Genomic DNA, 69630 nt, shown 5'->3' on the forward strand with positions numbered 1-69630 from the left:
TATAATAATGTATGAGCAAGAGAGAGACTTGGAATATTCGGCAATATATATACACATATTATTTTGAATTATATAATAAGACTATTCAACTATTTTTATGTTAATACCATTTTTCTTATACATAACATTTTGAGCTATTTTTATTTTTTACTTGTGCTAATGAAAACTTAATCTACTATAAAAAATAATTTTAATTTTTTTAGCATGGTTGAATACATAACATCTGACCAGACTTAAAATTATATAAAATCATTATGACCTCGCTGGAGCTCCCAACAAATCTGAGACAATTCCAATTTGTTTTATATTCTTCATAATTTATTGAATCTTTATTGTTCATAAAATAAAAAAACCCTTTAATAATCAGGGCTTTGTAAGGTTAAAACCACAACATACATACATATATATATATAGAAACAAAAGGAAAACGCAGGAATGATGCGGGACTTTTCGGCTTAAAATGGAAGCAAAGAAACACCTTGTTGTCTCCAATCCAGCACTTTATACCCCTTGGTGAAGATGGAGCTAAAGCCTAATGAGCATTCAATCTGAAATAAGGTTTTAACCAAAGTTCACAAATTTGCAAATCATAAATACACAAGGGGTAAGGGTAAAAGGGTTAGTGAAAGAGGTTCCATATACTGGAACAGTTCAAGGCAGCCACACTGTTGAATGAAGCAGATCTAAGCAAGAACTGTTCCCGCATGTGTACAAGAATCCAAGATGTCTTCTTCAAATCCATCTCTACAATCATTGCTTTAGTGATCATTTCACCTGAGAAGCAAACAAGCTTTGGTGTTTTAACACAACAAAGGAACTGGTTAGAGTACATGTTAACATTAAGTGGCTACAAAGGGTTCCTGAACCAGTATTATAGTTTTTATCTTGACGTATCTTATTGCTAATCCTGGACTTGTAAAGTTGCGTAATCTTATTGCTTCCACACCAAACTATTCAAATGCAAATTTCCTGCTATGCTTTTTAAGAATTAGGAAAAGAATTTTTGCGGGGTTTCCTAATAAATTGGATTAGAAGTTAAAAGCATCGAAGCTTCATTTGAAGGCAATAAAAACGTTCTTCCATGAAGATGAGGACCTATTGCACTGAAGGCACAGAAGGAGAATGTTGGGAATTAAATGCTGATCACTCCTGGTGATATCAATCTTATTCCTCTTCAAGAAACCTAGTTAGCAACCCTTTAGATCTAAACAATACTGCAATCCTAAAATTTCATCTTCTAAAATCCTTGAATAATATCAAACCCAACAAAAAGACATCTTGATTGATTAGGTATAGACAAAGCATGGGAAAACCAATATCCATAACAAGATTTGTGGTTTCTTCGAAAATAACGTACCTATTTCGGGAGAACCTCTTTGTGAGCTTTGAATGAGAGAATCACATTCCAGACTAAAGCGATAACATTAGCAGCAAGAACCTGAAATTGTTTTTTTTTTTTATATATGAATGAACATAGGTGAAAATACTGTAGCCTAAACCACTAGCAAAGGTTAAGCTGAATGTCAACATAAATAATATGGCAAAGTGTGACAACAAATCGACTCTCTATGAACAACCCTGGAGGTGAAAGTCACTGAAACTAAATATGGTCAGCACACAGCACCTACTGCACAGATAAAGGTGTGGTTCACTCTGCCACTAAACAATCAGACAGATCAATTTGGGCACAATTTTAGCTCATTTCTGGTGTTGAATTAGATGTTAGAAGCAAGTGGGGAATGTGAAACTGTTCCTTTTGTGCTACTTGAAAGGTTTTTTTTGAACCAACACTTCAAAGGTATCTAACCAAGAAAGATATGTAACATGCAAAAAAACACAAATGCAAAGACACATGATGCTCATTCCAACCTGAAATTGCTGTGGGACAAAACGGAAGTTTAGAAACTGAAATGGTATCCAAAGTTGCCAATTTGCAAGAACAGCAGAAAACCACTCCTGCAGAAAAGAATGTTAAGAGAGTTTAATGCTAAATAATCCTTCCAACTGGCTGTGTTCAATGGTTTACAGACATGTAAGCCACAGAAGGAACAGAAAGGGATGCCTCTAAGTCTAAACATTACCTGCTGAAGCTTAGGTAAGACTTCTGATGGCCTTCCCTCTAACGTCACCAATGTTGACAAGAAGACTCCAATGAATATAGGAGAAAATACAAACTGCAATTATTTTAGAATACACAGAACAAATTTAGTCCAGCAGCATGGATGTTTAGCAATTAAAATTATGAAGATCAACTACAAAAAAATAGGTGTCACCTGATCCACTAAAAGGCGCAAGAATGCACCGGATGCTCCAGGCAATGTTACCAATTTACTCAAATATAGGTACCTAAGAAAAATCAAGTTGAGAAATGAAAAATTAGCAGGATCCCATAAAAACAGAGGTGTTTTCATATTTTTTTTTTGAGAAAATTCTGCTTGACAAGATAAGCATATGCATTGGAGAACAGATGATGCCAAAACAATTTGGTAGTCAATGCAGCATTACTATTTAGTAACACAGATTGGATCATCCAAACTTCAGGCAAGCAAAAACATGGAGTCATTTTTCAATTGTAGAACTTTGACAGCAAAACTGAGGCACAAATCTTTTAGGCCAGTATTTTCATGAATGGCTCAATGTTAACTCTACTCTTCCACTGACCTTCTCTTTTTTCACAGGGAAATCACACATCATGTTATTAACAAAACAAAATATGAAAAGCCTGAAGGATTACCAGAAATGCAACGTGGGACCCACCAGTACCAGCCCCAAGAAAGTAAATACGAATGTTCTTTTCAGGTCTAGGGATGGAGCTTGATCAATCACAAGCTGAGATAAAAGCCAAGATTTAGAAAAGTTATGATTAAAATGGTCTTATAACAAAAACATGTAATAAAAACAACTTAATTACAACAATTGAAAGCTGCAAGGAGTTCTTAAGAAGATGCCATTGCGTAATCAGGACATATATATGGGATAACACATAAATGCAAAAGCGGGCCTAGCGGTGACAACAGTTGTGCCGTGGTGGTAAACTTGAGTTTGAATGCTCTACAGTTCAAAAAAAAAAAAGTTTGGATGTTCTCACAGTACTTTACGCCACCCTAAAGGTCCAATTTAGTATTTGATAGTACATTTGGGGGGGGGGGGGGGGGCGCTGGAAATTAGTTGCTTTCTCAAACACTGCTGACACCTTGTTTGGAGGCAAGAGGAAAAATAAAACCCAAAATAACTAAAAAGGTGAAAGAGAGACACATTTTGCTAACATCTATTTCCATAGCCTGTAAAAAATTACCTGGCAGATCAAATCCCCCATAAGAGTCAATATTGCAGAAGTAACAGCTTTAGTCAACACAGGGTACTTCGCTAGAAGATTCAAATACCTGCAATAACATAGAGCTAAATTTGAGTTAAAGTGATCATGTTTCTAATCTTGATTATTAACAAACAAGGATAATGACAGATTACAACACAAAAGGTGGGAAAAAAGGAGAGAGAAAAAAAAGATTCAGTGCAAACAAAGATAACAAATAGGGTAGAATATGTACATCCCATACGAAAAGATGCCATACTTTCAGAGAGTTCCACTTTAGGAGTTCAGAAATATCAAATCAAACAGTTTTATTGCGTTCTCAAGCACTTTAGAGAAACTTGAAACAAGGAATTCAAACTTCCTACTTGACAACAAGAATTTTACTTACTACCAAACACCAAGGAGGGAAAAAAAAGCTTGCTACGCAACATGAACCAAAAGAACTAAAATCACCAATAGCTTAAGAAATGAACAGATTAGCAAAACTCAAAATTCATTATTACCATGAAAGGAAGGACCAGTTTCTATTTCCACCTGAGCCAGAACCACCACTAGCAGCACCACCTTGACCTCCTCCTCCACCAGAAGAGCCTCCAAGCCGACCAGAACCACCAGAGCCACCACCAGAAACAGCCAAGACACGAAATTGATCAAAATCCAATTGCCTAAATCCAATTTTAGAACCACCCATGTCCTTAAACACAGCTCCATGACTAGAATTTGAAAACGGAGAAGAAGACGAACAGGCCCTGAATCCAGTTATCTGAGCAGGGTTTAAAGAAAGCTGAGTTCTTAGGCTAAAATGAGGAGTGGGTTTAGGTGAAAACCCTACGAAACGGTATAAGAGTGAAGCTTTGCGAGTGAAACATACTGGGTTTTGCACCATTTTTGCTTGGAATGAAAAAGATTGGGTTTTTTTGTGGTTTTTCTTTTGAGGGTTTAAAGGTGGGGGTTTTTGGTTAAAGATTGGCTTTTCAAAAGGTAGGGTTTTTGGCTACTGATGAAGTTTTAAACAGTGGAGAAGAATTTAGCTAAAAAGACTTTGGCTTTGGAGTGAGAGGGTGACACACTTGCCGCCTCAACTCTGTTTTGTCTCTGCTTTTGTTTGTTTGTTTTGTTAACGTAGTGGAATTGAAAGGGGGTTAAAGATGATTACTTTATATTTTTTTTGTACGGTAGGAATTTCATTAGAAAGGCCTTAAGGTTTATAGTTACACTAAACACGGGCTATTCAAATTTCAAGCCCATCATATAGAAGAGCAGGTTGCTTTGATAAAACGGTTAACAGAGGGAAGGCTTTCTTACTCTTTGGCTCCAAGAACTAACGCGTGATCTTCTCATCTTCCACCCAGCTTTTGACAAATTTATGCTGTCATATTTATATTATGTTGAGTAATGCAAAGCTGTTTGACTCAAGGCCTCTTCATATGATAAAGTGATTTCCCTGGGAATATTGCCTTTGAGTTTGCTGATACTTGTATGAAGGGACCGTTTGTTTATCTGGTATGCCACATTGTGTTGAAATGATGCTTTTAGTGAGTGTTTGAGAATCATTGAAATCATGTTTTTTAAAAATTTAAATTTTTTTAGTTTAATTTTTTAGTTTAATTTTAGATCGATATACTGATATTAAAATGTATTTAAAAAAAAAATATTATTTTAATATTTAAATAAAAAATACTCTAAAAAACAACACTAAGAAATCCTCTTCTTAAGTCTGAGTTTGAAATGCGACATTTTCCGCGTAGATAAACAGGTTCGAAAAGTTTGTAGAAAGCTGGAGAGGTTTTCTAAGGAATTTGGAAGCATTCCATTTAAAGGATCGTGTCCAATCCTTAACACTTCTAACTCCCTACAGTTTGTTAGAGAATTGACAAATCTAAGTTCTTGACTGGAAGGATCATTGGTAAAGGAATTGGATTCCAAACATAGTTCTTTCAAGGCTCTCAAATTTCCAAGTTCTTGCTGAGAATTTCCGTGCATGTTGTTATATAACAAGTCAAGAAAATTCTACTTCTTGCTTCTCTTAAGGTCTCACATGGTATCAGAGCTGTAAAGACTCCTACGAGTTTTTTTCTTGATCCAAAACCTCTCTTTGAAAATATCCTGCACCATGGCCAGAAACACAATTAGCAGAACCAATGTATCACTCATCTCTTCCACTTCTTGCTTTGATGGAATTATCTCCATTAACGCAACTTCCCAACTACCCATCAAATTGAGCAGCAACAACTTTCACTCTTGGAAAGCACAGTTTGACGCCCTATTATATGGTTTTGACCTCATGGGATTTCTTGATGGGAACACGACATGCTCATCCAAGGAAATTATTGCCAAAGATGGAACAACTGTTTCAAATCCAGACTTTGTTATTTGGACTAGGAAAGATAAATTGCTCCTTCACGCAATCCTTGCGTATCTTTCAGAAGGAGTTGTGACTTCTTCTCGTGATGCTTGGGTAAAGCTTCACAAGCTTTATGCTAACAAATCCAGATCACGAGTAATGAATCTCAAGGAGAAGCTTACCAACATCACTTGCAATACTCGATCTATTGCTTAGTATCTTCAAACCATCAAAGGAATTGCTGATGAGTTAGCACTCATTTAAGTGATGATGATCTGATTAATTTTGCTCTCAATGGCCTTGGCAGCGACTTTAAGGAGATTTCTGCTGTAATAAGAGCTAGAGACACTCCTGTTTCATTTGAAGAACTTCATGACAAGCTGGTAGAACATGAAGCTTTCTTGAAAAGAGAAGAGTCACGTGGTGGTTCAAGTGCCACTGTGAATAGTACTCGCACAAGTTTTGGCATGCTCCACGAAGCTTCTCTACCTTTAAAATATTGGTCCCATTCTTTCCTTGCTGCTGCATACTTAAATATCAATCGTTTACCCACTCCATTTCTTAAACATCAAATGCCTGTGAGACTATTTGTAGCTAATGTTACAAGTTGAACATTACTCAAATTTCCGAAACTTTCTGGGATCAATCCTGTGAAGTTGTTAGCCTGCACATCAATTGATTTTAATCGATGTAAATTACCTATCTCACTAGGTAAATATCCATGGAAGCTATCGTTACTGATATTAAGAAACTGAGGGAAGGACAGGTTTCCAAGTTGTGGTGGTATGGTCCCTATCAAACCCATATCAGGGAGATTCAATGCCGTGACTCGCTGCCCACGAACATTGCAGGATATACCGATCCAATCGCAGAAGGAGGTCTTGGATGACCAGTTGTGTGCTAAGATGTTTGGGGGATCAAAAGTGATGTGAGCCTTGAAGGCAAGAAGAGCAGATTGATCAGTGAAGTTACTTGTGGTCATGCTAATGCACTTGTCAGGGAAAAACATTAGCAGCAGCACTGATACAAGAACAATGATCCAAACTTTCCCCATGATTATAAGTTGAGAGAAAATTAAGATCCAAAGCTTTGAAAAGATGATTAATTAAGCTGACATCCCTTGAATGAAAACCAAGTTGCAAGATTTTTCTTTATTTATAAGCAAGTAAGAGCATGCTAATTACCTCATTGCTTATGCATGTCTGTGGGATAAATGTCCATAAGAAATAACACAAGGCAAGTCACTTGCACCAGAACCGGCTGAAGAATGTGGTTTATTAATTTCAGATTGAATATATATTATGCAGGATTTGCAGGCATCATATGTATATGAACTGTATCATAGGTTGCTTAAAGCTTAGGTTAATATCACTGGGAAGATTTATTATTCTTATATCAACAGGAGCATAGCATCTTTCTACAGGTTTTCTCATTACGAGTCTCGTCATCAGGATTTCCACCCTCAAAGAAAAGGATGCTTCTGCATCATGTAAGGAATCCAACCTAAGACTTGTTCCATCTCTGATACCAATTTTGCTCTCAAAAGGATTTCCACCCTCACTCAATGATATTTTTTTATGCACAGGCGGCCTTGTCATAAATTCTGAATGCTTTTATGCAATACATGGATTCCTTCGTCAGATCTTTTTTTTTTTAATTGAAAGGGCAAAAATATCTTTTGATTGTATTTAAATGAAAAGATTTAAATATCCTCAAATGATAGTTTTAAAATATTTGAAAAAATCTGAGTAATTTCAAAACTTCCTATTTAATTAACCAAGGTTGCATCAAAATCTGAATTCCACTAACTTCAAAGTTTTCTATTAAAAAAAAATATATATAAATGTGATTATGAAATTATGAGAAATCTAGTAAGAGTTTTATTTGTAATTTCATGCTCATTTTATATATTCATCTTATTAAATTTTACTTATCATATTAACTTAAAATCCAACTCCTAATCAGATTTTAAATAAAAATAATTTAAAATTAACCCAGATTAACTCTATTGATTAAGTTAAAACTTAATTTGATTTCTTTTAATAATTATTTTTTTAAATTAAAACTACATTATTTTGATTAATTTAAGTCTACAACTATGATAATCACATATGACAGAGTGAGTATTGATAACGATGAAAAATTATCATTCCTAATTTGCAGGGACAGGAAGTGTGGATAAGTTCTGGAATGAAAACAAAACTGAACAATTACATAGACCAATGATAGGTTAAGAGTTAAACGTGTAATTATCAAATATTATTAACCAGAGAACAAACGGACTAACCAAGGCATTTTCTTAACATTACTGCTTAAATCCAGACAAGTAATCGTCGTACATGTGTCACGCATGGTTCATTAATTAGGAACCGGCCAATAGCTTTCCTTCTCGTCTCGCTGTCTGCTTTTCGTCAACGTCAATTTTCTTTTCCTCTGAAGCCCAGGTTTTCTTCCCTTCATCAATCTATCCATCCATCAATACAAAGCTCATTAAAGCTTACAATTTAAGGTAAAAGTTCTCTTTTCCTCTCTTTTTTGTGATTTAGCAATTTGGGGTAACTCTTGTTTGTTGATGGGAATTATGGGATTGTTTCAAGATTCAAACTTGGATTATAATTTTGTGACAATTGTTTTTTTTTTTATACCCTTTATGGAGAATAGGTTTTGTACGATTTCCTAGGATTATAGGGAGAAAAGAAGAAGAAAAATTGAAACTTTTTTTGTTGTTGTTACTACAGGGGCAATGGCAACGCCATCGGGGTCATGGATGCAAGAATTCAATGAAGCATCAAAACTTGGTGATGAAATTAATGGTATGATTAACGGGAAGAATTCTTTGCCTCCATCAGGACCAGAAACACAAAGGCATCTTTCTGCAACTAGGAGAAAGATCGCTATTTTGAGAACTAAACTTGATATTTTGCAATCCCTTTTGACAGCACTTCCTAGCAAGCAGCCAATGTAAGTGCTTTTCTGTTCTTGTGAATTGTTGTTCAGCTAGTTGTTTCAATAAATTCATTCTTCCCATTAATCATACCATCTGTGTTAGTAATAAACTTCCTAATGGTTCTTTAATTTGGTTATGGAATCCTATTTCATGTTTGTGGTTATCCTTTTTGGCGAATGTTATGGCGGGGACAGTTTTGCGAAGTTAATATCAATTTCTGGGAGCTGGAACAGTGTTGAATGAATGGAGTACTTGTCTTCGTGTTTACTGCCTTGTAACGGCAATTCTTCGATTTTTTTTCCACTTCTGTTTTATAGAGACTTGAGTTTTGATTATGTGGTTTGAGTGCTCCTCTATAGTTGCCAAGAAATCCCTTTCCATACTATTGTATCGAATAGTAATCTATCATGAGGAATAGAAAGTGTCAACATGTTGATCTTTCAATAGGTATTGCCAAAATCAAATGAATGACAGATTTATACCGAGACAAGCAATTCTGTTTCTTTTTCTTTTTGTGTTTTAGAAGTTCATTTGCTATGTGGTTGTGGTGTTCCTCCAGAGTTACACTAAAAACCCTTTTCATGGGAGGATCAAATTCTGAAGAAAAGATGCTTAGTAATGCATGGTATTCTGCACATAAACAGGGGAATTCTTTCATATGTTGAGCTTTCAACAGATTTTTACCAAAATCAAATGAACAAGAATTCATTGGTAGATAGAAGGGATAGGTAGATACGTATGATATGCCAAACTATGTGTTAGCTGTAGTTTCCCATCCTGACCTTGTTGAAAACCATACTTTAGCGAAACCATACTTAATCTATTGTGATATGCTAAACCATACCTTAGCCATAGTTTTCACCCTGACCTTTGTTGACAACCTTTGATCGATACTGTCATGAACAGAACAGGGAAAGAGATGAATCGGCTTCAAGACATGCTGAAAAATTTGAGCACTAAAGTTAACCAGATGGCTACTACTCTCAATATGTCCAGTGCTGCTAACAGAGAGAACTTGCTTGGGCCTGATAAGAAGACAGATGATGATGTAGTGAATAGAGCATCTGGCTTGGACAACCATGGTCTTGTTGGCTTTCAACGGCAAATTATGAAAGGCATGTTAATATAACTCAGATGCTTTTGCTTTCACTGATTTCATAGTGATGTAATGCAGATTTTTAACTTGATTTGCATAAAAACACAGAACAAGATGAGGGCCTTGAAAAATTGGAGGAGACAGTGACAAGCACTAAACACATCGCACTGGCTGTCAACGAGGAACTTACCCTACACACTAAGCTTCTGGTGGGTGTTGTTGATTTATTCCCCATCTTCCTTTTTTACAATCTCCTTGCATTTTGACCATCCTTTAACATTCTGGAGTTGTTTGCGACCTTTAACAAAATATTGCCTTCTCTTTTAATGCAGGATGACTTAGACGAGCATGTGGATGTAACAAATTCCCGTCTACAGGTTTGTTTTCCGGTTTTTACCTTAGCTGTTCTTAATGATTGGTATTAATACGGAACTCACAAGGGGTGAAACTATGGATTTATTAGGGCTTTTAAATTGTGTGAAAGAGTTTTGTCTTTCTGATCTCCTCATAATTTACTCAGATTTGTGTGTTTTAACCTCTAAGGTACCTGAATTATACTTAATGCTTATGCTGTTATTTGTGCAACAGACTGTTCAAAGGAAACTGGCTCTTCTGAACAAACGCACTAAAGGCGGTTGCTCTTGCTTGATCTTACTGGTCATCGCCATTGTCATTCTAATTGTGGTAATCCGGGGGCTGTTTAAATATTTGTAACTTAGAGGATATCACCTTCTAAATTATGATGTATTTTTTTTCACCTGCCTGTGGCCCTTCATGGAATTGCCTGGCTACTCTTTCACGGTAGGGAGACAATGTTTGTTGGTCTTATGGTTTTGTGTATAATTGTAATGAACTCATCGTAGAAATGCATCGATGATCATTATCAGCATGATTAACATGCATTTCAAAGTATGTGTGCACCCTTTATGCATCAAATACAACCACTATCTTGATTTCCATCTTTGCTGTGTACTCTCCTTTGCTAAGCATGGTTTGTCAGTACTTGCTTGGTTTGACTCGGTTAAGGGTCCAGGCAACCAGGTCATCGGGGCAATCCTAAAATGACATGGTTTCAGTTTTTATTTTTTCAATAAAACGATGTCATTTTATATAAAAATTAAAAAAAAACTGAAATGATGTTATTTTAGATAAAAAAATCAAAAGAAATTCTTGGAGTTCATCGTATTTGGTTGAATAAATTAGATTGCGAGTTGATCCGAAAGATCATCTAAGATCTAAACTGATTTGAAAGGAAACTCACAGTCATGGAGCTGATTTGAGATCAACCGAGACGATAAGGTCCTCAAGCACTGTTTGGCTCCATGTTTGAAAGTGTCCAGATACTAAAAGTTAGGGTTTAGGACCAAACCGGTCCCGCACTGAAACCCCAGAACCTTCCCATGTTAGACTTTCTTTTTAACGTTTGTACAAGCCCTTTCCCTACCTGCATTATCTTAATAGTAATGTACTATATTAATTAATTCTTAAAAAAATATGTCTGACATGCTAAAATAATTCCTTATTTTTAATCCTATTTTCCCAACATTTCCAGAACCTGCAGATAATTGTATCTCAATTGATCCAAAAGCTCATTCCTCACTCAAAATAATCGGCTACTTAAAAAATATTTATTAACATGAAATTTATTTTCATTGTCTTTATTTTTTTAAATTCAATTATTAAGATTAATATATAATTTCTTCTTATTATTATTATGAATACACTAAAATATATGCTCTTAAGATCGTTTAAAAATATAATATAATCTTAATTAATATGCAAATTGCTCTAATATATTATTTATAATAAAAAATATAATATTATGTTGTTATTTAATGTTATTATAAAAGTGTAAATGATACGTTTTAAATTTCATTAAGTGAACAGTAAAAATTACATAATTAATTAAATATCTTTCTACCAAATTCGATTTGAATTGATTTAAAAAGGGATTTGATCTCTTAATTATTAATTAACCCATGTTAATTGTTTTTATTAAAACAATAATGTTTTGTTATTTTTTTTCCTTTAACCAGTGATTTGATCTGGTTGAGACCGGGTTAAATTTAGTTAATCAAACCACTAAAAACCCAAATTAATGAACAAGTTTAGCTGGGTCAATGCCTTACTAAGTTAAACTAAAAATTTAACTCGGGTCAATCTGTAGACCAGACCGACCGACCGACCAAATTTAATATCAAAGAGATATACAATCCCACCATAGCAATAAAGCATGTACCAGCTCAATCAATTCTAATTATTTACATAATTGCCACTCTTCTTAGATTAGAAACCCCTTTGATCGATTTGTAGGTGTACAGGCGAGCCAGCAGAAGAATTCTTCTCTTGATTTTCTCTACGCAAACAGAGCTTATGCACTAGATACATTTCTCAATTCTCAACAAATCATCAGTCCCTTCTCGTTTTCTTGCTAAGGTAAGTCGTAATCAAATAGCCATTCAATGTTTTTTTGGTAGATTTTTTTAATTGCTTTATTGATTTAAAAATTAGCTACCAATTGAATTGAATTCTGATTGAAAGAAGAATTGGGAATCTTATTTAATGACTAACGGGCACTATGAAAGTTTAGATCTTTCGTGAAAATTGTGTCAGTTTTGATCAAATTGGAAGTTGTAATTGTAGGGGAAATGGCGTCACCATCAGAATCATGGATGCAAGAATTCAATGAAGCATCTAAACTTGGTGATGAAATCAGTGCTATGATTTCTGGGAAGAACTCTTTGCCTCAATCAGGACCAGAAACACAACGGCAATTCTCTGCGGCTCGGAGAAAGGCCACTATTTTGAGGACCAAACTTGATATCTTGCAGTCCCTTTTGTCAGCACTTCCTAGCAAACAGCCATTGTAAGTGTTTCTGGTATATGTAAAGGGTTCTTTGGTATGGTAATGGAATCTTGTTTTTTATTCGTGGGTGGCTGATTTTTTGGTGAGTGTTGAGGTGTGTGCTGTTTTTGGAAATTAATGTTCATCTTAAGGAGCCAGGAAAGTTCTAAATGAGCGAAGCACTTGTGTTAGCTTGGATGAAAATTTAACAGCAATTGTTTTTTCTTTTCTTCTAAAGTTTGGTGAGTGTTAGGGTGTGGGCTGTTTTTCAAATTTACAGTTTAAGGGGCTAGGACAGTGCTAAATAAGTGGAGTACTTGTGTTACTTCAGATGATAATTTGACAAAAAGTGTATGTTCGTTTTTTCCATTTTGTTTTATAGAAAGCTTTGGTTGTTATGTATGTGGTTGTGGTGTTCAATGCTCATCCACATTTGTGTAGAAAACCCTTTTCATAGGAGGATAAAAAATCGAAGTAGATACTAAGTAATGTGTAGCATTCTACAGTTGAGAGTGATTTTTTTTTTGTTTTTTATCTTTCAACGGATATTTTACGAAAACAAGATGAATGAGTCATTTGTAGACAGGTATATTGGGTGAGGAGGGAGGGGTAGAGTAACTTTGTCTGTAAGATATGCTAAGCAATAAATTTGCTGGTGCTTCCTTGCTGACCTTGATGGAAATCTCTGATTACTATTTCATGACCAGATCAGGGAAAGAGATGAATCGGCGTCAAGAAATGCTGAAAAATTTGAGTACAAAAGTTAACCAGATGGCTAGTGCTCTCAATATGTTCAGTGCTGCTAACAGAGAGAACTTGCTTGGGCCTGATAGCAAGACAGATGATGTTATTAATAGAGCATCTGGCTTCGACAACCAGGGTCTTGTTGGTTTTCAAAGGCAAATCATGAGAGGCATGTTGTCAAAACTTGTGTTTTTTTTTTTTTTTGCTTCCTGTGTTTTTCTAATTATGCAATGCAGATTCATAACTTGTTTTGCATAAAAAAACAGAACAAGATGAAGGCCTAGAAAAATTAGAGGAGACGGTGATAAGTACAAAACACATTGCGTTGGCAGTCAATGAGGAACTTACCTTGCACACTAGGCTTCTGGTGGGTGGTGTTGATTTATTCCCATTTATCTTATTTATAATCTCCTGGCATTTTCACCATCCTATAACATGTTGGAATTGATTGCAACTCTAAGTCAATATTCCCATCTCTTCTTTATGCAGGACGACTTAGACGAACATGTGGATGTAACAAATTCCCGTTTACAGGTTTGTTTTCTAGTTTCGATTCACGGTTTGCAATTGATTGGTATGGATTCTTATTTCAATAGAAATAAAACTATGGATTGATTTAGGGCTTTTACTATTTGAAGGAGATGAACTTTCACCGTCTTTTGATAATTTTATGCTTAAATTTATGGTTGCATGAATGGTAACTATCACATTCACCTGATGCTTATGTTTGTTATATTTGGAACAGAGGGTTCAAAAGAATCTGGCTATCCTGAACAAACGCACCAAAGGTGGCTGTGCTTGCTGGGTCTTTCTGGTCATTGCAATTGTGATTCTAATTGTTGTCGTGTGGCTTTTGATTAAATATTTGTAATGTTAAGGATAGTAAGCTCAACGTTCTGATTTTGTTTTGGCCTTGTGTGCAATTGCTTGGCAGAAACAGACAATGTTTGTTATTGGTCTTGTGGTTATGATTTAAGTGTGTGCTTAACTCATGTATGGAGAGGTATCGGTGACTGTCAACTGGGATGATAAATGGATCGTAATGGATGTGTTTTTTTGAGCAATTTTAACAGATTTGACGGTTGGATTAACGGTTTCTCAGGTTATTTTGGTTTTCGACTAATATGATAGCCAAGTCGTGGGCCATTTTTCAAGGCATCTTGTCGGCTCAAAGGTTGGGCTGTCTTCGTTCGGAGTTGGAATCAGATTCCATGGAAGCAATTAGGCACTTTTGGAAACTCCTAGCTCTTATCACCCTCATTTGTCAATCATTCTCGACATTCAAGCTCTTCAGTAAATGGATGGTCAATATAAGCCCATGCATGTTCTCCGGGAAGGTAATCATCTTGCGGACTATGTATATGCTCATCTGGGTTATGGTTTTGATACTGCAATGCAGGAATAGGAATCGCCCCCTCCCCTCCTGGGCGCGCATGGTTTTTGCTAGCTGATAAGATGGGAAGTGGTCTTCTCTGTAGGCGGTCTTTCTTTTTCACTCTATTGTACCCAAGACAAAAAAATAAAAATAAATAAATGCATCAGAGGTTATTCCATCAAACCGAATCAAGTTCTTGAGGTGTTGTACTTATGAATTGCCAATCAAAAGCTGTAATACTAATGTTCATGGATGGAGGAAGGCTCTCCTCATTATGCAGTCTGTCGAAGTCCACCATGAAAAAATAAAATAAATGCAAGCTACTGTAAAATGCTTCAGATCTTGGCAAGAAATGAAATAGTAAAACAAAGAAAATGCTTTTGTTAACCAGAAGGAATTCATTTTTTATTATTTAATATTGAATAAAAATAATCTCATAGGTATCATTTGATCACCTTCATTAAGGCTAACATTTACCATGCCAAGTTTTTGAAGCATTTCAGGTACAATTTCATCTACAATCTTCAACATCTCTTCCTTGAAAGTCATTTCTCTCACGTTAAACAGCTTCTTCGACATATTATCATAACTGTCTGGCTGGACCTAGCCCAAGCTTGAGTTACATATTTGCCAGCCAGGTAAATTTTTCAAAAAGTTTTAATTTTTTTTAAAATAAAATTATGTTGTTTTTAATAAAATAAAATAAAATAAAAAATATCCTTAAAATTAAAATTGACTTGATCAAGTTTTATTCATATTTTACTGTATCAACTAGATTCGATCGGATTAACCTTCAAACCAATTTAAAATAAAACCCCCAGGCTTAGAGTTAGTAAACTACCAAGTTGACATGTAAAACTAAAATAAGAGGCTCTTTGACGTAACAGTTGTACCACCGTTTTGTCAATTCTTGAAAAAAATTAATTTTTTTTTAATGTTTTTAAATTGTTTAATATGCTAATATCAAAAACAAATTTTAAAAAATAAAATAAAATATTATTTTAATGTATTTATAGATTAAAAATACTTTAAAAAATAACCTCTACTACTATTCCAAACATCATATAAACCGAGTTTAATAACTATATTGTTTTTTTAGAAATCTTATGAGAAAACACATGTCTATTTATTATAAAGAAATTTAAATAAAAAATAATTATAATTATTTTTTTTTTTCATGATGTGCTGTTGAATGCCTTTGGATTTTAGCTAAAACAATGATTTGATTAATTAAAAAGAAAAGTATGAACGATGTGAACTTTTAGATCTTTCTAAAGCAACCTTAAACGTTGAATATGAAAAATTACTTTATTTGAAACATTACTTTTTGGTATAGAAAGTAAAATTATATAATCAATTGGATCCTTAAAAAAATTCATATTTGTCCTTAATGGTCAAATTTTTCAATGTAATATTAAGCTGTAAACTTCTTAAACGCCATGGCTTTTGGATTAAAGAATTACTCCATCTTTTTCAACATGATGGCTTGACGACGAACAACAAGCCGGCTTATTCCTTGCTATTAAACAATTGACAGCTGAGGCAAATTTAGTTCCAGATTTTATTTATTTATTTATGAATAAATAGATCGATACTCCTGCTGGAGTTGCTTCCAGAATTTTCTTAAAATGTTCATGAATAAAATAAAACCCCCCCCCCAATAGCTTGGATGAAGAAAATTAACAATTGGGTTGAAAAATTCTACACTCCATTGAATATTTAGGGGTTTTTGGAAAAATAAATATATTTTTTAGTTATTTTATTTTATTTTTTTTAGTTTAGAATTTATTTTTTTCATTTATTATTATTAGTTTTTTCAAGTTTTTTTAAGGGAAGAAAATAGTTTTTCTTTTTTATATTTTTTTATTCAATATTATTAAGTATTTGAATGTGTCTTTCAATGGTCTCCAAGGAGAAATTCCAAGCGGAGGTCCATTTCCCAACTTCACTGCTCAGTCTTTTATGGGGAATAAGGCTCTTTGTGGCCCTGCCTGGCTGCAAGCCCCACCATGCCACAGTAAATATGTCAACCTTCAAACACTAAATCTAAGGTTCATCTTACCTGCTGTCGCATCTGCACTGCTTGTTGTGGCTTTCGTTTCTCTTCTTGTACGATGTCCACGAAGGCGCCGAAAAACTCCTATTCCAGAAGCCCTTCCATTGACAGCAATCCAGAGAAGAGTTTCTTTCCAAGAACTTCTACGAGCAACAAATGAGTTTCATGAGAGTAATCTGCTGGGTGTTGGGAGTTTTTGGCCCTGTATATCATGGGGTGCTTCCTGACGGGCTAAATATAGCTGTGAAGATTTTTAATCTGCAAGTGCAAGGACGGCTAAGAAGTTTTGACACAGAATGCGAAATCATGCGCAACATGAGACACCGCAACCTTGTGAAGATTATTTGCAGTTGCTGTAATCTTGATGTCAAGGGCCTGGTCCTGGAGTACATGCCTAAAGGAAGCTTGGAGAAATGGTTATACTCTTACAACTACTTCTTAGATATCATTCAAAGAGTGAACATTATGATAGATGTCGCATCTGCCATGGAGTATCTCCATCACGGTTATTCAACTCCTGTGGTGCATTGTGATTTGAAGCCGAGCAATGTGTTGCTAGATGAAGACATGGTTGCGCATGTATGCGACTTTGGCATTGGAAAACTCTCGGGTGAAAGTGAGTCCGTTTCACAAACCAAGACCCTTGCCACAATAGGGTACATGGCACCAGGTAATCTCTAGTGTCGAATGCGTGGCTTGCTTTCTATTAAATATTTGTCAAATCACAACCTATAACATTTTAACTGTCATTTGCAGAGTATGGACTGGACGGACTTGTGTCCAACGGGATTGATGTCTACGGCTTTGGAATCATGTTGATGGAAATCTTCACGCGGAAAAGGCCTACCGATGAAATGTTCGAGGGAGAGATGAGCTATTGGTCAGAGAATCGTTGCCTGATTCAGTAATTGACCTAGTGGATAGAACAGGGGAGATGGCCACTCCTTAAACAAGGAGCATTGTGTCACATCTATAATGGAGTTGGCTCTGCAATGTACTAACGAATCACCTGAAGAGAGGATCAACATGGTCGAAATCCTGGCAAGGCTGAAAAACATAAAAGGGGAATTCTTGACAGAACGTGAGAGGCGTAGGTCTTAAGATAAATCAACTTTTAGTACTTCACAGCTTAATTTTCCAGTTTTTCTGTGTGCAGGTTAGATTTTCTGGTTACTAATCTTTGATTTCTCAAGCTGAAGAATCCATAACCCCCCCCCCCCCCATGATCAATCCATAAATTTACCGTTCCTTTTTGGTAACTGCCTTGTATCTTGCAAGAATAATAAGATTTTTTTTAAAAATAATTTTGTTAATTTTTTATTGTTTCAAAATAATTTTTTAATATTTTCAGATCGTTTTGATGTTAAAAATATTTTTTTAAAAAACAAATATTATTTTGATGTTTTTTCGAGTAAATAATATTTTAAAAAGTAATTATTACTACACTTTTAAATACCTCTTTAAAAATTAAAGAATAATACCTCTACTATGTAGCCGAGACATATTGCTTCTTTTGACTGAAAATAAATAAAGAAACTTTATAAACTATATTATTTGTCAATTATTAATGATATCTCTCTCTCTTCCTTAGCCTTTTGTTTCTTTTTTACTTTTTCCACCTCATCTCTATTTAAGGAAAAATAAATGAACATCGTCTAAGAAATTCTTAAAAAACTATTATGATCTAGAAAATAGGTTAATCCCCTTTTTCTATATATAATTTTCCCATCATTTATTAATCATATGAAACACTAAATGGCATAAATTAATTTTTTAAACCACTCCTAACCTTTGTAGTATATTATTAAAGTTTCATTTTGCCTCTGGAAACTATAAAAAAGCTTGAAAACAAGCCCAGAAAACCAATAATATTATGAGCTAAATCATGCAGGAGAGAGCAAACATGAGAGTTTTGCTCACAAACCTCAAAATGGAGGTGTTAAAAGAAGGTTATACGCTAATGCAGTTGATCTTGAGGCAATTGGTTGTAAGGTATGATGGCATTAGAGAGATGACGAAGACAAACTCAACAAAACAAATATACAGCCACCATTAAGCAGAGGCCTTAATTGAAAACGTTGATGAAGAGAGAAAGGTCATCCTTGAGGTTTTAAGAATTAAAGCTGTTGTTCTAAGAAAAAGGAAAAAAAATGTGGTTGTTCATGGCAATTCAAAAAATATCATATTTGATCTTTGTTTTTTACTATTAATATTCGATTTTTAAGTTGTATTTAAAATAATGAATTACAATTTCCCATTAAAACCAATTGTGCAATAAGTTTTAGGCTGTAAAATAGGATAAATAGTGTCAATTTAGATAATTTTTAATTATTATTTTAGGATAAAAGGATAAAAATAAAGACATTAAAAATTCTGTTTAAAAGTATATAAATTCACAAATTTATTTTATGTTTTTAAATGTATTTTTAATAAAACACGTTTCTGTTTTTATTATCTCTATTTTTTTTCACCCCAAAATAATAACTAAACACTACCTTGAATCTCTTCTCATCCTTTACAGGATTTTTATCAAAACATTAAGTAAAAATATACAAATTTCCAGGTCAAATTTTCTATTAATATACAAATTAAAACCTAATTCCACCCGGATTTTGATTTGAAGTACTCACACAATCCTGAATAGGGTTGGATTCCTTAACCAACACAGCTCAAAGAAATTGCCGACTTACCTCTCTTTATAAAAACACATGCACTTCTCTTTTCTCAATCAATCAACCAAGGGAAAAAAAAAACCAAAGCTTTTCTCTTACTGTATTTCAAAACCAGAATGCGAAAGGGAACTCTCGCACCCCCTTCTACTGGTCTTAGAGATAAGAGATCGAAAAAAAGGAAGAGGGTGGAACCTAAAGTTGCTCGATGCGTCACGTCTGAACCTATGATGGTGCTTGCTCGAGAACCGAAGACGGGGTTTGAAGTTTGCACTGCTAAAGGTACTTCTGACAACGATGATGCGGTAGACGTTATTGAAAAGGAGGGTGAGAAGGTTCGCAATGCTGGAGATGTTTGCAACAATGAGGCAGCAGCAACAACCTTTACCGATTTGGATGCCAATTTGCGTCCCCTTGCTGCAGTAGGGGATGGTAAGGCCAAGGTTGACGGTGGTTCTTGCAATGTAGTATTAGCACTGTGTGCGGTACCGGTTATGGGGACTGACTTGAATGAAGGCTTGGCTTCTGATCCATTGCATTCTGATAGTGAAGGTGACAACGACTATCCCACTGACTATTGGTCGGATACTTTTCCTAAGATGTTGTTGCAAGGAATCCCAGAGAATTCCCTTCAAGAAGAAGAGATTGAGATGATTCCTAATCGCTTCTACTTCGATTATTTACTCTGAAGATACCAAGCATCAGTGATTGATGATGAACTTGTTTTTCTTTTCAGTTTAGGAGCATGATTAACTGTTCTAGCTTGTTTTTTCTTAGGATAATTAGCACGTCAGGAAGTTGTAAAATACAAATTGGAATAATACTAATTTATATTGCTAAAATATGATCTGTTTTATGATTTATGACCTAGTAAGCCTTTACAATCTTGATGATTGCCAAGATTCTTCTTCTTTTGATAATTGGCATTATTCTTCTTCACAACAAACTCTCCTCAAAGAAACCTCCATTGTTGGTTTTGTTATGGCCAACACCATAGTGAGTCAATACTTGTACGTACTTTAACCAAGAAAGGCTGATGAACAGAATTCTGCTATAAAGGTTTTGAACGCTTATTATCTTGAACTGGGCTATCTTGATAGGTCAGTTGCTACTGTTTTATCTCCTTTTGATTGATAATAAAATTATTAATGTTGAAGGTATAGTGCCTGGATCAAGAACTAGTAGCAATATAAGTTCGTTCCTTGTCAAGTTAGTATATCTGCAAACAAGGGCAAAAGCGGTTCAGCAACTATGAGCCTCTCTGTTTGCACGCTCAAGAACCGGATATTATTGGAAACCAGAATGGAGTTTGCCTTACTGAACATACTTTTGAGCTTGAACCAGCAAACATCAATGTCAAACCTGCCTTGGAAGGGGAGCCTGGGTAATTAAAGCTCATCCCCATTGTCACAGTAGGGCATGATAAGGTCAGTGTTGAAGGTGCTTGTACTAGCAGGTCATGGCCTGCCCTTCATGGAGCACGGGTTGGATAAGCAGTGGAGACGCATCAAAGGTGCTGTGTGTTGATAAAACTGATTTTATTGAAGGTAATGTTGTTAGAGAATTCTTAATATTTTTCAGAGTTCTAACCATTCCATATGTAGATAACAATAAATTTGTAAAAGTTAACGATTAATTAGGTTATTTGCAATTAAAATATTTTTCTCACTATCTTGGAAGGAATTTGGTGTAGTTGGTGTAGCACTACTTTATAATTTCTTTTAAGTTGAATTTTAAAATGTGGAAAATTAAGAGGAAAAGAAAAAGAAAATTCTATCCAAAGCCGGATTTTGGAATTAAAAATATATTTAAATAAAATTGAAAATCATTTTTGGTGACAGAGAGGAAGTGTCACGACAGTCCAATTGTTATGGTGGCCATGAGCCAATCGCGACACCAATTTTGCGTCGCTAAATCAACTCACAATACAGTATATTACTTTCCCATACAAAATTGTGTCGTTAAAAATACTCCAACGTATTTTCTGCTTTACAACACTTAAGTGAACTAGAAACAGGAATAAAAAGGTTGGTGCTAATGGCGGTACATGGCATGGTGACTGTAGCGACAACCGAATCATGGTGGTTGGATAATGCTGCAGTATGGTTCATAATGCATTTCTGAATACACCGTGATCTCTCAACTCAAGGAAAAGGAATCGGAAAAAAGGAAGCCGATGGATCATTCAGAAATTGCTGAAGATGATGGTATAATCCAGATTAGTCAAAGATTTAAAAAGCATCCATGCCAGTAATCAACTCAGAACCTATAAGGTCACAAGCTCAAGAACCCCAGCAGATTATTCAGAATCAGGAGACGTGGCTTAAGGCAGCAACGGTTTCAATGGAGGATATCGGAGGTCGATCAACTGAAGGTACTTTCAATAGTATTCAGAACATGGAGCTTAAGTCATCGTCAACCCGGGAACTAAATCAGCACAAGCTCAAGAACTGCAGCGAGATGTGGCGAGAGGCGGCTATTGACTCATAGTGTCGATACACGACGTCATAAGACTCTTCTATATTTTTTATTTTATTGTTAGTTTATTTTTTAAGAAGTTATTTTGGGGAAAGTAAGATTTTATAAGTCGTTAACTAGTAATTGAAGAAAATTAAAATTTTTAAATTAAATATTAGTTTTAGAGATTCATTATTATATTAGTTATAAATATAAAAAATAAACATCATCCTTAAAACATTTTTTTAAGTAAAAGGTTACTTTTATTTTGGGCTTCCTATTACCTATTTGCTTGTATTTTTGAGCTTACTCACGATTCATTAAAAATGATGTTGGTTTCTTTAAAAAAAAAAAAAAGAATCGTGGATTGTGGATGAGAACTTTTGACGTTAATTTCTAGAGTAGGAGATTTTGTCAACTTGGAGAAAAATTTGATATTAATCTCTAAAATAAATGATTTCATCAATTTAGAAAAATTCTCACGTCAACCTCTTAATAAAAGAAGGCTTGTCTATTATTTAGACATGCTAATAAGAAATTTTGTTAATTTAGAAATTAAAGTCGATATCGGTCTCTTTTTTTAACTTGTCAGTTATAAAAATGTTGAAATTAATTCTTAATATAGGCGATATAAACCCTCAACTTAAAAATCAATGTTAAATAGGGTAATTTTTAATTGAAAAATGACAAGTCAGAAGAAATGTAAACCGCGAGGAATAATAATAATAATATAATAATAATAATAATAATAATAATATATGTGAAAAATATTTACAATCAGTTTTGATGGAAAGAAACGTATATGACATCTAATGTTAAAATACATATTATTGTGAAAAATATTTATAATTAGTCGAGGTGCGCGTAAGCTGGCCCGGACATTTACGTTAAACTAAAAAAAAATAATACATATTTATATAGACATGATGTTTGCTGAGAGATTAGTGTGGCTAAGTGGTTTGTGACACTAACTTAAGGTTTGTGACACTAACTTAAGGTTTGGCTGGCAAAGATAAAATTAAAACATGTTGTTTTTGGCTGGAATCAAACCGCAGACAAGACATTAAGTTCAATGACAACTTACCACTTAACTAGAACAAATATTTAGTACTTGGTGTAGTATTGTATATTATAATTAATGAACGACTTAAAGAACAAAACCATGGGTTATATAAAATGAGAGGGGCAATTTTGCAACTTGCTGAAAATTCTCTTTCTTTCTTCCTATTTGAAGCCGACGGTACAACTGGAGAGAGAGGGAGGGAGGGAGGGAGATTTGATTGGTAAGACATTTTCTATATATAATCTTTTTCTTTGTTTTAGTTGTTTTAGGTGTACGAAGGAAGAAAATCCCAAAAAATCAATTATAAGGTTTTTATAAATTTTCAGGGAAATGATTGTTTTGATGAATTGTTAGTTGATTGATATGAGAATGATAGAAACTTGATTAAAAATCATGGTAGGTGTTTTAGAATAAATTGGGTTGGTTTTATTGTTTTAATATTAATGTTTTGAAATTCTTAAGTTTGTGCATGAATGCTGAAATGTGGAATTAAAAACAGTGAGTAAGAGGAAAATATAGAAAAAAAGTGTAAGATTGAGTAATGTGAGTGATTTAATGATGTTGCTATGTTTAAATTCTAAACAAAGAATTGGGTATGGATATTGTGAAATTGTATGTTAATTTGATATGAATGTGTAAGAAATATGAGGTGGAATAAGTGTTTGCTTCTGGTAGCTATAAAATTCTAATTCTAGTTGAAAGGAATCACTCAGATTCAGGAGTTTATATCAACTAAACTAGAAAAAAAAAAGTTTTTGAGAAAATATAGTTTTTGTTAAACCAAAAAGAGATTTGTGAGTCAATGTTGCTTCTTTTTTTTTTTTATCAAGGCAAGAAAAATAAGAAAAATCCTATTATTAGAAGATTTTTAAAAAAAGAAGATGAACCCTGCCACTAGAAATCTCAATTTTCAACTCGTAATCATAATGTTTTGGATTCAGTCATAATAGCAAAGACACCTTGGGAATGTTCTAGTTGAAGAAAATTGCTTAGATTCAAGATTTTAGGTCAATTAGCTGAAAACATGAGTCGCTGAGATGACAAGACTTTACCAAAAAAAGTTGCACTAGAAAATATCTATGAAAATATGATTCTCCTAATAGCTGCAAAATTTTGGTTTTGGTTAAAGAAGATCGTTAGATTGAGATCTTAGGTCAACTAAGCTAAAGATAGATTTTTTATTCTGGTTAAAGGAGATTACTAGATTGAGATCTCAGGTTGACTGAGCTGAAGATAGATTTTGATTCCGGTTAAAGAAGATTGCAAGATTGAGATCTTAGGTTGATCGAGTTATAAACAAAGATTTTGATTCTGATTAAAGGGGATCGTCAGATTGAGATTTCAGGTTGACTGAGCTAAAGAAAGAAATTTTAGTTCTAGTTAAAGGGAATCTCTAAATTGAAATCTTAGGTAAAACGAGCTGAAGACAAAGATTTTAGTTCTTTTGACCCAATTAAGGAAAGCTTTTTGAATTGCTTCCAGAAGTACAAGTCAATGGAGAATAGAGAGGATGTCATTGCCGCTGGGTGAGTGAAAAGAAAGAGAGGGTTGAAGGTGAAAATTGTATGTGATGCAGTGATGGTTAACTATGGAACAAGTCTGGAACGACGCTGGCCAGGGTAAGTGATTGATTTTATTTTTTTAATTAATGTTTTTTTATTTAAAAATATATTAAAATAATATTTTTTTATTTTTTAAAATTTATTTTTAATTAACATATTAAAACAATTTAAAAATATTTAAAAATTAAATTTTAATAAAAAATGTTCAATCTTATTTTCAAACAGGATTCGCAATCACAATTTTAAAATTATGATTCTATATGATTTCATCTTAATTTGATTATTTTTCAAGTTTTTAGGTTAATCTAATACATTAACCATATGTTAATTCATAAAATCATATTATTTTATAAATTAACTTGTGATTTTAACAACATCAGTTACAATCAACAAGGAGCTCACTACCGTTGAATTGAAGTTTGCTAGTTAAATATTTATTTTAATTTATACACTTAATAAAATCTTAAATATAAATTTTAGTTCACTAAATCAACCTAGTTTTTAAATAAATTAACTATGTATTTTTTTTTTAATTTAGACTAGTAATAGAATTCTGGATTGATCTAGCCGTCCGTCCGAGTTTTAAAACAATAATTTAAATATGAATCCCTATGCTACTTTTAGCCTTTTAGTCTCTAAGCCCATCCATATTTGGGGTGGTTTGCATTCAACGTGGACTCTTTCCAAATCTTCACTCTTGGGCTTAGCCCTTTAAACCCAATCCTTAGGAGCGAAGGAAGTGACCAACTAACTTTCAAAAAAACCACTACAAATCACCTCCCTGTCGGCGAAAATTTATTCTTGGACAAACAGGCACAGAGAATCGAATAAATCTCTTTTGTTTGACGAAGACGACGACGACGACGAAGACGACGAAGACGAAGACGAAGACGAATAAATCTCCTTACTAATCTTGAGTGTGTTGGTTTTGCTTTGTGGGTGTTATACTGAACTTGGTCTTTGTAGACAAGACAACTTCTTGAAGATGAAGCTTGGTGGTGTTCATGATTGTAAGGGTTCTCAAAACAGCGGAGAGATTGATAGCCTCGCTCGTTTTGCTGTCCAAGAACATAACACGAAAGAGGTCTTTTCTTCTATTGATCTTTTTTTTTTTTTTCATTTTTTATTGCGGAAATTCTTGATTTTCTTGTTTTGTTTTGTTTTTATATGATAATGATTCGAGAGGGATCATAGAAAAATTTGCTTAGATTGGATATGGTTTTTGATTAAATTTACTATTGATTTTTTTTCCTTTTCTTTTGGGGTGATTTATGTGTTAATTTAGTCTTTATCTTATTGTTTGATTTATTTTTCTACTTTGTTTTTTTTTTTAATATATAAATGATTTTTTGTTCATAATTCAGGGTTTTTTTTTCTATGAAATATTTGATAACAGAACAGGATGATTGATATTTGACTCATGATTTTAGAAATAAAGATAGCATAGATGAATTTTTTTAGTAATTTCAACAAAATGTATAATTTTTAATCTACATATATTTGCTTGAATGGCTATTCTCTCAAGTGTTCACAAATCTTCTGTGAAACCCTCGTGCATAAGCTATGTTCTTGAGTCCTTTCTTCTGTGTGCGAAACGGGTTCAATTTTGAAAATTAAAAGAATTCTCAGAAAATAACAGCGATAATTTACTCATCTTCCTGTTTATTGTATTTGATGTGTCTTTTTCGGCAAGGTCCTAGCATTTTTAGTATTTACCTTGGATATTGTCTACAGAATGCTCTTCTTGAGTTTGTGAGGGTGGTGAAGGCCAAAGAGCAGGTGGTTGCTGGTAAGCTATACCACCTTACTCTAGAGGCGAATGATGCTGGTAATAAGAAGATATATGAAGTTAAAGTCTGGGTGAAGCCATGGATGAACTTCAAGCAGTTGCAGGAATTCAAGCATGTTGAAGGGGGTACATCCTCAGACCTTGGCGTTAAACAAGGTAACGGGTCCTTTTATGTATAAGCAATTGGTTGTGCTTGAATTTTTTCTGTTGATGGTTGTAATGAGACTGAAATTGGCATGTGAGGTTTTCTTGTTATGTTTTCATTCTTCAGTATGATGTTGTTAGGTCTCTAAAACTAGGAGACCAACGTAGACCTAACAGATGCTATCCTTTCATTTTAGATTGGCCAATTCTTCTTTACATGGGATTGGCTCTGTCCAATCTCAGTGAAATGCAGAGTCCCTTTTTTTATTTTTGCTCAAAAGTGTGTTACTAAGTGGTAGTTAGTTTAGTTGCAAAAAATAGTGATTAATCAGGCGCATTACACAAATCAGATGATCATGGATCAGGATGGAAAATGGTGTCAACAAATGATGTCGAGGTCCAAAATGTAGCAAGTCATGCTGTTAAGTCCATTCAGGAGAGATCTAATTCATTGTATCCATATGAACTCTTAGAGATCCTTCTGGCGAAAGCCAAGGTTGGAACTTTACAATGTTGCGACTCGCAACTTTAGCCTTCATTTTCCCTACTTGGATTGATCTTTCCCATCTTTGCACACTTTGGTATGCAAATGTGGAAGCTGTCCAGCTGATTTTTCCTTGGTTTGGTGATGGTGCAGGTCACTGAAGATTCTGCCAAATTCAATCTGCTTCTGAAATTGAGGAGGGGAATCAAAGAAGAGAATATCAAGGTTGAAGTAATTAAAAACATAGAAGGGAAGTTTTATGTAAATTTGATGCCATAATATGCAAAAGCCTTGTGTGCCTTGGTGCTGCTACCTACAGTATAGTATAGAGCAATAAACACACCACTCTGGCAATTATGCTTTTATGTTTGAATCTGTATATATTTATGCTTTATGACATAGATATGGATTTTATGAGTAACCTCCTCAATCATATATATATATATATAGAGAGAGAAATGCTTGAGTTGTCAACACATTATACAATATTGCAGGTCTTTATTCCTTATTTTAGACTTGGTGATAAAGAAAGTTTTGCATTGAATCTCTACGCCATCTAAACTCTCACCCTTCCCCAGCTCAGAAACTGATATAATCCAAGGAAAACATAGCAGCAAAGTGCAAATCACAAGTCTGAAGCCATACGTTTGTGCAAGTGTGAGAGCTGTCGAGGAATAGCCACTGCTTGTGACGGAGTCATCATATTTGGGATTAAGTTGCATAGTTGTATGTATCAAAATTAAATTTACCTCCTTGATTGAAAATAGATTGTTAATACTGATCGAGATTAAGGAATCTGTGAGAAATATTTCTCATAAATGATCTTGGAGTCTACCCCAATTAACAAAGTGAAGGTTGGAGCAAGCCTTCAAGGTTGATGATGATGATGACTGAAGGAGATTCAAAAACCTTGCAAGAACATTGAAATTGATAGAAGAAGTGTTACAATTGTTCATATCCAACACAAGGACATAACATTGTGTACCTTCATATAACATAGTGCTTTATTTGGTCCTCAGTCCTCACTTTTGACAGAGATTCGTTGACATTTTCCAACTCTTTTGTAGTTCACAATCCAAAGCCTAATCAGAAAATTGACATCAAATTACCAAATTAAATATCAACAGCAACACGTTTGTACAAATGTGAAGGCAACCGAGGAGTGGCCACTGCTTGTAATGGAGTCCTCATGTAAGTGACAAGCCCAGGATTTTCCGACATGTCAATTTCCTCTGGCTTCATTCCTTCAGGAGGGGTCCAACAAAAATGGTGCAGCAAGTGACCCAGCATGGATGTGACCAAATTGATACCAAGTTGTGCACCAGGGCACACTCTCCTTCCTGCACCAAATGGAAGTAGCCTGAAATCATGACCCTTCATGTCAACATCCTCCTCCAGGAACCTCTCTGGCCGGAACTCTAAGGGTTTCTTCCAGGTGGCCGGATCGCGAGCTACGGCCCATACATTGACGTGAACATTTGATCCCTTAGGAATGTCGTAGCCACCAACTTTCACATTGGCATTGGCACGGTGCGGGAGCATAAGTGGTGTTGGGGGGTGCAACCTTAGCGCCTCCTTGGCTACACATTGTAAGTAAGGAAGGCCTGAGAAATCAGCCTCGGTCATGACACGTTCAAATCCAACAACACTGTCCAACTCTTCCTGAGCCTTCTGTTGCACCCTTGGGTTCTTGATTAGCTCTGCCATTGCCCATTCTACTGAGATTGCAGTTGTGTCCATGCCCGCAGTAATCATGTCCTGCACATGGTGTGCCATACAAAATTAATACCTTAGAAACCTACCATATATCACAAAAACAAAAACAAAAACAAAAAAAAACATACATCAATTTTACTTTAACAAAAGTAGAAACTATAGAATGTTACATACCCAAAGCAGTCCAATGATTGTGTCTTCACTAAGGTCATACTTCTCCTTCAATGTAAGCAATGCATCAACAAAATGCTGCTTGGCACCGCCACTCGTCTGCCGGGCAAGGGTATGTTCATCCATAATAGCTCTAGTGAGTCGGTCCCGACGAGCCCCATGCTTGGCAAATGCATCTTCCTCTAACGGAAACATCCAACGAAGCCATGGAATGTGCTCTGCCATTGCAAGTGATGCACCCAACTTAAGTCCATTGGATACAATTGCCTTGAATTCTAGCCCTTGCTCATCCATAACGCCTTCGGCATTCACGAATCGCTTCCCAAATGCTAGCCTTGTAATGTTGTTGAATGCAACTGCCCCCAAATATTTCTTCACCGTCAAGGTTTTTCCATTGTTTTCTGCAGGTCAATGTTTTTCTTTTAGAAAATAGTATAGCAAAGTAAAAAACAACAACAACGCAGTTTTAATAAAAATAATTGCTCCATGTTAACTCGGTGATCAACGAATTAACCCCAGGACCCAACGAGCTAGATCATTTTTCAAACCAGAGCCGGTAACCATGAAAAAAGAAAAACTTCAAGCTGATTAACATTTAAGACGCCGACGACAACAACAAAGCCCAAAACAAAAGGCCTATTTTTTGTTTTTGGGATCAGCAAAACGTGAAACGAAGCACAAAGTGGAAGTGGGTGAGAGTTGAAGAATATTAAAATGCTAACAAACAAATAATTAAAAGCATGAAACATAGCAGCTCAAGGCCTTATATGGGCACATTTGCAATAAGAATAGATCTCAGTCAAAGACTAATTACACGACAAAAATTTGACATGGAAACAACATCCTCTGCGTTCTGCCGACCCAACCATAACTAATACAAGGAAAAACATGATACCAAGTCAAATAAAGCCAGCAAAAATTTAGTACTTGTTTATACAAATATGTATAGATCGTTCTAATCGGACAAAATGTTTGACAGTAAAAATAGATGATGAAAATCCACAACTACTTGTGTGACTTTTCGACAACCTTACAAAGATGTTCGATTAATGGAACTATAAGAACTGATAAAGCAGAGAGCAAATATAAATGTCATAATTATGTGATTGTAATTTGTAATGAATCCAGTCGCGTGGATCCAACTAATCCGTTGGCTAGATGGGTTGAATCAAAATCTAGCCTGGACTGGATTTTAAAAAAACTTGGTGAGAGTTAATTCGATAAAATCTGAGTTGTCGACCTACCCAGTTTAATTTTTGTCTTAATTTAAAAAACAAACAACCTGGATTATGGGCTAGTTGTAATAATTTTGTTATTATGGCTAAAAGAATAAATCCTCAGGAAAAACAGATACTAATTCCAAAAAAACAAGTCGAAGAAATAGGGACTAAGAAAAGCTTACCAGGATTAGTGCAGTCATTGAAAATTGATTCAACCATGGCAGCAACCTCATCTTCTCTGATAGGCCTCAAAGCTTCAAGTCTTTTGGGAGAGAAAAGCTCAAGGGTGCAAACCTTTCGAACCTTAACATAGTGAGGTCCATAATCAGCCCATATAAGGTCTTTACCGTCTCTGCTAAACTTGGCAGCTGATCGACTCCTATGTCTATCAGCTAACTGTTGATCATTTTCCTTGAGCACTTCCTTTGCCAATTCTGTATTGGAAACAATCACGTTAAGAGTTGAACCGAACCAAACTGAGATGATAGGACCATATGCCTGAGCCCACTCTGCAAAGCACCGGAACCTCACAGGCTTGACGTCATAAAGGTTGCCTACTATTGGCCATGGTCTTGGCCCTGGTGGGAGCTTGAAGCGTAGACGTTGGTAGATTTTGTATGTCAAGAGAAGGGTGATGAAGGATATCGGAATCAGAAGGAGATTCATTGTGGAGAGAAAAAAAAAAGGGAGAGAAAGGGTCTAATTTTTCTGAAGGGCCTTGGCAGAATATAAATTGTAGGAATGGAGTTGGTCTCTGCGAGGGAGGGAGTTGGTGAGTGGATTTTGTTTCTTGTTAAAAATCATTCATGGTCCCTCTAATTTCCACAAATTACCAACTCAATCCCTCACTTTAAATTGGGTCAAATAAACCCTTTTTACTTTCATACAAATCCAATTTCAGATGTTCATTCAAGTCATTTAATTAATAATTGAGTTTTTTCACGAGGTAAGAATGCATTTCATTGAGAATAAAGTAGTGAGTTTGATCAAACTTAAAGAAGAGGGTCTAACATGAATAAATTTAAGAAGTTGAGGGACGATGTGCGACTCTTTGCTTCTGCTTATAGTCGCTGTCATAGGAGAGGGAGGGGAAAAAAGTGTCACTTGTCAATGCCCATTGTGGGGAAACATTGACCAATTACAATGTCCCACGTGCTCAAGAACGGTGGCGCGTGACTTCACTCTCGGTGAAAAGATAGTAGAGCGGGTTTTTTGTTTTTTTGTTTTTTTTAGTATTTGGTGGTTGGTGAAGTGAGACTTTTTAACAAGCAAAGAAGGAGGAAATCAAAAGTTGGTGAAGGGGGAGACCATTCTATTCATTTCTCGCAGCCCACATATTTGTAATTAAGAAAATAAGATAAGTTAAAAGGTTTGTAATAATTGAGAGGGAAATTGCTATAGAAATTTATAATTACGGGGCACATAATGTTATCTACTACTATTATATAATTTAAAAGTTGCTTTTGACGGCTGGACCGGGAGATATGTAATGTTCGAGAATGCGATTTAAATTATATATTTTTATTTTTTATTTTTTTGTATAAAAACAATATTTTTTTAGTATTTTTAGATACTTTTAATGTGCTGATATTAAAAATAATTTTTTTTAAAAAATATTATTTTAATGTATTTCCAAGTGAAAAATACTTTGAAAAGTAACCATAATCACACTCCCAAACTCCCACAATCACACATTTTAATGTATTTTAAGCTTGAAATTGTAATGGTGATTGCGGTTCAACGTGTTTTTAGCTTAGAAATACATCAAAATAATATTTTTTATTTTTTAAAAATTATTTTTGAGATCAGTACAAAAAATAATAATTTTTAATAATTCTTTTTCAAAATTTAAGGATACATGTTTCTAAATGGACTCTTAAAACCTAACTTAGATTAGATTTGCTTTCAAGTCAATTTGTATATTAAATTTAGGTAACTTGATAAGTCAAACTCAATCAAGAAATCTCAAAAGAAACTTAATTGAATCAGTTTTAATTTTTTTTAATTTATATTTAAAATAATGTTATTAAAAAAAAACTATCTAAAAAATATTATTTTAAAATTAATCCACAGATTAACTCGATAATCTAAACCCTCAGCAAGATCGGGCTCTAACGTGGTCTCAAATCCACCAAGTAAAAAACAACAACACAAGATTTTATATATATGATATTTGGATGGTGAATTTGGTAAAAAATGGGTGAGGATGGTAAAGTGTCAAGGCCTCGAGGGACCACGCTTGTTTGGTGGTGGTGGGTAGGTAGGCCAGAATTTTCTTGAGAAGCTGGCAACTATCATGCATCGTTATCAAACCATTGATTGACATTAAAAAAAAAATAAAAAAATCATAGCTTAAAACAGGAAGGAAAGGAAAAATAAAAAATAAAAAATAAAATCAGTAAGAGATAAGGACCACGGTGGCCGCCGGAAGCACCTAACACCATCCACCATTTTAAAATGACGACAGGATGACCCTAATAATAACATTTATTTATTATTAATCAGGGCGTTTTTTTTAATAAAAAAACAGCTCCCAATAATAACATAAATAAAATAAATATCAGTTTTTCTTTAAGAAAAAACTCCTGATAATAGCATAAATAATATACATAGCAGTTTTCCTTAAAAAAAAAAAACTCCTAATATTAACATAAATAGCTTTTTTTTTTTGTGTGTGTAAGAATGTTGAATAAATTGACACGTATTAATATATATATATACACACACACGCACGTGTTTTTCTTACGAAATAAGGAAAAGACAAGGCCACATTTCCATTGAAGGCTTCAAGCCCATCTGGAGGTTGGCGGACCTAAGCCCAGATGGGTAGATTCCCATGGCCCCTTCATGGATTCCGCTATTGGCATTTCACTTTTTGCTAATGACACTCCCAGTAACTCTAAATGGTCTATTTATTTATTTAGTCCAAATATCTAGGAGGCATTTTGTAATAATATTTTATCTCGTATTAATAAAAAAATCATTTTTCTCAATGATTTATTTTATGTTCATAAATGGATTGATTATTGAGAAAAATAAAGTATTTATTTTATTTTTATACTCTAATTTAAAAATAAATATAAATATTTAATAATAGTAATAAACAAAAAATATTTATATCATTACGCATGTATAACTTGAAGTTTGGTCAACCCATCCTTGAAACCATGGTGCTGAAAAGCTCAGCTTGATATTTCTCATACTCTCTTTGCTTGTCTTTAAGCTCCTTGAACCCAAGTTTCACTTCTCTGTTGTCACAAGGAGAAAGATAATTATAAAAAGAAAAAAGAAAAACAGAAAAAAACTAAATATGTTGGCTTGTACGCTTGCCTATTATTTGGATCAATGGCTAGAGCTTTCTTTATATCTGCCTCAGCTTTCTCTAATTCAGATGTTTTCAAGTATGCTTGCGATCGTCTGAATAGAGCTTTGACATTGAGTGGATCAAGTTCTAAAACCTGTAGTGGATGAAACATGATTTTTATGAGAGGAAAAAAGATAGCTAAATGGGGTTTTTGAGCTATTTAATTTGAGGAAAATAAACCTTCGTGCATAGCCTTGAAGCTTCAAGGAACTCCCCTGATTTAAGCTTACAAGCTGCGTTATTCAGGTAACATGATAGCCTCAAGCTTTTTGCCAGGCACATTTCCTCATCAGTGAAAGAGTGGTCGAACTCGATGTATTTTGCAGCCTGGAATTTGTAGTTAAGAAAATTCTGCAGTTTAAATGCTGAAAATGATAGTAAAATCTTAAAGGGGTGATGTATTTTTTTCAGTTTCATTGCCTTCGGACTTGCCTTCTCGTATTTCTTAGAGGCACGCCAGAATTTTCCTGCCTTGAATAGCACATTGCCATCTAGCTTCTTCCTTTCACTTGCTTCTAGTTTCTCATGTGTATCCATTTTCCAGAATGGTTTCTCCTGCGCGAAGGTCAGAGTTGTGACAATATCTTCTTTGATCATTTGTCAGAAAGCCGAGACTTAAACAAGTTTAAGCAGTTTGAACAATAACCTTAATAAAATCAAGCAGCTCAACTTCATAATGAAGCATGGAATTTGCAGGAAGCATTCCTGAAATGTCATGGCCATGGAGATATTTGGCATCCACGGTCACTGTGGCATGCTCTCCTTTCTTCATAGTCATAATGGCCCTGTCTAGACCCTCATTTACTTGTTCTGGAATCGTAAAGACCAAAAATGTATTGATTTTACACAAAAATTGATGCTTATAACTCATTTCTGCAAGAAATAGGGATGCGTAAATTGCAAAATACCTTCCAAAGTTATGAATTCAAATGGCTCTCCATTAGTCCCTTTCCTGTCAAAAACTGTTCCATCTTCAAGTTTTCCAACATATGTCACTGCAAACACAGGCAGGTCATACGAAATTACACCATTGTTGTGACCTTCTAATCTGAAATATAATAGTCATGTGAGGGATTACCTTTCACATGGGATCCCTCGGTCGGACGATCGAATCCTTCACCGGCTTTTACAATTTTTTTAAGGACCTTCTTATCTCCGGTGACATCGGTGACACTTCTCCAGGATACAAGCTCAAGTTGGATGGTTAAATTAGAATAAGGTGGAATGTTACTTTCAATGTCAGGAGCTAAATTTCCTTTCTCAATGAAGCCGTCTGACGAAAAATGATCTTAGATTAATTAATGAGCAGAGCAGAAAGAAGAAGATACCAAAAGAAAGGAAATCGTCCAGGAACAAGGAAAATTATCTAGCTAGGAAAAAAGTGAACAAACTTACAAGAAAGTTTTACTGCTAGCTCTGCTTTCTCACCCTTTCTCATTGTCTTCACTGCTCTGCTCAAGGCAGGACATAGATATCCTAAACCAGTAAAAAAAATCAATCATTTGTTTTTGTGTTTTAAAATATTTTTTTTTTAAAATATTTTTTTTATATTTTTACTTCAAATTAATATTTTTTTAATGTTTTCAAATCATTTTGATACATTGATGTTAAAAATAATTTTTAAAAAATAAAAAAATATTATTTTGATGCTTTTCTGAATGAAAAGTACTTTGAAAAGCAATCATAACTACACTTCTAAACACCCTTAAAATCTTTGAATAATAGTTATTAAACCTGGTCCGGCAGGTTCACATGATAAATACACAACTTCAAATTTGATTTGTATTGAGTTTTAAGTTTTAAAAAAACTCTTGATAATAACATAAATAATATAAATAGCAGTTTTCTTTTTAAAAAAAACTTCTAATATTAACATAAATAGCATTTTTATTTTTTATTGGCATTTCACGTTTTGCTAATGACATTCCCACTAACTCTAAACGCTCTATTTATTTATTTAATCCAAATATCAAGGAGGCATTTTGTTATGATATTTTGGCTTGTATTAATAAGAAAATATATTTTTAAAATAAAGTGAAATACATAATACCGTGGAGGGCCTGGACAATTGCATTCCAAATAACATTTGAAGATATGTTTATAAATGGATTAATTATTGAGAAAAATAAAGTATTTATTTTATTTTTATACTCTAATTTAAAAATAAACATTAAATAACATCGTTTTTTCAATAAAGATATAAATTTATGTTCACTCGATAATCTAACGACCTAAAAACCCTTTTTCGAATCAACAACTTGTGTTTCAAATTTCAAGAAATTCAACATCGGAAAAATGTTATCAACACAATACACTTACCATCTCCTACATGAAACTCAACACCTTCCTCGGATTTGGAGACAAGCATTCCAGTCTCAATCCTTGCCTCATACTTCACTGCAGAGACGGAAATGCATTACTATTTTGCAGATAAACCACTCATTACAAAAGTCAAAGTGTGATTTAGAGTTAATTATACAGCAGAAGTTTATGATTACAAGAGCAGATGTTTCCCTAGCTAGGTTCAACAAGTTTATGATTACAAGAGCAGAAGTTTACCTAAAACTTCATCTCCATCTCTTGGTGTAGCCCATCCTTCACCCTCCTTTATTAGCTTCTTCAATATTCCTCCATCGCCTGTTAAATCCCTGATGCTACTCCAAGACAGCATCTCAACATCAAAAACAAGAGTTGCATTGGGAGGAATCAGTGGTGGAGAACCAGCCTCCCCGTAGGCCAAGTTTGGCGGTACCGTAAAAATTGCTCTTTCTCCATTCTTCATGGTGGCAACCCCTTCATCCCATCCTTTGATTACTTCTCCTAGAACCCAAACACCAAACAAAAACATATCATCTATGCAGCCAACAATATAGACATACCGCCATTGATATGGATTGATTAGCACTACTTACCCTGGCCTAATTTGAACTTAAAGGGAACCCCTTTATCACGACTTGACTCAAGACTTGCCCCCCCTTCGATATATCCATTGAAATGAACTGAAACAGCAGTTTGCATTCCCAGGAAAATTCATGTAAGCCTTCTTGATGAATCTCTAATTAAAACCACAGTTCTTTAAGTCCAAAGCTACTCCATCAAGTGACAAACATTGAAACAAACTGACCCTTCTCCTGTAAATCTAAAAAGAAGAAGAAAAAAGGCATAGACAATAATTCGAGGGCTTGTTTTTGTACCTTCCACTTCATCTCCAGGAAATGGAGTTTGCCATGAGTTTCCCTTCTTCACAATCTTTTTCCTTAGCCCTTGGCTTCCGATTTTTTTCTCGGGCAATCCCGAATTATCGGTTTGGATTTCATTTTGCAAAGAGGAACTCAAGGACAAGTGTTCCATTTGAATTAAGAGATATAGATAAGAGTGTGTATGTGTTTGTGCGAAGATAAGCCGTTGTTGGTTTCCCTCCTTTTATTATGACTACGGTTTTTATAATATTATAATTATAAAAACCATAATTATAATATTAAAATAATAATATAAATTTTATATTTGTTTACTTTTCCAAGTCAGCAATCGGTCTCGCAGTACATTTTTTGCCAACTAGTCTGAACAAAGAATGCCAAGCCCACTGGCTTGGATTGATCTAGAAAAGTTCGGTATAGTTTCCTTTCTTTAAATGGTCTGGTAATAAATTTACAGAGTAGTCCAAAGCTAAAAGATCAAGCCCATTTTACCTCACGGAGCTTGCAAAAGCCCAACCAATCTCCCTTTTTAAGGAAAAGTTAGGCTCCAAGTCCAACCCAACACAGCCCAATTTTGGGACATTGATTTAGATGTCAATGAAATTGGGTATGCCTAATAGTGAAATTGGCTCCAATTTTATAATTAATTTTAGCCTAACCCAATTTTATCTCGCTCATGATGCAAAAAAAAAAAAAAATCTAAATTTATTGGAAAAAATAGTGGGTATTGTTTGAAATTGAGGTTAAACCTGTTTCTTGTTAAAATTTATTTTGTTTCGCTTGAAATTAATTTTTTTTGTAATTTTGGATCGTTTTGATGTGTTGATATCAAAAATAAATTTTAAAAAATAAAAATTATTATTTTAATGTATTTTTAAATAAAAAATACTTTATACTAAACTGTGGTGACTACTATTAAATGATGCAATAAAATTGGACATGCCTAATAATTATTAGCCAAAAAGTGGCTCCCATCACCTTTGTCTCTTGCCCAAAAGGCAATACATCAAATTGTTTTTTTTTTTAATAATATTTTTTTTCCTTGTCCATATATTTTTTCCACAATGCTTTATATATTGATTAGTCAATCTTGCACTGAAACCATCCTAGTCTTTACATGAATCAATTGCAATTCTTATTAAACAGTGGATGCTCTTGTCGTCATGAATATTTAATTGTGAGTATTCTGCAAAATAAATGAAATTGGATAAAAAGCTGAAGCACACAACGTGATGAAAGCAAGCATTATATGAAAATTATTGCAATAAAGAAAACTATATAATAAAACTTAGTGGGGGTTGATATTTCATATAAGAATATTGATTTTGAGCCTTGTTTTTGTGTCCCCTTGCTAGAGGGCAAATCAACTCGGAAGAGAGCAACAAAAAATTATGTGGAGAACCGATGTTGCATGATCATTTTCAATGCTAGTGATTTCCATGCAACATAACATTAATTCTTTCTAGCTAGTGGTATATATTTATCAATGCTGAGGTCATTATCCAAATTGGAAAAATCTGCTTAGGTTACCAATCCAAGCTTAATTAGAGAGTCCAAACCTCTCGCGAAAAGGGAAATCTTTTTTTTTTCTTTCATAATGTTTGTGATTTTTGGATTGAATTCAAATATTTTAATGAAATTTTATGTTTAAAATAATTTTAAATGCTAAAAATTAAATTCTAATTAGAATTTAAGCTTTAAAATAGTACAAAAATAAATTAAAGGCCAACGTCTCTGATTTATTAAAATATGAGAAATTAGTGTTAAAACCAATTTTACCGAAATACTTATATATCTATATCTCTTTTTAATCACTCTTCTCCCTCTTGTCAAGAAAGTAATATAGAAAACATAAATAAATTGGATTCACTCCTCTCTCTCTCTCTCTCTCTCTCTCTCTCTCTCTATATATATATATATATATATATATATATATATATATATATATTTCTGGACATGATCCCTGGGTGAACGGCATTCTCAAGAGCTAAATAACGGGAAAGAGTTTGCCAACTCAAAATCTCCAATGAATCATACAATTGTATGGGGGTTGAAAAATATAAATGGTATAATTGAAACTAAGAATATTCTCTTCTCTTAATGAACTCTTTATTATCATTTGAGTATTGAAAACTGAATTAGTAGCTCACTTGCTTAGCTCTATTGCTTAACAAGATGAAACCAATGATTATTCAAACATTAAGTTAAATTTTACGGAATGTTGGTTTCCGGTGATAATTTTCCATAAATGAAAGCATGAAGATGTTAGATGGTAATGAATTTCGCAGTAAAATAGCACGTACACTTGGATGCAATGAGATCAATATACTTGTAATCTTGCAACAATGAAAGTTTGGGACCATTAATTCCTTTTTCCCCAGTGGATTTTGGCATAGCATCAAAATTCACGAGTTAAAGTTTCTGTACTAATCTAATTAATGAATGTCTAGATTAAGCTGGATCGGAATGTTCTGTCCTTAATTAATCATCCATTGATACCTACCTAATCTTCCACCAACATTAATTTTCTAATGGAGAAATCTACAATTAGTGGCTCTTCAGCCCTTTAGGAAATTTTTAATAAATAGGGAAAAGTTGACTGATATACCCAGTTTATCTAAATTTGCACTACTTTCCAATCATCTTTTTTTTTTTAATAAAAAATAATACATATACATGGAGTACCGTGATTGTCTCGTTGGTTTAGAAAATGATTGAAATTGCAGTATGAGATTCCAACGCAACTTTTCAATGTTAATATTCCATATATATATATATATATAGAGGCTTTGAGCAAATCCCGGAAGACATGATCAGCGCCTAGCCTAGGATCGATATGGGAATCAACCTTGTATCGATCTCAGGATGGCGACAACAGGAGATTGTGAGAGATTAGAGACGATTTCGAATCGGATATGAAGTTAGGAGGAGATCAAGGTGGAAGGGAGAGGTGCGCATGGCACTGATATTATCCTAACAAGTGAGAGAGTACTGATCAGCACAGCAACTAGACCACTTAGTTATGGTGCTCAAAATAGAAATTAGGAATCAGAACATTTGTACGTGGAATAGGCATGTCTGTGCTCTCTGGATTCCAGACTTATTTTAAGTCATTGTTTGCATCACTACTGGGTGTGATCTGATCACTTTGCATGGTGCAAAGTGTCAACATTATATTCCCTCCTGGGTTATTCGACGATATTGGATAGAAAACTTAGCAGAACTGATGACGGAATCACTGTTATTAAATTAAATTTTGTTTGGGAGCTCACTTGAGAATCACGTCATAGATACAGTGAGGCCACTAGTGGAGCAGAGCTGGAAATTGGTTTCTAGGTGACAAAATTACCAACTTCATTTCAAGAATTACTGATCAACACCGTCAGGGCTATATGATCTGAAGGCATGTGGCTTTTATGTTTTTGCTTTCACTTTAATTCCTACCTTTTTAGGAGATGGGCAGTTGCATGTGTTATTAAACCTGGGCGTTGATCTGGTACCTAACTAGGCCAAGTTAGAGAAATAGTTTAATAAATAGTTTATCTGTTGAAGAATTTTTTGTTTTTAGTGTTACAACTCCACACACACACACACACACACACACACTTTTGATTTCTCGATTCTCATATTAATGAATGAATAAAAACGTTATTTAAAAAAAAATGTAAATATAAATCGGTAGTTAATATCATCATGGTTAACTCTATATTTTAAGGATAAAACTAATCAAAAACATAATTTTTGATGTAATTATAAATTATTGTGGGACATATAATTCCTCGTATCACTGTTATTAGATTTTCTTTAACTTGATGAGTTAATTCAATAACCCATTAATTTAAGACATGCTCTAAGTTAAATTTCAAATTAAATAAGATAAGAATTAACCTAGTTAGATTGAAAGAATCAACTCATGATCTAATCAAAATATAATTTATTTTTTAAAATAATTTTGTTTTAATTTTTTTTTAAATAAAATGTTTTAGATTAACCAATTAAATTTATAACATGCGAGTCTAATAACTTTACTATATATAGACAAAACAATATCCTTAAAAAAAAACCACATATTTCATGGTACGTAATACTAAAACAAAATCTATATTAATTGCACCATCCCATTTGAAGAGAATAATCAATATTTGAACTAACGCATTCAAGTCTCAAGATAAGATGAGTGTTTCAATCATTACTTTATTTGTGAATAATAGTGATGACAAAAACGACGTATAGCATGCAATGGTAAAAAAAAAAATGAATGGTGATTTGATAACGTTTAGAAACTCGGGTTAATCTGTATTTTTAAAATAAAAATTTTTTTTATATTTTTTAAATATTTTAATATACTACTCTTAAAAATAAAAAAAATATATCATTTTAATATATTTTTACATAAAAAATATTTTAAAAATAATTACAACCATATTTTCAAATAAATACATTATATTCGTAAGAGGTGACACGATGGAAAAAAAAAAAGGAAGGCAGCCACACGCTGAGTGGAATCTGCCTTTGGAGTTTGGAGCCCAAGCTTTTGACAGGACACACAATAATTACAGAAGCCAGGAAAGAAGATTATGCATTTTCTCATTTCCATAATTTTAAAACAAAGGCAAAGCGCCCCCCCCCCTCCAAAAAAAAGGTAAAAATAGTAAAGTTGAAATTGCAAAAGAGAAAAAGAAGCTTGATATTCCTGAATTTAGCCCTCTATTATTTCTCTCTTTATCTCATCTTTTTCCTACACTAATTAAGCTCTTGGTGCTTCCTTGGCTATCATGGGAGCCTGTGAAATTGGAAGAGTAATAGCCAGGGCTTGCAAGGTCACATTGTTAGCTTGATTTCTTTGCCTCTCAATGTCATTGTTAGCTTCAATATCCTGGATCATTCCTGCTGTGTGACCATTCTCTCCATTCTCTTTGATTGGTTCAGGGATCGTTTCTGCTTCTTTTTCTTTGTGTTCCTTGTACTTGCCCCATAGAACCGCATAGAGTCCAGCTACGATTAATATAGCACCAAGAATACTGTAAAACCAAACAAAAAAAAGTTATCAGTGAGTGTTAAATCCGAAAGTAAGACTAGTTTTTTTTGGGAGGGAGTAAGAACTTACCCTCCAACATAAATGTTCTCAGCCAAGATGAAAGAGCCCATGATTGCAACTATGATCATCATCAAAGGACTAAAAGCAGTGACAAAGACAGGCCCTCGTTTTTGCATGACAAGTCCTTGAACATAGTATGCAATGCTTGACGACACAATTCCCTGAAAATGGAAAATTACACTTATTAGTACCTTTACTATCAACACATATTTGAACCTGCTTGTGTGCAGAGAGAGAGAGGGACAGAGAGAGAGAGAGAGAGAGAGAGAGAGAGAGAGAGAGAGAGAGTCTCACAGCATAGGCAGCAGCAAGAAGATTCATGTCCCAGCCAATGGTCCAAGCAGAAGGTTTGTGTTCCATCACAAAAGTGACAGCTATGGACTGTAGAGTACCCAAAAAGCACACAATGGTTGTAAGAGAAAGCTGAGCTGAGTACCTCCTAAGTGTCACTGCCTGTAAAAAACAAAGCAACAGAAAGTTAAAGTCTTGACTTCTTTTTTAAAAAATCACAAACAAAATTTGTATTATTCATTCTATTTACCTGAAGAATGAAGAATGATGCCCAGGCAAGTGTAGCGATGATGAGGAGAATGGAACCCATAAGCCAATCTTTGTCAGCTGATCCAGTTGTGGCAGTAGCAGAAGATGTCTGAGTGTTGACATGCTTAGACCACATCAAATTGATAGCCTGACCTTTGTACAATGTCATGAACATGGCTCCAGCCACGGTTACTATGGTTCCAATCACCTTTGCTTGGCATCTAACTTTCTTTATGTCCACGATCTCCATCCTTTATGTTTTTAGCACAAGCCCATCAAAGCAAAAGTATATCAGTTGTCACTCAGACCAAAGCTACAAAGGAAAAGTACAGGCTACAGGGAAAGAAAACAGAGTTTGAAACAGAGAAATTATTGCAGTACCTGCAAAGAACTGCCATGACAAATGTCATCGCAGGCAGCATGTTACTCATGGCACAAGAAAAGGTGGGAGAAGTGAATTTCAGCCCAGCATAGTAAAAGTTTTGATCAATCACAGGCCTGTTAGAATAAGAAATGACAAAAGGAAGAAGTTAAGATTGACTGTCTTTTTAACTTCAAAATCTTCCAAAAGTTTAGAACCATGTCATGCCAAGGAGAAAAAAACACTAACCCAAGAAGACCAAGCACAAACATTTGCATGAAAATGGGAAATGTAATCTTTGGCCGTACTTTCCTGTACATAAATAAGAAGAAAACATGGTGAATATATTTTTCTACTAAAGATTGATAAGCTTTAGTACTCTCTTAATCATGATAACCTATTTGTATACCTCTCAAGAATAATAGCAAAAGGAGCAATAACAGCAGTAGCAAAGGCATGCCTATAGACCACTAGCACATAATGACTCATCCCTCGATTAAGAGAAACCTTGGTGATGATGTTCATGCCAGCATAGCCAAATTGCAAAGATATCATGGCTATATAAGGCTTGCATCTTTGAAAATAACTTCCTAAACAACCATTCCCCTCCATTTTTTTTGTTGATTTCTAGTTTAAGGTTTGGTAATTAATGAGAAGATCAAGAGAAGGAGAAGAGGGGAAAAAAAGAGAGAGGAAGACTACTCGAAGCTCAAGTTGCTTGTATGTCTCTCCTAAGTATAAATGGCTAATGAGACCACTATATATAGAGGCAGTTGGGTTGTAAGATGTGAAGGCTTCTATCCAAAATAATGTAATAAAATGGAGAGTTTCAAGAATGCGAGAATCTCACTCTCTCACACGTGGACTGAGAGTGTGAGATTGATCCTTGGTGTGCTGCACTTACTAGGAAGGTGGATCAATTTGAATATTCTGATTAACATAAGCTATATTGATCCTTGTATGGCTGATTTGGGTTCCAGGTGGCAGCCAATAGGAAGGCTTGATTATGCTAAGTGGGATCCACATTGGTTTGTCTTAGTGGCAAACGATTTGAGAGCTAAACAATACATAATCTAATAATTTGGTGCATGCTGATGTCAATGGAAGCGGATGTGTAATATGGCGGGGAGCGGTGGCCCCTCCATGCTTGATCGGCTTATGTATGCCGCACTGCGAAGCATTCATCCCCATCAGTGAGTTCTTAATCTCTTTCCAAATTAAGATCTTTCAGTGAGTTCTTAATCTCTTGCCAAATTAAGATCTTTCAGTGAGTTCTTAATCTCTTGCCAGAAAGCATATATATAATCATGGTATCTTGTTCTAATATATATAGTCAATAGTTTATATATATATAAACTATTGACTATATATATATATATATATATATAGTATGATTAAAGCATTATATACACAATGAGAAAGTGGGATAATATTGGATTTTTTTTATGATTCAATTATTCATGCAATTAACTATGCTTTGATAATTGTTTTACATTGGAACAACCTCAATGGGATTTCTGTTGAGTTCCCATTATCATTTGCAATTAAGGTCTCGTTATTATTAATTTGTTGATGGTAATATTTCATGTGGGACGTCACAACTCACTTTGTAAAGTTGGACGTTTGCGTTTCTTATTTGATAGAATAATAAAAAAAAAAGTTGGGCATTTGTATTGTTCCCTCATATTATACGTACGTACGTGGAGTATTTTATGGATTGCTTATCAAAAAAGAAGATGCATGTATGGCTGAAGAACATGCATGAAAGACGGGTTTTTTTCTAGAATGTTTGAGACTTGCACACCGTCGGTTCGAGTCTTTTTCATAAAAGAATCAAGAATTTTACCTAAAGTAAGCTGATAAATTTTAGTACTTTTTTTTTCCTAAGCTTTTGCTCACTGATCATGAAACGCATACGTCCCTTCATTTGTCATTCAAATATAAAATTATTTTTCATATTTAATTTACATGTAAACTTTTGGAATGAGATATTTTTTTAGATATTACATCGAAAAGCAATTTGAATTTTGAATTTCACCATCAAAGATGTATTTAATTAAATTAATAAAATTAAAAACAATATAAAAATAAATTTATATAGATTTTAAGCTCAAAAAAATCTTACTACGTTAAATAATTTTTGAAATTTGACTCGACAGCTTAAAAAAACATAAGATAAGATGAAAATAAAATCTCATCATGAAAACTAGTATATATTATTGGATTAAATTAACGTTCCATAAGTGATATATAGGTTATATATATATATATATATATATGACATGGTTGAAGATTCCTAATTGTACATGATTATACACACACACAGCATATATGTACCATCCAGAGAAGAGAATTGAAAGCCCCTATAAGATCGTAGACTAGACACATATATACTCCGCCATGATATATATTAAAAGATGTTTTTCTTTTTTCTCTTCTTTTCGGCTGTGAATTATATATGGAAGAACATGTGCGATTATGATCATATAGGGAATCTCAACCTAGAATGCCAAAAATTGTAAGATAATTTAATTAAACATAGATATTCCAACAATTTTAAAATAGTTTATTCTGATATATTTTATTGGCATTTTTAAGGAAGAGCTTGGTTGGAGCATATTAAAGATTCGAAGATGGAAAGCTTCGAATATAATGACAACATTAATAACTTTTTTTTTTTTAATTCTAAACCATACTTTAACTGTTTTATGAATATGGAATGATGATGCATACGATTCATTAATTCTTCCATCTTAATCCTATGATCACCTCAAATATAATTTTATTTGTCATAATTCTTGCATGTATAATTGTAGCACAATGATGCTTTGTTTTTTTTTTTTAATGAATTTAATTTTTAGTGGTATTTTAAGATTTGGAAAAGAAGAAGAAGATTTACTATTTTAAACCCCATAAGGAAGTTATGAATAATTAAAATTATTATATAGTGTATAATTAGGAATAAATAATACCCCCTTAATATTATTACTCTTTCAAGAAAAAATAAATGAATGAGGTGAGAAAACAGTCGGCTGATGATGGGAATAAACCCCATTTTTGTATTAAGTGTCGCTAGAAGTCTGTACATCGTAGAGTAATCTTAATTATTCTCTTGAGTTGATTAGCATTCTGATTTTCCCTTAATTAATTGTAGTAGTTTTTAAAGTTTAAATGATGTTTAAGAAAATTGAAGCAATACAATTGTAATTATGTTCCGATATCGTCAATCTGTACATGATAAAAATAACTAGCGAGTAAAATAATAAATAGCGACATTTGTAATCGCCGCTAAAGGCTACTGAGCTCCGTGTATCAATCTTGACCAGCTTTTATGACAAGATCGGAATTTTATGCAAATTGGCCGTATAATACAACTGACCATCTGATTTATCACTATCGTTTGTCTTGTGGATTCGCTGAAAAAAACAACGGCATGGGCAATGATGGTGCTGGCAAAACTAGAAATTTATGAGACTGGCTAGCCATATCATCTACTCATTGCAATATCTTTGATCATGAATGGCCTTACAGTGGACAATTGTCTACCATAAATCAATGACGAAGTTCAGAAAGAAGCAAGCAGTGCACCTTGCAACAAGGATTTATCAAAAAAGAGAGTTGGTGCTTCCATTGCTTAATTGAAATGTCTCTCCACTCTTGTTTGATTAACCAGTGGCAGAACAATTTTTTTTTAAAAATTGGAGGATAAATACAAAAAAGAGTAAGATAATCTTGGATTTAGTCATATTACATAGATCAGGATTTAATCGGACGGAAGAATTTTGATCAACTTGGACATGATAAAACCAATCACAGTCCCCTTCACTTTTAGCCCCTTGTTGGCTTTATGGGGGACTAGCAGGGCCAAGACAACAGAGACCACAATTTAGAGCAGTATCGTTTCAGTGTTGAACACCACAAAATCAAGGGCTCCTCCGCAACCAATTTTGCTACACATGACACAAGCAAGTCCCGGCAGCCCATGAGCCATAGCTAGCGTGAAGCAAGCAATGATCAATGAGGTTAAGTGGAGCACCAAGTGATCTAAATGGGCATCTAATCACCTCCCAATCATAGCACAGACGCTGTGTCACGTCCTGCACCGTCGGACCGACAAGAATTGGTGCAAACAAATTGCAATGATCGATCGACTAAGAGTGGCCTTATCATGATTGTGGTTAATTTGAGGGAGCTCTTGCAAATTGCCTGGCAATGACAGGCAAGTAACTTTGCCTGGGAGATAAGTAGGGTTGCTATTCATTGAGTCAGCGCACGAGTGTCCTACAATATTGGGATCAAAAGAAACCAGACACTCAAGGCTGTGACTGCTAAATATAGAGCCTTTTGTAATTATTGGTCTTGATCTTATTCACGTCGGCGTCAATGAAATTAATTATATCGGCACTCATGAGGTAAGTTTTAATTTTTTTTACTTCTAATTAATTGAAATCTTGTTCCGAAAAGGAGTAACATTTAGTTAATTCCCTTTGAAATCGAATTATTAAAGAAAATAAATTCCTACAGCATCGTTACTCTTAATCACTAAATTTAAGTAAAAAAAAAAAGATTTTGTACAGTTAATTTTTTTTTATTTTATATTGCTCTAAGGTAGCCTTTTATTACTGGGCAATAGACAATATAAATATAGAAAACATGTCTTCCTATATTCCTTGTTTTGAAAATAAATTAAATTTAAAATTATCTTGGAGACATTTATATAAAGTCTTTTAAAGGTGTTTAATGAACAAGATAAATGACTGAGATTATCCTTGTCTTTTGAAAATTAAATGTAGCGTATATTATGTAGAATCATTGAATTCTTTCTTATCATCTATGTTCCTGTTTTTTTAATTAAATATATTTATGTTTCTTTTATATTTGTTCTTTCCGTCCTAAAACATTAAACAAATGCAAACTAGAATACAAAAGGTTTTTTTACTAGATTCTTGTACTTGTATAGCTTGTAAAATAATTAGCATACAAGTTATATGATTAGCCTTTTGCTTCATAGATTGTGGCATTTTGTACAATGCTTTAAGAAAATTCCAAAAAGAATTGCTATTTTACAACATCTAAATAGTTTCTCTTCTTTTAAGCATTGTTATTAAACCCGGCCCGACGGGTCGATCCGGTGACTGGACCGGTCTGGATTTGTTAAAAGGCCGGCCGGTGCAACAACCCAGCAAAACATAGTCGACCCGGAGGGTCGACCCATGACCCGGGTGAACCCGGACGATATCTGGTGGTTTTTTTATATTCAAATGTAGTTTTTCTTCTATACTATTTTTTTCATATTTTTTTAATTGGTTATTAATACTTTTTAAAGTTCACTATATAAATATTAGAAAAATATTTTATTTTTTCAATGTGAGATTTGAAACCCTTTAGTATATATACTCTATGTTTTCAAAAAAAAAGTTATTTTTTAAAAGTGGGATTTGAAACCCTTTTATATATATACTCTATATTCCCAAGAAAAATGTTATGTTTTTTCAATATGAGATTTAAAGTCCTTTCGTATATATGCTCTTATGTTCACAAGAAAAAAAATTATGTTTTTTCAATGTGGGATTTGAAATACTTTAATATATATACTCTATGTTCCCATGAAAAAAATTATTTTTTCAACGTGGGATTTGAAGCTCTTTCGTATATATACTCTATATTCACAAGAAAAAAAGTTATGTTTTTTCAATGTGGGATAAAAATTTTTTTGGTTTAAATACTTCAATTTAAAAGGATAACATAGTATCTTTTCAATGTGAGATTTGAAACCTTTTCATATATATACTTTATGTTCACAAGAAAAAAGTTATATTTTTTCAATGTGGGATTAATTTGAAACCCATTAGTATATATACTCTATGTTTCCAAGAAAAAACTTATTTTTTTAATGTGGGATTTAAAGTCATTTCGTATATATACTTTATGTTCATAAGAAAAAAGTCATGTTTTTTCAACGTGGGATAAAAAACTTTTTGGTTTAAATGCTTCAACTTAAAAGGATAACTTAATATCTTTTCAATGTGAGATTTGAAGCCTTTTAGTACATATACTCTATGTTCACAAGAAAAAAATTATGTTTTTTCAATGTGAGATAGAAAAAACTTTTTAAAATATTATAAGAACACAATTTTTTTTTGAAACAGATGTGATATTTTCAAAATATCTTAATTGATAGTTATAGCTAATTAAACTATGACTGGACCATTCAATCTAAGGGATTTTAGACTACAACTAGATTTCACAAGTAATTAATTAAATTGTGACTGGACCAATTATATATTACATAATGACACACTCAATATATGTAAACACCTTAGATTGATCCTAACAGGTTCGTTCTTAAGTTGTTGAACAAGTTTCATAGAGGTTTTTGTTGGGCATCTAGCTAAGTTATTGAGCGATTCCACCATGAAAGAAAAGAGCTTCAACTTGGTGATGGTGTTGGCGAGCTAGAGGGCCAAGTTGTGGTCTATAAAGTCCCCAGAATATGCATGGCTGCTTTTGTGCTGATCATATCCGTTTTTGTCCCTTTTTCAGGTGAAGATGGGTTTGGTTGGAAATATTATGGAATATGAGTGATTTTTTTTGGATAATCATTGAGTGTATATTAAAAAGATTATTAAACTAATAGCTAAAGTAAAATATAGGGACAATACAAAAAAAAAACAAAACAAAAGGGTCAGACTTAGAAAAAAAAGGATCAATTACAACAAAAAAAAAAACAAAAAAGAATACCTAAGATTATGAATGATTGCTCAATGAAAAAAGGGTAAACACAATACCAACAACATTTACATCTCTGGTTTCCACTTTCATGCATGGAAAAGGAATGAACCGAGACAAAGCAAAGAATCAAGGAACAAAAACAAAACAGGCTCATATTAGGGTTAGAACGTACGGTGCTGTTAATTGAATACCGACCCATAACTCTAAAGGCTGTATGATTTCTATTGTTTAAACCTGTTTTTCATCTTAAATTGTGAGAAGAACTTGAGTTTGAAAAAGCTTATATATAATATATAGCTTTTACTGATCTTAAACCGCAACCTTCAATGCTAATCAAACACAGTGTGTTTGGTATCGCGGTAGCTGTTGTGGTTGTGGTTTGAAAAAAGTTGTTTTATAAAAAGTACTTTTAGTTGAGGTTGGTTTGAAAAAATAGATGTTTGGTTAAAACTGTAGTTGAAATTGAGGTTGAACAAAAAATAGTTTAATGTGTTTGGTTAAGAGTGCTTTTGAAATTTAGGTTATAAAATAATTTTAAAAAATATATATTAATATTGATGATTTTTAATTTAAATATTTTAGATTTAACTACTGCTATTACATCATGAAATAAATAATAATTTATATAAAATATTTTTTATTATTCTATTAAACCATCTACAATTCCATAACGTACGAAATTCATTCGACAAGGACTACAATTTTCATGGTTTATTGAGCGTGCAACAACATCGGGTAAAATATTATCAGGAATAAAATTGAAATTACGATCAAATTCTGTAAATACTACGTCATTATGCGATATCCTTCTAATTTATGTAGTGTCATTGAATAATATTAAACACTAGTTTTTTGAATAAAACACAATTAAAAATAAAAAAAATATATTTTTTTTACATTTAGGTTTGTACCAACCTGACCCGGCCGAAACAGTGCTACTCCGTTCTCCACACAGTGGAAAAGCTCCAGGAATTCATCTTTTACATGCTCTCTAATGTTTGGGGAAGACAAGCTACAACATATAGAATTTGCAATATACAGAGACAAAAGATGAATAGTTGAGCCGACTTTTTTCTCTTAGCACAGTGGATCTTGAAAAATGAGGTTAGCTGCTGTCGAAAAGCATAATTTTTCAGCTTCTTATCAGCCACAGGTGCAGCCACAATTACTGTGGGTCCCACCAAAATAAAATCTATTTTTTTGCATAACCAAACACATAGAAACTGTGGTTTATTCGAACCTCCGGTACAGCCGCATTACCAAACGGCATCTAATAAGGCAACATTAACATACACCAATATTAATTATCAAAATCAAGCTGAAATTTCTACAGTAAAAGTAACATAAAGCATTAAATTAATCCGTGCACTTTTGCCTTGTTTTGACTTGCAATCAACCTGGCCTATCAATGCATTTCATTGGTTAAATTTGGATCCAATTATCTTTCATTGATGATATTGCTTTAATGCAAGACGGGGAACCGTTCTTTTTCTCTCCTTCTCTTTTGAATGAATCTTAAAGTACATGAAAACTTTGAAATTGATTATATATGGGAAAAAAGAAAAAAGAAAAAAGAGAGACTTACATGATCAGATGGATATATTATTATAATTGAATAGTTTAGGTAATTAATTATGTTTAAACTATAGTACTCTCATACATAGGATTATGAAGAAATATCCCGAAATTCCCAAGTACAATTTTTGCAACTAGTAACATAAAATCTTCATGCATGCATGTTACCAAGTTCAATTAAGAGTTAGTTAATTACCAGCAGCATGCTCTGTCTTGGACACCATTATTTTTTAACACCTTTTATTTATTTCCATTTTAAGGTTAGCAAAATCAACTTTTATGTCTGAAATTTTTAAAAATGATCATAAATATTTTTGTTTTAAAAAAAGATGGAAAGTATAATTAGATTTTCATTTTATCGATTACAGTAGTCCCTTTTTTTGAAAGAAAAGCGCTCATGTTTTATGAAATCCATAAAACTAAAGTTACCATCTTTTTTTTAAAAAAAAAACAATTTTTTTCTTAAAAAAATACAAGCGATTTAGAGGAGAAATTCATATTTTTTATTATATATTTTATAATAATCCTCAAAATACAAGAGAAATAGTCCATTAAAAAAAAAAACGTTAAAGGACACTAAAAAACTCAAACATCATTAAAAATCAAGAGGCTAATCCATAACATCTTAATTTCATTAAAATTAATGAGCTTCTATAATCGAAATAAACTATTAGAGTTTGAGTATATATATCTGACATTAATTAATTAACATTCTGATTAATCATCTCTATTTGAAGTCATTTTCAATATTTTTTTAAGAAACTTATCTATTATTACAAAGTAGTCTGTTCTTTTCAAAGACAACAACGATATGAAGATATTGGTTTCTTCTTTTTACGTAACATTCCTTTCATATCCTAATTTTATGACAAATTAATGAACCTAACAAAAACCATAGCGTCTCCTGCAACAAAGCTGTTCTTTAAACGAGAGTGATAGTCTTCCAGCTTATAATAAACCATCTTCTTTGAGAAAATAAAGGTCTTCCATAATTGAATGTGAAGTTATTCAATAAGCTTTGAAAAAGACAACTGTAATTGCAAAAGAAATTGAAATCATCTACTCGAAAATGCCCTGGTCAAAGATTCATTGTTCCCAAACTTTTGATATGAATTTTTATGCATTGAATAGCCAATAAGGCAGTGCTTTGCAGCTTTTTTCCCTGTGATATCTAGCTAATCGATTGAAATCATTCACCAAAGACACGAAAAACTTTGTATATATATATGCTCTCACTTTCATGGAAAGCAAAATGTTCAATTGAAAAAACAGAAAACTATCCATATATAATATGTTTTTTTAAAAAAAATATATATTTTTCATATGATAGCTGATTGATTCCTGTGAAGGCTGAATATTTAGCCATTGATTGATGATCTTTTTTTTCGTACACAACTAGCTAGTAGAGACATTGATGAACACTATAAAGAAATGACAAGGACAAAAAGTGATTTTCTTTTTATCATCTTGGTCGAGTCAAAAAAACGCATGTTGAGACAGACAGACAGATCGACTTCGCTCTTTTTATGTGCTCTCTACACGAATGGAGTTTCTTTCCCAAAAGATGGAAGAAAGGCAAAACTTTGGGAAGTTGGACCAAAATAGTGTAACGTTTTGACGTTAATTAGACATATATTAAAAGTACTTGGTATTTTAATGCAGTAATAAATAGTAAAATGCTTTAGCCTTTTTTTCAATTTGATTCTTAAGAATTTCTTTCTTTAACTTTATTTTTCAATATTAAGTTTAATAGTTATTGAATTTCATAATTTATTTTCATTTATTTTCTATAAAATTATTTCGATCTCATGACCTAAATTTTACGAGTTAACCCGGGTAATTGTTTTTATTTTTTTTAATTTCATCCTTCAACTTTCGGCTGATTGAGAATTAAATTTTATATATTTTTTATTTATTTTCTATAGGTTTATCACGATCTCATGACTCGAATCACGAGTTCTGTGGGTTAGTCAGGTTGACTCAGGTTTTTTTATCCCTTTTTTAATTGATTTTTTTTAATTTTCTTTTAACATTAGGTTGATTGAGATTTTGACTTCATTTTTTTTTTATTTCTTTGGATTTGTCCCAGTCTTATGACTTAAGTTTGATAGGTTAACCCAAATTTATATGGGATATTTTTTTTTGTTTTTTAATTATTTTTTTTAATTTAATCTTTCAACATTGAGTTGACTGAAAATTGAGCTTCATAATTTTTTTTATTTGCTTTCGATGAGGTTATTACGGTCTCAAGACTCAGGTTATGGGTTAGCCTGGCTATTGATTTTAGACCAGCGAGTTAAAGATCGAACAACTCATCTTGCTGCTGATTATGAACGACTCAGTGCTGAGAATGCCAAACTCCACCAATTGATAATAGAGATGAGATCATAGATGAGTGATACATGTGCTCCCTCTTGTTCACCCTATGGTTCAGGCGAAGACTCGTCTCCTCCTTCAACGCTTCATAATCAGCATCTTGCTGCTGATTATGAACGACTCAATGCTGATAATGCCAAACTCCACCGATTGATAATAGAGATGAGATCATAGATGGGTGGTACATGTGCTCCCTCTTGTTCACCCTATGGTTCAGGCGAAGACCTGTCTCCTCCTTCAACGCTTCTATTCTATATTAATTGTATTTGAACTTATAAATTTTTAAAATTATAATAAATATTTTAATTTTATATTAATTTTTTTTTATTTTCTATCACTCTGTTTAATATATTTTTAAAAAATATATATTTTTTAAAATTATTATTGAGGGGTTACCGACAGACTAGAAAGTTGAAAAATAATTACTGCAAATGATACTGCCATTGTTTACTCATTGGCGGAATAACAAACAATTTGTTTGACGGTTATATGCCAAAATTATCGACGGACAAAAAAAATCACCGATGAAATGATATACAATTTTTCTATCAGTGACATGTTATATTCAGCGATGGAAATACCGATGGAGTGAAGTGAGTAAAGTTCTTTTTTTTTTTTTTGCATGTTTTGTCCGTCAGTAAATTCATTTGTAAAAGTATTACTGACGGACTCATCGACATACCACAAATTACCGACAAGAGTTTATCCGACAGATTATTTTTATCCATGAGCCTGTCGGTAAGTTTCATGCTGATAAACCTTGAATATAAATACCGAAAGAAAATTTCATCAATAAATCTAAAAATTCTAGTAGTGTTCCTCCACGATGGAACATATCCTAAAGTATTATGTGATTACTTTAATTCTTATAGTTTTTGTTTTCCATAGTTTTCTTTCCCAAGTGATATGATGAAGCCTCCTGTGCTCAACAACTTGTGCCATTCAATAAACATATGCTGGAGGGACTTTTCTTCCCTCTAATTTATACCAATCGATCGACGTTCTCAACACTACATTCTCATGTAAAATGATTATTGAGAGATGAATTAGATGCCCATCTTGAACAAATGTTTCTTATGTGCTTAGGAATTGAAACTAGAGATGATGATATATATATTTCTTTTTTGATATATCAAACTCAATCCAAATTGATAACAAATTTGTCTACAATTATTAAATATTATATTGTATAGGTGCTTGGAAACCAGACCAATTGTCATAGTTACCGTAAGAACAGAGAAATCATTTGATTCCTTAGTGGTGTTAGCATCAGCACAAATAAAGCACTATATTGACAAAACAATGGTGATTAATTAATTAATTAATTAATCAGAAAATTAAGGGCAGAATCATACAGTCCTCATTGGGTTAATAAAAAATTGCATGCCGTGGACATTACATATTTCTTCGCTTCTTAGGAGAACTAGTGATGCCCAATTTTTTTTTTTTTTATGGTCCTAAAGAAATCCTTAACACATTTGCCTACCTTCTTCATCGAGTTTTTCTAGACCTAAAAGTACAGATATCACAGTATTAATTAGTTCATCAATTCTTCTCTTCACGACAGCCAGAAGCAGCATCTGCGTTTCTCCACATATACTATCCATTAAAACTATCATAATTAATTACAGTTAGTTTTACTAATGACTTTTTCAGCATGATGATAAAAAAAATTATTTGCATTGGTTAATGTTCATATATTGTCTAATCATCAATCACTTGTTAATTTTAAATGATGAATCTGTTGGGGATATTCCGGCTCCTCCATGCGCGGACCGGGGGTGTACTGATAGTTGCTCATAGGAGGGTAAAGCACACTGACACAATATTTAACGTGGTTCGGCAAAACCGCCTACATCCACGGGAGAGTCCATATTATTAGAGATATATAGAGAAAGGATTACAACATACATGGAGGAGGAGGATCACTTCACTCAAACTCAACTCCCAGATCTCTTGCTGCACTTGCAGCTGCTGCAATGGCAGCAAGGCTGCTGCCATTGCAGCCCCTCACTTTCTCTCTTGGTCTCTCTACTGCACTCACAGCTCTCTCTATCTCAGTTTTGCTCTCTCACGTATGCCTATAAATAGGCAAGTATGGTGGCTTCTCTTCTTCAACAACAGCAGCTGCACATGGGTTGATACATTTGTCAATGGTGGGTGCAACTACCATTGACAAATGGTAACCCTACTCCTTAGGGTAGGTTGCCCAATAATGGCAAATCCCAACAATCACCCCCTTTGACATTTATATGGGCAATTGTCTTCTTGCTTCTTCAGCACAAACTTGTATCTTGCAGCTCTTCCAAGCTTACCATTCCGAGAGCGTCTGTGGCCAAGTTTATAGGTACTCGCCAAACCTTTCAATCACCAGAGTTACCAAAGCACACCTTTTCTCACACAAAAGGATCACTACAACCAGATGGTCTGTCACTTCACATCTGAAGAGTGTTAACGCTTGTCTCTGGGACACACTGCATTCCCCTTCGAGCGTATCAACCATGCTCGGTCCGGAATGATTCATCAAGCCTCACACCAAGGCTTACAACACCCCTCAAACGGAAATATCTATTTCCAAGTGCGACAGTCATTATCTGAGTATCTCAATATGATCACGAGCTCACCACTCTTCCAAGAGTCTACTCATCCAGGAGTTGCGCCTGCCCTCTGTTCCACCCTAGGAACCACGCCTTACTTCTCCGTGAGTCTCTCGCTCTTAGTCTCAAGAGTCCAGGTAGCTCTCCACCTTTACCTATGGGGGCAGCCCATTAAAGGTTGATCCATATCTGTCTTCATACTCTGAGTATTACAATGCCATTACCGAGCTCACCACCTTGACAAGAGTCAACTCGTTCCCAGAACCTGCGCATGCCCTTCTGCTTCTTCATAGCAGCCGCGTCTTAATGCTCCACAAGTCACACACTTATTGTCCAAGGCAAATGTCTTCTAGCTCATTGATCTTTAGCATGGGGGCAATATCCATGAAAGTCAATCCTGCATTTGTCTCCATACTCATCATAGCCACTTCATTGGCTATCCATCTGTCCACTCATATCCAGCCATCACATTGGCTCTGGGGTTGTTCTGAACTGGGGCTCATATTGTGGCCCACACACCTTCTCCTTAGGTGTCTTCGCTCGTCGTCATGCGGCGGTCTGAAATGGGGCTCCTATCGCGGCCCTCACACCTTCTCTAAGGTGTCTTCGCCCGTTGTCATGGGGCGGTCTGAAATGGGGCTCCTTTCGCGGCCCTCACACCTTCTCCAAGGTGTCTTCGCCCGTTGTCATAGGGCGGTCTGATCCGGGCTCCTATCATGGCCCTCACACACCTTTCATCTAAGGTGTCTTCACCTTTCATAGGTGGCCGCATCCTCCTTTAGCTGGGATGCATCAAAGTGGCTTTAAGATTCTCTACCACCATGTGCACTATGGGAGAGATTACTGCCACTGACTACATAGAAAGAGAAAGTTGCGGTATACTCCTCGCAATCCTCCACCTCGATTTCTATGTTTGGAGCTTCTACGCCTTTCTGCTTGACAGCTCCACCTACACCAACTCTCTTTGGTGTCTTCGCCTTTCATCATAGGCGGTCGCTTTTTATCACAGGCGTTTGCACCCCCTCAATTAGGTGCCTTTGCAACAGCTCTCTTTCCATCCTGGCATTCATTGGAAAGGTCTTCGCATGTTGTCTTCATCAAGAGCATAAGAGACTTCTTGTTGTACAAACTTTAACAGTCTCTGCTCTGAGCTTCATCTGGGAACACTTCTTCTCCTTGCACCTGTTGTCTCATTACAGTACCTCATTGGATTCTACGGGTACCCCTGCACAATCTCCGTGTGCCCTCGTGCAATTTCTGTTCTCCAGATTTTCTCCCTATTCCTTGCTTATGTTTGACAGCAGCTCATCCTGTCACAACACCTGTCCAAGTCAAAATAGGGTACCAATCTTTTTCCCCTTGCTGTATTCCTCTTCCATTATCAAGGTCTTCATCAATTCTCCCCTCGAGAAATCACAGTCACCGAATCTAACTTCTTTGGAGAAATCACCACTCCATCAGATCTTTGAACATACGGAACCCAACTGTTCCCTTGTGCCGTCATCCTGCTAGCCTTCAACCGTTTCATTACAAACTGCTATATATATGAAAATAGTACCGTATGGATAATCCTTCCACTAAGCAAGTTCCCAGGAAAGATTGGAGGGGTCACACTGGTCCCGCTTAAAACCCAATCTCCTAGACAGAACTTCTTAGGCCATATCTATCCATCGTACTGTCTTTCCGTATATACAACCATTTGCTAGCTTTGTTGCGGCTTTCCTTTACAAGTGATCTGGAATATACTGGTTTAATACATGATTTCTCAACATCTGGCGAGACTACCAGTTCTTAGATTCGTCAAGATTGGTCTTTCTCAATTTTCACTCTACACCTCTAATTGTCCACTTGATCGGGTGTCCAGAGTGTCCCAATTTTACCTTCCCTCAAGGCAATTCAAATCTCCCCACTTAGCAGTTCAACACATGTAATTGGGTAAACATGTGCACCTTCTTCTTCTTCATCTCCATCGACCACCATGATGACCTTCAGATGCCTCCTGATCGGGCAATCTCTTTTGTTAATTCACCACCGCCATTTTTGGTCTCAAATCTCAATGATCGGACCGTACCATTGCATCCGGAATGATCAAATTAGCTGGAAACAAGTCTGAAATCGTCCAAATCGCATTTCAGACGGCTAAGATTTGATCAAAACAATTCTGGCCTGATGAACGGCCCAGATTCAATCTCAGATCCGGTTGCACATAGACTCTGCTGCACAGAATCTTATCCCTCGGCTCGCGGCTCGGCTCGGCTTCAAAACGGCTCGGCTTGGCTCGCGGCTGATGACGTGGTAGGTGGGTCCCACTTTGGTGACGTGTCAGTGACTGTGCGCTGACATGGCATGCCAACTGTGCATGCTGACATCACACTTACATCAGGCTGATGTCATCCCTGGCATGCCTACTATGCATGCTGACATCACAATTATGTCATGCTGACGTCATTCATATCCGGGTCAGCCATGTGGGTCGGGTCAACTGGTATTCGGGTCGGGTCAGCCCATCCGGGCGAAGAAGACGCGTGGGGCGCGTCTGCGCGCGTGGGCAGACGCCTTGCCGGAGAGTGATGGAGAGTGCGGCCATGTCCGACGTCCGATTTTGACGCTGTTTTCACCAGTGGCTTCGTCTCTTCCTCCTCTACACAGTGGTATGGTCAAAACATAATTTTGACAACTTTCATTTTTGAGCAAAAATCAAACACCCCTTTAAACCATGTGCTCTGATACCAATTGTTGGGGATATTCCGGCTCCTCCATGCGCGGACCGGGGGTGTACTGATAGTTGCTCATAGGAGGGTAAAGCACACTGACACAATATTTAACGTGGTTCGGCAAAACCGCCTACATCCACGGGAGAGTCCATATTATTAGAGATATATAGAGAAAGGATTACAACATACATGGAGGAGGAGGATCACTTCACTCAAACTCAACTCCCAGATCTCTTGCTGCACTTGCAGCTGCTGCAATGGCAGCAAGGCTGCTGCCATTGCAGCCCCTCACTTTCTCTCTTGGTCTCTCTACTGCACTCACAGCTCTCTCTATCTCAGTTTTGCTCTCTCACGTATGCCTATAAATAGGCAAGTATGGTGGCTTCTCTTCTTCAACAACAGCAGCTGCACATGGGTTGATACATTTGTCAATGGTGGGTGCAACTACCGTTGACAAATGGTAACCCTACTCCTTAGGGTAGGTTGCCCAATAATGGCAAATCCCAACAGAATCATGATAACAAGGGATTAATTAGTATTTCCAATTTTATGGCTAGACTTCGATCGAAGTCTGAACTTTTCATGTATTAAATAGAGTTTCTTTGCACGCAAGGAAAAAAATAATTAAATTCATTTATCTCATCTAATCAAAGATAAATTATTTATATTAAAATTAAATAATTTATAAAAACTTCACTTGTGATATATGAGATTAAAAATTTATAAAAGATAAATATAAGTGGAGGACAAACATAATCACCAATTGACCATCTATTTTTTCACCTTTTATAAATAAAGAACTTTTCTAAGAAGTGCCAAACTAGTGTTTTTGCATGTTTGACATTTTCAAAAGTCAATTTAGAACTTAATATTAAGAAAAAAAAAGTCAAATTAATTAGGAGGAAAAAAGTATCATATTTTAATTATTATTTTTTTTGGGAATTTTAATCCAACTTTCTTTGTTAATATTATATATAATATGTTTTCCTGCTTCATTAATTAGATAATGACTACAATTGTATTTGCTCACTATTTGTTTTTTTGGATCATGCCTTGTATACTTTGAAAATATATATAATTCCATAAATATTGAATATGTATGCCATGATTTTTCCATTGAAAATTCAATTAATCCAGCGTCAATTTTTCACTTTCAAGCCTTCAATTGCACTTCCTTTTTTTGCCCGTTTTAAGTAATGGTGTTAGGAAAGAAATTTCCAACAATGAACTAACAAATTCATCTGTATTCTACCACTTGAAATTCATGAATGTCTCAAGAGAAATATATTGGAGCAAATTGATAGAAACTTTGTACAGCATTAAAGAAACAAAAACAACTTAAAATATGCCCCAACAACCCAATAAATTGTAACTCTAGTGATAATGTCACATTCCACTGCAAGCTTGTCCCACTCACAAATTGATGAACCGACTACTGCAATATTTCCTTCCCACGAAGAGGCAAGATCAGCAAGATAGTGGAATCCATTCGCATAACCATAACGTTAAAGCTAACACAATTTATTCCTTAGTGATTCTAGTCACTAGCACAACAAAGCTCATTGACAAAGAAATAGAGTATAATATGTGGAATAAGTTGAAAAAATATGGCATGCAACATGACTCTTCATCGTTTCTCCAGCTTTTTGTTAAGACAACTACAAGTGCCTACTTCTTTCATGGATTTATAGAAGGGAAAAAAAGAAAGAAGCCGTCTTTGCTTATAGATCTTCTTCATTTGTGGTGTTGTTTTATGCCAAACAAAAAGTTGCCACCAATTACGTGCATCATTCTTTTTAAAGCAAACGGCTACAATTTTCCACATATCCACCTGTTGTTGTCCAGATTGCACCAAATATATATTAAAATCACGTTCTGCTTCTACCCAAATACTTATGTCACATTAGCGAAAGTTCATTGAATTTATGAGACAAGTTCAGTAGTGCAGGATCCTCGAAGCTAGCTGAAAATTTAAAGAACTGAGATGAAAAGAGAAGAGAAAAGTTTTATATGTGTATGCATCTTGAAATAATGGACATGTTACTTGAGAGGGAGAATTCTTCCTCCTTCTCTTACTTTTCATTTGAGCAGGATTCGATCTATAGCTGCTTGACGCAATACCAAATAACTGGCTGGCAAAAGAAAAGGATCCTAGTGCCTAGCTACTTCTTTCATGGATTTGGCCATGCATGTTTAATAATGTTTTCTGAAAACATTTGTCTATGTTTATACAACATAAAATCGGCCTCTTCAAGATAACAAAAGACAGAAAGAAACTATATATCTTCTAAAATACTATTCAAATTTTTTTCATTTTATACGTGAATAACTTTTTCATCTCAACGTTTCCTCCACCTCCACCTCCACCTTGGAGGAAAAAGAAATTGTCAAGTATCTGGGCTGCTTTCGTTTCGGTTGTAAGCTTATAATTTGTGAGCCCTCTTGTCAAGGCCAAGAGGTATAAACAAGCTTAGCCCAGAAAGAAGTTGATAAAAAGCATAGCAATGGAATTCAAAAGGCCAATTTTTCTGAAATGAACTGAAACCTGAATGAAAAATGGATGTGGGCTTTGTTGAATCCCGATGTTGCAAGCCTACATAATCCAAATATATTAAAATCTATTTTAATAGTGGCAATTTTACATTGCCTAGCTGTGCTATTGCAATTGAATGAAATTTCTCAGTATTCTATGCATTTGCAATTAATTAAATACTTGTAGTTTTTTTGCTCTCAAAGTATAAACCCATATGTAGCCTACAGTCTCAAGCAATATATTTTTGCGATTATAGAGTTAGCCTATAAAAAAAGCTCAGTCCTTGTTATTCAATTATATTTTTAGATCATATTCTTTTTACAAAACAAATCTTTTAAGAACTTACCATATTTTCATCATATTAATGTTTGTATAAGAGATATCTATTTATCATTAATAATTATATCATAAATATTTTTTCTTATTAATGCTTGTGTAAGGAATATTTGTTCTTTATTAATACTATCAGGGTAAAATTACATTCTAACCCCATCTCTCTACAAAATAACAACTCTCATGAGCTATAAATACCTCATGAATCCTTAGTCTTTGGTTTCAAATTTAATCAATTCAGTCCTTAATTGACTCTTAATTCTTGCAAAATTACCCCTGGATAAACCAAATAACCCCCCTATAATATCATTACATATTCACTTCGGTCCTTAGACTTTAATTTCTTGCAATTTTGACCCAAATTAACCCTGAATTTTGATATTTTTTCAATTAAGCCCCTGATTTCATTAATTAAACTAATTCAAAGTTTAATTAAGTCCCTAAACTTATCATTTTTCTTAATTTTGGCCAAATTGAATTTATGATTTATAATTTCCTTTTTATTAGTCCTCAGACCTTCAATTTGTGTTTTTTAACTCAATATCCCAAATTATTTTTTATTTTTTTATTATTATATATATATTTTAAAAATTTAAAAATTAGGTTATGACATAATCAAAAACAACAAAATAAAACTGAATAAAAGCTATAGTTAGGCAATTAAATCATTATCTTAAAAAATCTCATACTTGGTCAGATTATCTGATACATAATTTTTCTCTCAATGAATATGTTGAAAATTAATTAGTAGTAGGAACCCTATTGCATATATTAAAAATAACATTAAACACAAGCATCGTGATCACATATCATTATTTTCTTTAATACAAACGCTATCTAAAAGCTAATGATGCAACAAATAATATTTTACTACGGAAAAAGGAGACATGAATGAAGAAGTCTTTCTCATCTTTACTTCCTCGTGAATTTTATGTCCAGCTTAATCTATAGATTAGAAGACGACGTGCCCCCTACCTTCCTCGCTGGACATGCTAGCTAGTCCGCATGAAACCCTACGTACGCCATGTGTTTCCAAAGTATGAGTGTTTTTTTTTTTTCATGAAAGAAATTGAAAAGGATAATTTTCTATAATATGATTTATTTCCTCGTGGATGGGAAATGTAGTTAAAATATATTATGTATTGGAAAATATCATGAGGTATTACTAAGAAAAATACATTGTGCGAGCTATCTTATCATAGATCCATAACGCAACATATTTATGCAGCTCACTTCTTCATGAATTCCTAACATTATACCTTTATGTGAATCACCTCATCATAAATCTCATCAATATAATTTCCAATAACAACAACACATTAGTTATTTAAACTTTTTTTTTTTCTAAGGGAGCCCTCCCATCTCATCTTACAGAAGCACATTCTATTCTGCAATCTCTATCAGCCATAGTTATACAATAGCACACAACAACTACCAAATAGAAATATGTGAGCTATAATACACATCTACTATAACTTTTAACTAAAACCATCATGAATTATTGGGCTCTAATACCAACTAACACAGCCAGAAACAACACACTAGTCTTGGATGTCTTTTTTAAAGGGAAAACCTCATCATCCTCTTCTACATAAGCATGTTTTATTTTGCAATCTCTTTCAACCATGATTGTCTAGTAGCACAGAACAAGCAAGTAACCACAAAAAAATGTTAGGTTATGATATCAACTGACATAGCCAACTAGCATAAATGGGAGCGAAGGATAATGAAGTTTATTATAAATATAAACCCTCAAAGGCCAAGACTATCATAGTTATAGGACGATTTTCAAAAAACTTAATTTTATTCATCCATATATCACTTGCCAAATACAACCTTTTATATAGAAAGAAAAAACTTAGAAAACATTATTTATATTGAATAAGAAAAATAAAATAGAAAAAAATTATTCCCTTCAAACTGAAAAAAAAAACTAGAAAAAGCACAATAATATTGAATACAAAATAAAAATAGGAAAATAAAATAAAATAAGAAAAATATTTATTTTTTCAAAAAAAACTCATACATTAGTCTCCTGTGTTAGAAGTGACTTGTCCTCGAGTTCAAATCTTAGTCAAAAGTAATCACCCACCATATACATTGTTTTATGTGTGGTGCACTCTATAATGGGTCCCAACACTTTTATGGAAGCCACTTTCATTATGGATTCTTAACACAATATTTTTATGCAGACTGTTTCATTGTAGATCTCATACCTCGATCTTCAATGATAGCAACTGACACAGATAAAAACAACATACTAGTTTCTAAACAACCTTTTAATCCCCTCACACGCAATCACATCTTGTTTTACAACCTTGTGCAGCCATAATTATTCAACAACACACAATAACTAATCATTAGAAATCAATAAGATCTAATACAAATCCTTTATGACCTTCAACTAAAACCATCAATAATGAGTGGGTTTTAATATCAATTGATATAAAACTCTGATCTTAATTAATATAGATGGAAGTGAATGATAACAAGATTTGTTGCAAGTCAATATTTTCAAAGATTAATGACACCACAACTATAAGGAGATTTAAAATATTTAATTTTTAGTCAACCAAGTTTTTACTTGTAAAAATACTATTACAAACCTTTATTAAAAAAAAAACAAAACTATAGTGATAATTGAATGGAAAAGACATTCTCCTTAAATAGAAAAACTCTAAAAGCATAATATTAATGAATAGAAAAATAAAAGTAGAAAAAAACAAAATATATATATAAACTGCAAAAAAAAAAAAACTATAAAAATTATTTATTTTCCCAACAAAACTCCTCTATCCTTGTCATAATATAATAGATTGTGCACTAGCCTATTCTATATAAATAGGCAACAAATGATCAATTTGTACACCTTCTTGAGAATTTTGATCTTTTCTCTGTGCATGGATCCTCTCTTCTTCTATTTCTCTCTGTAAGAACATTTTTCTGGATTTCTCTTCGCTCTATCTTTTTTTTTTTCCGTTATGGTTTTTTGATATTATCAGTAGATTGATTAACGCAAGACTCAAATCTTAGATCTCACCTCCTTCCTTTCCTTGTCTTACATTATCTTTGTTTTCCAAACATGGAAGTCTTATCAGTTCAACTTCTTATAATACTCTTCCTTCTTTCCCTTTGGATCTACCTCTACGTTACCACCTCTTCACAAAAGAAATCCACCAACAAGGGCTTCAAAATTTACCCTATAGTAGGGGTCTTACCGGAATTCATAAAAAACCGTGCCCGTGTTCATGACTGGTTCACTGAAACCCTCAGCCATTGCCCCGGAAACACTGATGTCCTTCGCCTTCCTGGCATAGAACCTGGTATAATCACTGCCAACCCTTTGAATGTTGAATACTTTCTCAAGACCAACTTCGAGAACTACCCGAAAGGGGAACTGCTTATTACCACGCTTGAAGACTTCCTTGGCCGAGGAATCTTTAACTCGAATGGTGAGCTATGGAGGGTCCAAAGAAAGACTGCTAGCTATGTGTTCAACACAAAGTCACTTCGAAGTTTTGTCATGGATAACGTGGTGGTTGAAATTTCGACGAGGTTAGTTCCAATTCTTGCAAAAGCCTCGGAAACAAGACAAGTACTGGATTTGCAAGACATGTTGGAGAGATTCGCATTTGATAACATTTGTAAAGTGGCTTTTAATGTTGATCCTGCTGGTCTTGGCGGCGATAGAACTGACGGCAGTGAATTTATGCAAGCATTTGACGATGCTGCCGCACTTAGTACAGAGAGATTCCTGTGCTCTCTTCCACTTCTTTGGAAATTCTACAAGTTTTTCGACATTGGGTCCGAGAGAAAATTGAAAAAATCAATTAAAATTGTCCATGAATTCGCCGACAATATCATACAGTCTAGAATGGAACAAAAGATGGAAAAAAAAGATGAAGATTTACTATCCCGGTTTATAGGAAATGATGAGAACTCGAATGAATTTCTCCGAGATATTGTCATAAGCTTCATTCTTGCAGGGCGAGACACAACATCTTCAGCTTTGAGTTGGTTCTTTTGGCTATTATCATTAAACCCGGATGTGGAAAGTAACATATTAAAGGAGCTTGAAACAATACGGTCACGCAACCGCAGAAAGATCGGCGACGCTTACAGTTTTGAGGAGCTCCGAGACATGCATTATTTGCACGCAACAATATCAGAGACATTAAGATTGTATCCACCAGTACCAGTGGATATCTTGGCTTGCAGAAGTGATGATGTATTGCCGGATGGTGCATTTGTCGGAAGAAAATGGTTTGTAGTATACTGTGCTTATGCCATGGGAAGAATGGAGAGTATATGGGGCAAGAGCTGCCTAGAGTTTCTGCCTGAAAGATGGCTAGAGAATGGAATATATAGGCAAGAGAGTCCATTCAAGTTTCCGGTATTCCATGCCGGACCAAGAATGTGTCTCGGGAAACATATGGCTTATATTCAGATGAAATCAATAGCAGCATCAGTGATTGAGCGGTTTAAGATTGATGTACAAAATAAAGACAAGTGTCCCGAGCATGTCTTGTCTTTAACACTTAGGATGAAGTCTGGGTTGCAGGTTAGGGTGAAGGAAAGATGAGTGGTGTTGGAAAAAAGAAAGAAATAGTATAAATATGTCTCCTAAAATTTATATGACTAGTTTAAGCATAATCATATTAAATAATAATGAAGTATGCTTGTTATTCTTGTTTCTTCTTGGAATTGATAGATAGTTTCTTTTCTTGAGAATCTTTTCTTATATTTATTGTTCTTTGTTTTTTTTTATTATTATTCTTTTTGTTGTCTGTTATATATTTATAAGGGTGAAGAGTTATTAACCTTTAATAATTATTATCAAAATGTATTTTTTTCAATATTAATATGGATTGGTTAGCATATTATGGGTGACCCAAATCTATTTTTCCTTTAAGTGGAATGAATTGAGATAAAAAAAAATATAAATTATATACTGAGCATGAAATAATAATCTTAGCTACAACTTATTTTATCATCACTTTATAATATTGATTTATTTTTTTATATCATGGATACAATTTTTAACATGATCTATGGGTGAATGGTCATTCTGAAGCATCAAACCACGGAGAAAAACCTGTCAACTCGAGATTTTTAGTCTATCACACACTTATACGTGGATTAAAAAATACAATCAGTGGTAGGATTTAAATAAAAAATATTCTCTTTTCTAGTCGATCACACACTTTATAATACTGATGAATGAAACGTATATTTTATAATGAAACTTTAACTAATATTCACATGTAAGAATTGTTCAAAGATTGAATAAATTACAATGACTGTCACTGTGTTAGTGTATTATTACTGTCATTTATTTTTTCGTTAAATATAGCAGTACTCTATACTTCAAATTAAGATAATTAAATCTCAAGCAAGGAGAGAGCACTGTCTATTCCATATACGAGTGAGCCTCTATAGCAAGAGTTTGGATCACCTTCTTACAGTTCCTGGAACGAAAACTGACAGAGAAATAGGCTTATCAAGTCTATTGGCTTCTTCTTCGTAGCTTGTAACTTAATTAATCTTCTTGCAAACATGGCTACCAAGTTCCTTGCTACGCTCACCAAAAGTAACAATTTCTGTCATGTCATACTGTAACAATTTTGCTTGATATTTAAGTACATAGCATGTCAAGGAATATAATTCACTTTGAAGATACCTGTTCTGTTCACATGGCACACTTTATTCAGAGGCCATTTACAATTACTGGCCATTGTTTTAGTGTAAGTTATAAAGTCACTTTCCAGAGTTTTACGTAAATTGACGTAACTTTGAAAAAAATTATTTTCTACAGGGAACGTAGGGATCGGTAATGGATTCGCTTAGAAGTTCTGATGCTAAGTTTTTTTAAAAAATTATTATTTATGTTTATAAAAACATTTACATGACAGTTGTGTAAATAATTTTTAGATTTAAAATCACTAAATTATTTTATATAAAAGATATTATTTTTTATCATATTATATATTATCTTGATAAATATAACAAATGAATAGACATTAGATATAACTTAAACTACATGAAGATTTTGAGTGATTAAGAGATGATTCGTCACCCAAGATGAATTAGAAAAAATATTTCACATATTCTCAAATAGTATTGATTATTAAATATCTCTGCGTAGGATGAAATTTGAAAAGAATTTCAAATCTTATTCAAATAATCAATGACTATAATATCATGAATAAATATGATTTGACATGATAGATATACTCTATACTAAACTATCTAAATCAGAATATTATTAATAAAAAAATAATAATTATACTGAAAACTAATCATTGAAAAATTAAGTAAAGTCATTTAGATTTTTTTTTTTTTTTCTGTCTCTAGTGATGGGTTAAATAATCTGTAAGGTGACTTGGTGGAGTATTGCACCAAAATGCAATGTCAAGCAAAAGGGCTCAGCTCTTTTCTGCCTTACTTTTTTATTTTTTTATTATGAATAAAAAAGAGAACAAATAATCTCTGCATCGGTTGCGTTAATTACACAGAAAAGACTCCGAATATGAAATACAAGTTTGAGCTTATGAACATCTCTATCCTATTTTAGTGTTTGAAGATATTCGAAATATAAGATTTGCTAACCAACTGCTAATTAATCCTTTTTTATATAAATTAATCCTCTAACCTATCGAGGGGAGTGGGATGAATGAGAGGGAGCTTTGCTAATAAATGAAAGGAAAAACAAAATTATGGACCACCGACAAAATTGTAATATCATGTAGTATTATAAAGCAAATCCACCCTCAGTTCTTCATATCATGTTTCATTTTAGTCCTTGAAATATATATTTTTTATAATAATAATGTAATCTTCAAAGTATTTTTTGCTAAAATAGATTAAATAAATAACAGTTGAAGTCGTGGGATTTGACAACCACAATCTTTAGATTTACCAACGGAATTTTCCGTCGGTATTTGTACTGTCATTCCGTTGGTAATTAATTTACCAATAAAATCACCGACGGAAATGCTCCGTCGGTGAATCTTTCGTCGGTAATTTTTTGTCTGTTGGTAATAAAAAAATATTATTACAGGTGGATTTACTGACGAAAAAGGCGAGCAGAAAAAAAAATTATCCGCTTCATTCCGTCGGTATTTCCCTCAAAAAATACCGTATGTAAATCCGTTAGTAATTATTTAAAAATATTTTAAAAAATCATTTTACAAAACTATAAAATAATTAAATTAATATAAATCAACACTTTATAATACTCAAAACGCTTGGAAAAAAGAAGAAGAAAATTATCTGAAAAAAAATCCTACAACAATATTCATACAATTATTAAGATAAAAAAAAATAAAAAATAAAATAAAAAAAACAAATATAGTGAAAAGAAAACATGAAAAAAGAAGAAGAAAAAATCTTACCTTAATGTGGTCGCAAGTGAGAAGTGTTGCACGTCACCCGCGTGGCGCCGTTGGTGATTTTTTTCGTTTCGTTAGCTTGATTGGTTCTTGGGAGTCGCCACCTAGTATTTAATTGAGGGCTACTAGGAAACCCAAATGTGCTGGTATTGTTAGAGATTCACGGGTAAGGAACTGGTTGTGGTTAGGGAAGATATTAGCACCACTAAAACACCCTACCTGAGGTAAGCTGCTTCGTGGCTTTGATGTGTTAAAGAAGTTTTAAAAATTATCTTTTCATCGAATATTAGAAATACAACTTACGTATAAGTTCGTAATTCTTTATCGTGAGCAAATCAAAATATTAAATTCTTCTTTTGCCTTTGCAATTTTATCATAAAATAAAATAAAATGAATAAATAAAACATCCATAAAACAAATACAAACACACACCTTCACTTTTACTATATTTTTTCTTTTTTTTATATACACACTACAAATTATAAAAATTCAACAACTAAACAAAAATTACATAAACAATTTAAAAAATTTGATTTCGTTGGTGATTCACCGGTAAAAAATTTATAAAAAAAGAAATTGAGGGAGAAGTTTGGACTTAACAAATCCAAGACGCAGCACATCATCACTACCTTGCACCATTTGGATTTTCACCAAATATCCTCTAAATCACCTTCTCATACTGCAAAACAAGAGGGATAGCTGGCACAGCAGGCCCCGAACGTGTGCTGAGAATATTTTCTCTGCTAAAAAGCACACAGGTGCCACAGAAGCCACACTAGCGATGCTCACAGCTGCAGCCTCGTTGATAAATACCTTGGTCACAG

General features: G+C 33.9%; 9 protein-coding genes across 11 annotated transcripts; 5 read left to right on the forward strand and 4 right to left on the reverse strand.

Moving 5' to 3' along the window:
- Positions 1–282: 282 nt before the first annotated feature.
- On the reverse strand, positions 283–4442 carry LOC7495675 (protein sym-1). 2 transcript variants are annotated; one of them, XM_024602901.2, is made up of 8 exons: positions 3817–4442; positions 3296–3383; positions 2735–2829; positions 2274–2346; positions 2082–2174; positions 1870–1956; positions 1358–1438; positions 283–774 (listed from the first exon to the last, which is right to left on the reverse strand). In XM_024602901.2, the coding sequence occupies exons 1-7, from the start codon at positions 4197–4199 to the stop codon at positions 1358–1360; spliced, it is 900 nt and encodes a 299-aa protein (XP_024458669.1). In that variant the 5' UTR covers positions 4200–4442; the 3' UTR covers positions 283–774. The 2 variants fall into 2 exon arrangements, with proteins under 2 accessions (XP_024458669.1, XP_052310242.1); XM_052454282.1 differs by having other exon boundaries at positions 283–790.
- A 3413-nt stretch (positions 4443–7855) lies between these two features.
- LOC7479643 (syntaxin-52) lies at positions 7856–10659 on the forward strand. Its single transcript, XM_024604175.2, has 6 exons — positions 7856–8166; positions 8396–8618; positions 9511–9719; positions 9809–9909; positions 10033–10077; positions 10289–10659. The coding sequence occupies exons 2-6, from the start codon at positions 8401–8403 to the stop codon at positions 10412–10414; spliced, it is 699 nt and encodes a 232-aa protein (XP_024459943.2). The 5' UTR covers positions 7856–8166; positions 8396–8400; the 3' UTR covers positions 10415–10659.
- Positions 10660–11951: 1292 nt separating this feature from the next.
- LOC18099798 (syntaxin-52) lies at positions 11952–14353 on the forward strand. The gene is made up of 6 exons (XM_024604176.2): positions 11952–12136; positions 12344–12566; positions 13253–13458; positions 13556–13656; positions 13779–13823; positions 14035–14353. Exons 2-6 carry the CDS (start codon positions 12349–12351, stop codon positions 14158–14160), a joined length of 696 nt encoding a protein of 231 aa, XP_024459944.1. The 5' UTR covers positions 11952–12136; positions 12344–12348; the 3' UTR covers positions 14161–14353.
- Positions 14354–16688: 2335 nt separating this feature from the next.
- LOC127905510 (probable LRR receptor-like serine/threonine-protein kinase At3g47570) lies at positions 16689–17853 on the forward strand. Its single transcript, XM_052454283.1, has 2 exons — positions 16689–17390; positions 17477–17853. Exons 1-2 carry the CDS (start codon positions 16877–16879, stop codon positions 17626–17628), a joined length of 666 nt encoding a protein of 221 aa, XP_052310243.1. The 5' UTR covers positions 16689–16876; the 3' UTR covers positions 17629–17853.
- A 7383-nt stretch (positions 17854–25236) lies between these two features.
- On the forward strand, positions 25237–27362 carry LOC18099801 (cysteine proteinase inhibitor 6). The gene is made up of 4 exons (XM_052454285.1): positions 25237–25555; positions 26206–26416; positions 26737–26900; positions 27042–27362. Exons 1-4 carry the CDS (start codon positions 25457–25459, stop codon positions 27165–27167), a joined length of 600 nt encoding a protein of 199 aa, XP_052310245.1. The 5' UTR covers positions 25237–25456; the 3' UTR covers positions 27168–27362.
- Positions 27363–27788: 426 nt separating this feature from the next.
- Positions 27789–30734, reverse strand: LOC7495679 (cytochrome P450 98A2). The gene is made up of 3 exons (XM_002308824.4): positions 30178–30734; positions 28779–29176; positions 27789–28646 (listed from the first exon to the last, which is right to left on the reverse strand). The coding sequence occupies exons 1-3, from the start codon at positions 30659–30661 to the stop codon at positions 28002–28004; spliced, it is 1527 nt and encodes a 508-aa protein (XP_002308860.2). The 5' UTR covers positions 30662–30734; the 3' UTR covers positions 27789–28001.
- Positions 30735–33061: 2327 nt separating this feature from the next.
- Positions 33062–36764, reverse strand: LOC18099802 (70 kDa peptidyl-prolyl isomerase). 2 transcript variants are annotated; one of them, XM_006380905.3, is made up of 12 exons: positions 36554–36764; positions 36272–36358; positions 35919–36179; positions 35679–35756; positions 34755–34835; positions 34438–34632; positions 34268–34354; positions 34006–34169; positions 33792–33914; positions 33540–33686; positions 33326–33453; positions 33062–33243 (listed from the first exon to the last, which is right to left on the reverse strand). In XM_006380905.3, exons 1-12 carry the CDS (start codon positions 36708–36710, stop codon positions 33144–33146), a joined length of 1608 nt encoding a protein of 535 aa, XP_006380967.3. In that variant the 5' UTR covers positions 36711–36764; the 3' UTR covers positions 33062–33143. The 2 variants fall into 2 exon arrangements, with proteins under 2 accessions (XP_006380967.3, XP_024458348.2); XM_024602580.2 differs by having other exon boundaries at positions 36272–36414; positions 36554–36702.
- A 4345-nt stretch (positions 36765–41109) lies between these two features.
- Positions 41110–43314, reverse strand: LOC7479645 (WAT1-related protein At5g07050). Its single transcript, XM_002308826.4, has 7 exons — positions 42965–43314; positions 42805–42867; positions 42576–42692; positions 42196–42445; positions 41949–42107; positions 41664–41815; positions 41110–41577 (listed from the first exon to the last, which is right to left on the reverse strand). Exons 1-7 carry the CDS (start codon positions 43165–43167, stop codon positions 41304–41306), a joined length of 1218 nt encoding a protein of 405 aa, XP_002308862.2. The 5' UTR covers positions 43168–43314; the 3' UTR covers positions 41110–41303.
- Positions 43315–64300: 20986 nt separating this feature from the next.
- Positions 64301–66140, forward strand: LOC7479646 (cytochrome P450 CYP94D108). Its single transcript, XM_002307918.4, has one exon. The coding sequence runs from the start codon at positions 64498–64500 to the stop codon at positions 65995–65997; it is 1500 nt and encodes a 499-aa protein (XP_002307954.3). The 5' UTR covers positions 64301–64497; the 3' UTR covers positions 65998–66140.
- The last annotated feature ends 3490 nt before the right edge of the window (positions 66141–69630 follow it).

This window comes from Populus trichocarpa, chromosome 6 (genome assembly GCF_000002775.5).
Source record: "Populus trichocarpa isolate Nisqually-1 chromosome 6, P.trichocarpa_v4.1, whole genome shotgun sequence".
NCBI classification, from domain to species: domain Eukaryota; kingdom Viridiplantae; phylum Streptophyta; class Magnoliopsida; order Malpighiales; family Salicaceae; genus Populus; species Populus trichocarpa.

Coding starts and splice junctions, on each gene's coding strand:
- LOC7495675 (XM_024602901.2), bottom strand. CDS start 4,199: ATGGTGCAAAACCCAGTATGTTTCACTCGCAAAGCTTCACTCTTATAC. Junction 2,175..2,273: donor TGCGCCTTTTAGTGGATCAG/GTGACACCTATT, acceptor AAATAATTGCAG/TTTGTATTTTCTCCTATATT. Junction 1,957..2,081: donor TCTTACCTAAGCTTCAGCAG/GTAATGTTTAGA, acceptor TCTTTTCTGCAG/GAGTGGTTTTCTGCTGTTCT.
- LOC7479643 (XM_024604175.2), top strand. CDS start 8,401: ATGGCAACGCCATCGGGGTCATGGATGCAAGAATTCAATGAAGCATCA. Junction 9,910..10,032: donor CCCTACACACTAAGCTTCTG/GTGGGTGTTGTT, acceptor CTTTTAATGCAG/GATGACTTAGACGAGCATGT. Junction 10,078..10,288: donor TAACAAATTCCCGTCTACAG/GTTTGTTTTCCG, acceptor TTTGTGCAACAG/ACTGTTCAAAGGAAACTGGC.
- LOC18099798 (XM_024604176.2), top strand. CDS start 12,349: ATGGCGTCACCATCAGAATCATGGATGCAAGAATTCAATGAAGCATCT. Junction 13,657..13,778: donor CCTTGCACACTAGGCTTCTG/GTGGGTGGTGTT, acceptor TTCTTTATGCAG/GACGACTTAGACGAACATGT. Junction 13,824..14,034: donor TAACAAATTCCCGTTTACAG/GTTTGTTTTCTA, acceptor TATTTGGAACAG/AGGGTTCAAAAGAATCTGGC.
- LOC127905510 (XM_052454283.1), top strand. CDS start 16,877: ATGAGTTTCATGAGAGTAATCTGCTGGGTGTTGGGAGTTTTTGGCCCT. Junction 17,391..17,476: donor AATAGGGTACATGGCACCAG/GTAATCTCTAGT, acceptor TGTCATTTGCAG/AGTATGGACTGGACGGACTT.
- LOC18099801 (XM_052454285.1), top strand. CDS start 25,457: ATGAAGCTTGGTGGTGTTCATGATTGTAAGGGTTCTCAAAACAGCGGA. Junction 26,417..26,736: donor AGACCTTGGCGTTAAACAAG/GTAACGGGTCCT, acceptor GTGATTAATCAG/GCGCATTACACAAATCAGAT. Junction 26,901..27,041: donor TCCTTCTGGCGAAAGCCAAG/GTTGGAACTTTA, acceptor GTGATGGTGCAG/GTCACTGAAGATTCTGCCAA.
- LOC7495679 (XM_002308824.4), bottom strand. CDS start 30,661: ATGAATCTCCTTCTGATTCCGATATCCTTCATCACCCTTCTCTTGACA. Junction 29,177..30,177: donor CAATGACTGCACTAATCCTG/GTAAGCTTTTCT, acceptor ATTGACCTGCAG/AAAACAATGGAAAAACCTTG. Junction 28,647..28,778: donor CAATCATTGGACTGCTTTGG/GTATGTAACATT, acceptor CACCATGTGCAG/GACATGATTACTGCGGGCAT.
- LOC18099802 (XM_006380905.3), bottom strand. CDS start 36,710: ATGGAACACTTGTCCTTGAGTTCCTCTTTGCAAAATGAAATCCAAACC. Junction 34,170..34,267: donor TGAATTCATAACTTTGGAAG/GTATTTTGCAAT, acceptor TTACGATTCCAG/AACAAGTAAATGAGGGTCTA. Junction 33,687..33,791: donor CCTCTAAGAAATACGAGAAG/GCAAGTCCGAAG, acceptor TACAAATTCCAG/GCTGCAAAATACATCGAGTT.
- LOC7479645 (XM_002308826.4), bottom strand. CDS start 43,167: ATGGAGGGGAATGGTTGTTTAGGAAGTTATTTTCAAAGATGCAAGCCT. Junction 42,446..42,575: donor GTCATGGCAGTTCTTTGCAG/GTACTGCAATAA, acceptor AAAAACATAAAG/GATGGAGATCGTGGACATAA. Junction 41,816..41,948: donor TTCTTGCTGCTGCCTATGCT/GTGAGACTCTCT, acceptor TTCCATTTTCAG/GGAATTGTGTCGTCAAGCAT.
- LOC7479646 (XM_002307918.4), top strand. CDS start 64,498: ATGGAAGTCTTATCAGTTCAACTTCTTATAATACTCTTCCTTCTTTCC.